Consider the following 72,089-nt stretch of genomic DNA (forward strand, 5'->3'; position numbering starts at 1 on the left):
GGCAGCTGACCTCTATACCTCACTTCCTGGAAATTAATTAAACGTTCTAGTGCGTTTGGTATCTGGTGGCAGCTGACCTGTAAGCTTCACTTCCTGAAAATGAATTAAACGTTCTAGTGCTTGTGGTACCTGGTGGCAGATGACCTCTAAACTTCACTTCCTGAAAATTAAGTAAACGTTCTAGTGCGTGTGGTACCTGGTGGCAGCTGACCTCTAAACTTCACTCCCTGAAAATTAATTAAACGTTCTAGTGCGTGTGGTACCTGGTAGCAGCTGACCTCTAAACTTCACTTCCTGAAAATGAATTAAACGTTCTAGTGCGTGTGGTACCTGGTGGCAGCTGACCTCTAAACTTCACTTCCTGAAAATGAATTAAACGTTCTAGTGCGTGTGGTACATGGCGACAGCTGACCTCTAAACTTCACTTCCTGAAAATGAATTAAACGTTCTAGTTCGTGTGGTACCTGGTGGCAGCTGACCTCTAAACTTTAATTCCTGAAAATTAATTAAACGTTCTAGTGCGTGTGGTACCTGGTGGCAGCTGACCTCTAAACTTCACTTCCTGAAAATGAATTAAACGTTCTAGTGCGTGTGGTACCTGGTGGCAGCTGACCTCTAAACTTCACTTTCTGAAAATGAATTAAACGTTCTAGTGCGTGTGGTACCTGGTGTCAGCTGACCTCTAAACTTCACTTCCTGAAAATTAATTAAACGTTCTAGTGCGTGTGGTACCTGGTGGCGGCCGACCTCTAAACATCACTTCCTGAAAATTAATTAAACGTTCTAGTGCGTGTGGTACCTGGTGGCAGCTGACCTCTAAACTTCACTTCCTGGAAATTAATTAAACGTTCTAGTGCGTTTGGTATCTGGTGGCAGCTGACCTCTAAACTTCACTTCCTGGAAATTAATTAAACGTTCTAGTGCGTTTGGTATCTGGTGGCAGCTGACCTGTAAACTTCACTTCCTGAAAATGAATTAAACGTTCTAGTGCGTGTGTTAAATGGTGGCAGCTGACCTCTAAACTCCACTTCCTGAAAATTAATTAAACGTTCTAGTGCGTGTGGTACCTGGTGGCAGGTGACCTCTAAACTTCACTTTCTAAAAATGAATTAAACGTTCTAGTGTGTGTGCTACCTGGTGGCAGCTGACCTCTAAACTTCACTTTCTGAAAATGAATTAAACGTTCTAGTGTGTGCTACCTGGTGGCAGCTGACCTCTAAACTTCACTTCCTGAAAATTAATTAAACGTTCTAATGCGTGTGGTACCTGGTGGCGGCTGACCTCTAAACATCACTTCCTGAAAATTAATTAAACGTTCTAGTGCGTGTGGTACCTGGTGGCAGCTGACCTCTAAACTTCACTTCCTGAAAATGAATTAAACGTTCTAGTGCGTGTGGTACCTGGCGACAGCTGACCTCTAAACTTCACTTCCTGAAAATGAATTAAACGTTCTAGTTCGTGTGGTACCTGGTGGCAGCTGACCTCTAAACTTTACTTCCTGAAAATTAATTAAACGTTCTAGTGCGTGTGTTACCTGGTGGCAGCTGACCTCTAAACTTCACTTCCTGAAAATGAATTAAACGTTCTAGTGCGTGTGGTACCTGGTGGCAGCTGACTTCTAAACTTCACTTTCTGAAAATGAATTAAACGTTCTGGTGCGTGTGGTACCTGGTGGCAGCTGACCTCTAAACTTCACTTCCTGAAAATTAAGTAAACGTTCTAGTGCGTGTGGTACCTGGTGGCAGCTGACCTCTAAACTTCACTTCCTGGAAATTAATTAAACGTTCTAGTGCGTTTGGTATCTGGTGGCAGCTGACCTCTAAACTTCACTTCCTGAAAATGAATTAAACGTTCTAGTGCGTGTGGTACATGGCGACAGCTGACCTCTAAACTTCACTTTCTGAAAATGAATTAAACGTTCTAGTGCGTGTGGTACCTGGTGGCAGCTGACCTCTAAACTTCACTTCCTGAAAATTAAGTAAACGGTCTAGTGCGTGTGGTACCTGGTGGCAGCTGACCGCTAAACGTCACTCTCTGAAAATTAATTAAACGTTCTAGTGCGTGTGGTACCTGGTAGCAGCTGACCTCTAAACTTCACTTCCTGAAAATGAATTAAACGTTCTAGTGCGTGTGGTACCTGGTGGCAGCTGACCTCTAAACTTCACTTCCTGAAAATGAATTAAACGTTCTAGTGCGTGTGGTACATGGCGACAGCTGACCTCTAAACTTCACTTCCTGAAAAATAATTAAACGTTCTAGTGCGTGTGGTACCTGGTAGCAGCTGATCTCTAAACTTCACTTCCTGAAAATTAATTAAACGTTCTAGTGCGTGTGGTACGTGGTGGCAGGTGACCTCTAAACTTCACTTCCTGAAAATTAAGTAAACGTTCTAGTGCGTGTGGTACCTGGCGGCAGCTGACCTCTAAACTTCACTTCCTGAAAATTAATTAAACGTTCTAGTGCGTGTGGTACCTGGTGGCAGGTGACCTCTAAACTTCACTTCCTGAAAATTAAGTAAACGTTCTAGTGCGTGTGGTACCTGGCGGCAGCTGACCTCTAAGCTTTACTTCCTGAAAATTAATTAAACTTTCTAGTGTGTGTGGTACCTGGTGGCAGCTGACCTCTAAACTTCACTTCCTGAAAATTAATTAAACGTTCTAGTGCGTGTGGTACCTGGCGGCAGCTGACCTCTAAACTTCACTTCCTGAAAATGAATTAAACATTCTAGTGCGTGTGGTACCTGGTGGCAGCTGACCTCTAAACTTCCCTTCCTGAAAATTAATTAAACGTTCTAGTGCATGTGGTACCTGGCGGCAGCTGACCTCTAAACTTCACTTTCTGAAATTGAATTAAACGTTCTAGTGTGTGTGCTACCTGGTGGCAGCTGACCTCTAAACTTCACTTCCTGAAAATTAATTAAACGTTCTAGTGCGTGTGGTATCTGGTGGCGGTTGACCTCTAAACATCTCTTCCTGAAAATTAATTAAACGTTCTAGTGCATGTGGTACCTGGTGGCAGCTGACCTCTAAACTTCACTTCCTGAAAATTAATTAAACGTTCTAGTGCGTGTGGTACCTGGTGGCAGCTGATCTCTAAACTTCACTTCCTGAAAATTAATTAAACGTTCTAGTGCGTTTGGTACCTGGTGGCAGCTGACCTGTAAACTTCACTTCCTGAAAATGAATTAAACGTTCTAGTGCGTGTGGTACCTGGTGGCAGCTGACCTCTAAACTTCACTTCCTGAAAATGAATTAAACGTTCTAGTGCGTTTGGTACCTCGTGGCAGCTGACCTCTAAACTTCACTTCCTGAAAATTAAGTAAACGTTCTAGTGCGTGTGGTACCTGGTGGCAGGTGACCTCTAAACTTCACTTCCTGAAAATTAAGTAAACGTTCTAGTGCGTGTGGTACCTGGCGGCAGCTGACCTCTAAACTTTACTTCCTGAAAATGTATTAAACGTTCTAGTGCGTGTGGTACCTGGTGGCAGCTGACCTCTAAACTTCACTTCCTGAAAATTAATTAAACGTTCTAGTGTGTGTGGTACCTGGTGACAGCTGACCTCTAAACTTCACTTCCTGAAAATTAATTAAACGTTCTAGTGCGTGTGGTACCTGGTGGCAGCTGAACTCGAAACTTCAATTTCTGAAAATGAATTAAACGTTCTAGTGTGTGTGCTACCTGGTGGCAGCTGACCTCTAAACTTCACTTCCTGAAAATTAATTAAACGTTCTAGTGCGTGTGGTACCTGGTGGCGGCTGACCTCTAAACATCACTTCCTGAAAATTAATTAAACGTTGTAGTGCGTGTGGTACCTGGTGGCAGCTGACCTCTAAACGTCACTTCCTGAAAATAAATTAAACTTTCTAGTGCGTGTGGTACCTGGTGGCAGCTGACCTCTATACCTCACTTCCTGGAAATTAATTAAACGTTCTAGTGCGTTTGGTATCTGGTGGCAGCTGACCTGTAAGCTTCACTTCCTGAAAATGAATTAAACGTTCTAGTGCTTGTGGTACCTGGTGGCAGATGACCTCTAAACTTCACTTCCTGAAAATTAAGTAAACGTTCTAGTGCGTGTGGTACCTGGTGGCAGCTGACCTCTAAACTTCACTCCCTGAAAATTAATTAAACGTTCTAGTGCGTGTGGTACCTGGTAGCAGCTGACCTCTAAACTTCACTTCCTGAAAATGAATTAAACGTTCTAGTGCGTGTGGTACCTGGTGGCAGCTGACCTCTAAACTTCACTTCCTGAAAATGAATTAAACGTTCTAGTGCGTGTGGTACATGGCGACAGCTGACCTCTAAACTTCACTTCCTGAAAATGAATTAAACGTTCTAGTTCGTGTGGTACCTGGTGGCAGCTGACCTCTAAACTTTAATTCCTGAAAATTAATTAAACGTTCTAGTGCGTGTGGTACCTGGTGGCAGCTGACCTCTAAACTTCACTTCCTGAAAATGAATTAAACGTTCTAGTGCGTGTGGTACCTGGTGGCAGCTGACCTCTAAACTTCACTTTTTGAAAATGAATTAAACGTTCTAGTGCGTGTGGTACCTGGTGTCAGCTGACCTCTAAACTTCACTTCCTGAAAATTAATTAAACGTTCTAGTGCGTGTGGTACCTGGTGGCGGCCGACCTCTAAACATCACTTCCTGAAAATTAATTAAACGTTCTAGTGCGTGTGGTACCTGGTGGCAGCTGACCTCTAAACTTCACTTCCTGGAAATTAATTAAACGTTCTAGTGCGTTTGGTATCTGGTGGCAGCTGACCTCTAAACTTCACTTCCTGGAAATTAATTAAACGTTCTAGTGCGTTTGGTATCTGGTGGCAGCTGACCTGTAAACTTCACTTCCTGAAAATGAATTAAACGTTCTAGTGCGTGTGTTAAATGGTGGCAGCTGACCTCTAAACTCCACTTCCTGAAAATTAATTAAACGTTCTAGTGCGTGTGGTACCTGGTGGCAGGTGACCTCTAAACTTCACTTTCTAAAAATGAATTAAACGTTCTAGTGTGTGTGCTACCTGGTGGCAGCTGACCTCTAAACTTCACTTTCTGAAAATGAATTAAACGTTCTAGTGTGTGCTACCTGGTGGCAGCTGACCTCTAAACTTCACTTCCTGAAAATTAATTAAACGTTCTAGTGCGTGTGGTACCTGGTGGCGGCTGACCTCTAAACATCACTTCCTGAAAATTAATTAAACGTTCTAGTGCGTGTGGTACCTGGTGGCAGCTGACCTCTAAACTTCACTTCCTGAAAATGAATTAAACGTTCTAGTGCGTGTGGTACCTGGCGACAGCTGACCTCTAAACTTCACTTCCTGAAAATGAATTAAACGTTCTAGTTCGTGTGGTACCTGGTGGCAGCTGACCTCTAAACTTTACTTCCTGAAAATTAATTAAACGTTCTAGTGCGTGTGTTACCTGGTGGCAGCTGACCTCTAAACTTCACTTCCTGAAAATGAATTAAACGTTCTAGTGCGTGTGGTACCTGGTGGCAGCTGACTTCTAAACTTCACTTTCTGAAAATGAATTAAACGTTCTGGTGCGTGTGGTACCTGGTGGCAGCTGACCTCTAAACTTCACTTCCTGAAAATTAAGTAAACGTTCTAGTGCGTGTGGTACCTGGTGGCAGCTGACCTCTAAACTTCACTTCCTGGAAATTAATTAAACGTTCTAGTGCGTTTGGTATCTGGTGGCAGCTGACCTCTAAACTTCACTTCCTGAAAATGAATTAAACGTTCTAGTGCGTGTGGTACCTGGTGGCGGCCGACCTCTAAACATCACTTCCTGAAAATTAATTAAACGTTCTAGTGCGTGTGGTACCTGGTGGCGGCTGACCTCTAAACATCACTTCCTGAAAATTAATTAAACGTTCTAGTGCGTGTGGTACCTGGTGGCAGCTGACCTCTAAACTTCACTTCCTGAAAATGAATTAAACGTTCTAGTGCGTGTGGTACCTGGTGGCAGCTGACCTCTAAATTTCACTTCCTGAAAATGAATTAAACGTTCTAGTGCGTGTGGTACCTGGCGACAGCTGACCTCTAAACATCACTTCCTGAAAATTAATTAAACGTTCTAGTGCGTGTGGTACCTGGTGGCAGGTGACCTCTAAACTTCACTTTCTAAAAATGAATTAAACGTTCTAGTGTGTGTGCTACCTGGTGGCAGCTGACCTCTAAACTTCACTTTCTGAAAATGAATTAAACGTTCTAGTGTGTGCTACCTGGTGGCAGCTGACCTCTAAACTTCACTTCCTGAAAATGAATTAAACGTTCTAGTGCGTTTGGTACCTCGTGGCAGCTGACCTCTAAACTTCACTTCCTGAAAATTAAGTAAACGTTCTAGTGCGTGTGGTACCTGGTGGCAGGTGACCTCTAAACTTCACTTCCTGAAAATTAAGTAAACGTTCTAGTGCGTGTGGTACCTGGCGGCAGCTGACCTCTAAACTTTACTTCCTGAAAATGTATTAAACGTTCTAGTGCGTGTGGTACCTGGTGGCAGCTGACCTCTAAACTTCACTTCCTGAAAATTAATTAAACGTTCTAGTGTGTGTGGTACCTGGTGACAGCTGACCTCTAAACTTCACTTCCTGAAAATTAATTAAACGTTCTAGTGCGTGTGGTACCTGGTGGCAGCTGACCTCGAAACTTCAATTTCTGAAAATGAATTAAACGTTCTAGTGTGTGTGCTACCTGGTGGCAGCTGACCTCTAAACTTCACTTCCTGAAAATTAATTAAACGTTCTAGTGCGTGTGGTACCTGGTGGCGGCTGACCTCTAAACATCACTTCCTGAAAATTAATTAAACGTTGTAGTGCGTGTGGTACCTGGTGGCAGCTGACCTCTAAACTTCACTTCCTGAAAATAAATTAAACTCTCTAGTGCGTGTGGTACCTGGTGGCAGCTGACCTCTATACCTCACTTCCTGGAAATTAATTAAACGTTCTAGTGCGTTTGGTATCTGGTGGCAGCTTACCTGTAAGCTTCACTTCCTGAAAATGAATTAAACGTTCTAGTGCTTGTGGTACCTGGTGGCAGATGACCTCTAAACTTCACTTCCTGAAAATTAAGTAAACGTTCTAGTGCGTGTGGTACCTGGTGGCAGCTGACCTCTAAACTTCACTCCCTGAAAATTAATTAAACGTTCTAGTGCGTGTGGTACCTGGTAGCAGCTGACCTCTAAACTTCACTTCCTGAAAATGAATTAAACGTTCTAGTGCGTGTGGTACCTGGTGGCAGCTGACCTCTAAACTTCACTTCCTGAAAATGAATTAAACGTTCTAGTGCGTGTGGTACATGGCGACAGCTGACCTCTAAACTTCACTTCCTGAAAATGAATTAAACGTTCTAGTTCGTGTGGTACCTGGTGGCAGCTGACCTCTAAACTTTACTTCCTGAAAATTAATTAAACGTTCTAGTGCGTGTGGTACCTGGTGGCAGCTGACCTCTAAACTTCACTTCCTGAAAATGAATTAAACGTTCTAGTGCGTGTGGTACCTGGTGGCAGCTGACCTCTAAACTTCACTTTCTGAAAATGAATTAAACGTTCTAGTGCGTGTGGTACCTGGTGTCAGCTGACCTCTAAACTTCACTTCCTGAAAATGAATTAAACGTTCTAGTGCGTGTGGTACCTGGTGGCGGCCGACCTCTAAACATCACTTCCTGAAAATTAATTAAACGTTCTAGTGCGTGTGGTACCTGGTGGCGGCTGACCTCTAAACATCACTTCCTGAAAATTAATTAAACGTTCTAGTGCGTGTGGTACCTGGTGGCAGCTGACCTCTAAACTTCACTTCCTGAAAATGAATTAAACGTTCTAGTGCGTGTGGTACCTGGTGGCAGCTGACCTCTAAATTTCACTTCCTGAAAATGAATTAAACGTTCTAGTGCGTGTGGTACCTGGCGACAGCTGACCTCTAAACATCACTTCCTGAAAATTAATTAAACGTTCTAGTGCGTGTGGTACCTGGTGGCAGGTGACCTCTAAACTTCACTTTCTAAAAATGAATTAAACGTTCTAGTGTGTGTGCTACCTGGTGGCAGCTGACCTCTAAACTTCACTTTCTGAAAATGAATTAAACGTTCTAGTGTGTGCTACCTGGTGGCAGCTGACCTCTAAACTTCACTTCCTGAAAATGAATTAAACGTTCTAGTGCGTTTGGTACCTCGTGGCAGCTGACCTCTAAACTTCACTTCCTGAAAATTAAGTAAACGTTCTAGTGCGTGTGGTACCTGGTGGCAGGTGACCTCTAAACTTCACTTCCTGAAAATTAAGTAAACGTTCTAGTGCGTGTGGTACCTGGCGGCAGCTGACCTCTAAACTTTACTTCCTGAAAATGTATTAAACGTTCTAGTGCGTGTGGTACCTGGTGGCAGCTGACCTCTAAACTTCACTTCCTGAAAATTAATTAAACGTTCTAGTGTGTGTGGTACCTGGTGACAGCTGACCTCTAAACTTCACTTCCTGAAAATTAATTAAACGTTCTAGTGCGTGTGGTACCTGGTGGCAGCTGACCTCGAAACTTCAATTTCTGAAAATGAATTAAACGTTCTAGTGTGTGTGCTACCTGGTGGCAGCTGACCTCTAAACTTCACTTCCTGAAAATTAATTAAACGTTCTAGTGCGTGTGGTACCTGGTGGCGGCTGACCTCTAAACATCACTTCCTGAAAATTAATTAAACGTTGTAGTGCGTGTGGTACCTGGTGGCAGCTGACCTCTAAACTTCACTTCCTGAAAATAAATTAAACTCTCTAGTGCGTGTGGTACCTGGTGGCAGCTGACCTCTATACCTCACTTCCTGGAAATTAATTAAACGTTCTAGTGCGTTTGGTATCTGGTGGCAGCTTACCTGTAAGCTTCACTTCCTGAAAATGAATTAAACGTTCTAGTGCTTGTGGTACCTGGTGGCAGATGACCTCTAAACTTCACTTCCTGAAAATTAAGTAAACGTTCTAGTGCGTGTGGTACCTGGTGGCAGCTGACCTCTAAACTTCACTCCCTGAAAATTAATTAAACGTTCTAGTGCGTGTGGTACCTGGTAGCAGCTGACCTCTAAACTTCACTTCCTGAAAATGAATTAAACGTTCTAGTGCGTGTGGTACCTGGTGGCAGCTGACCTCTAAACTTCACTTCCTGAAAATGAATTAAACGTTCTAGTGCGTGTGGTACATGGCGACAGCTGACCTCTAAACTTCACTTCCTGAAAATGAATTAAACGTTCTAGTTCGTGTGGTACCTGGTGGCAGCTGACCTCTAAACTTTAATTCCTGAAAATTAATTAAACGTTCTAGTGCATGTGGTACCTGGTGGCAGCTGACCTCTAAACTTCACTTCCTGAAAATGAATTAAACGTTCTAGTGCGTGTGGTACCTGGTGGCAGCTGACCTCTAAACTTCACTTTCTGAAAATGAATTAATCGTTCTAGTGCGTGTGGTACCTGGTGTCAGCTGACCTCTAAACTTCACATCCTGAAAATTAATTAAACGTTCTAGTGCGTGTGGTACCTGGTGGCGGCCGACCTCTAAACATCACTTCCTGAAAATTAATTAAACGTTCTAGTGCGTGTGGTACCTGGTGGCAGCTGACCTCTAAACTTCACTTCCTGGAAATTAATTAAACGTTCTAGTGCGTTTGGTATCTGGTGGCAGCTGACCTCTAAACTTCACTTCCTGGAAATTAATTAAACGTTCTAGTGCGTTTGGTATCTGGTGGCAGCTGACCTGTAAACTTCACTTCCTGAAAATGAATTAAACGTTCTAGTGCGTGTGTTAAATGGTGGCAGCTCACCTCTAAACTTCACTTCCTGAAAATTAATTAAACGTTCTAGTGCGTGTGGTACCTGGTGGCAGGTGACCTCTAAACTTCACTTTCTAAAAATGAATTAAACGTTCTAGTGTGTGTGCTACCTGGTGGCAGCTGACCTCTAAACTTCACTTTCTGAAAATGAATTAAACGTTCTAGTGTGTGCTACCTGGTGGCAGCTGACCTCTAAACTTCACTTCCTGAAAATTAATTAAACGTTCTAGTGCGTGTGGTACCTGGTGGCGGCTGACCTCTAAACATCACTTTCTGAAAATTAATTAAACGTTCTAGTGCGTGTGGTACCTGGTGGCAGCTGACCTCTAAACTTCACTTCCTGAAAATGAATTAAATGTTCTAGTGCGTGTGGTACCTGGCGACAGCTGACCTCTAAACTTCACTTCCTGAAAATGAATTAAACGTTCTAGTTCGTGTGGTACCTGATGGCAGCTGACCTCTAAACTTTACTTCCTGAAAATTAATTAAACGTTCTAGTGCGTGTGTTACCTGGTGGCAGCTGACCTCTAAACTTCACTTCCTGAAAATGAATTAAACGTTCTAGTGCGTGTGGTACCTGGTGGCAGCTGACCTCTAAACTTCACTTTCTGAAAATGAATTAAACGTTCTAGTGCGTGTGGTACCTGGTGGCAGCTGACCTCTAAACTTCACTTCCTGAAAATTAAGTAAACGGTCTAGTGCGTGTGGTACCTGGTGGCAGCTGACCTCTAAACTTCACTCCCTGAAAATTAATTAAACGTTCTAGTGCGTGTGGTACCTGGTAGCAGCTGACCTCTAAACTTCACTTCCTGAAAATGAATTAAACGTTCTAGTGCGTGTGGTACCTGGTGGCAGCTGACCTCTAAACTTCACTTCCTGGAAATTAATTAAACGTTCTAGTGCGTTTGGTATCTGGTGGCAGCTGACCTCTAAACTTCACTTCCTGGAAATTAATTAAACGTTCTAGTGCGTTTGGTATCTGGTGGCAGCTGACCTGTAAACTTCACTTCCTGAAAATGAATTAAACGTTCTAGTGCGTGTGTTAAATGGTGGCAGCTCACCTCTAAACTTCACTTCCTGAAAATTAATTAAACGTTCTAGTGCGTGTGGTACCTGGTGGCAGGTGACCTCTAAACTTCACTTTCTAAAAATGAATTAAACGTTCTAGTGTGTGTGCTACCTGGTGGCAGCTGACCTCTAAACTTCACTTTCTGAAAATGAATTAAACGTTCTAGTGTGTGCTACCTGGTGGCAGCTGACCTCTAAACTTCACTTCCTGAAAATTAATTAAACGTTCTAGTGCGTGTGGTACCTGGTGGCGGCTGACCTCTAAACATCACTTTCTGAAAATTAATTAAACGTTCTAGTGCGTGTGGTACCTGGTGGCAGCTGACCTCTAAACTTCACTTCCTGAAAATGAATTAAATGTTCTAGTGCGTGTGGTACCTGGCGACAGCTGACCTCTAAACTTCACTTCCTGAAAATGAATTAAACGTTCTAGTTCGTGTGGTACCTGATGGCAGCTGACCTCTAAACTTTACTTCCTGAAAATTAATTAAACGTTCTAGTGCGTGTGTTACCTGGTGGCAGCTGACCTCTAAACTTCACTTCCTGAAAATGAATTAAACGTTCTAGTGCGTGTGGTACCTGGTGGCAGCTGACCTCTAAACTTCACTTTCTGAAAATGAATTAAACGTTCTAGTGCGTGTGGTACCTGGTGGCAGCTGACCTCTAAACTTCACTTCCTGAAAATTAAGTAAACGGTCTAGTGCGTGTGGTACCTGGTGGCAGCTGACCTCTAAACTTCACTCCCTGAAAATTAATTAAACGTTCTAGTGCGTGTGGTACCTGGTAGCAGCTGACCTCTAAACTTCACTTCCTGAAAATGAATTAAACGTTCTAGTGCGTGTGGTACCTGGTGGCAGCTGACCTCTAAACTTCACTTCCTGAAAATGAATTAAACGTTCTAGTGCGTGTGGTACATGGCGACAGCTGACCTCTAAACTTCACTTCCTGAAAATGAATTAAACGTTCTAGTTCGTGTGGTACCTGGTGGCAGCTGACCTCTAAACTTTACTTCCTGAAAATTAATTAAACGTCCTAGTGCGTGTGGTACCTGGTGGCAGCTGACCTCTAAACTTCACTTCCTGAAAATGAATTAAACGTTCTAGTGCGTGTGGTACCTGGTGGCAGCTGATCTCTAAACTTCACTTTCTGAAAATGAATTAAACGTTCTAGTGCGTGTGGTACCTGGTGGCAGGTGACCTCTAAACTTCACTTTCTGAAAATGAATTAAACGTTCTAGTGTGTGCTACCTGGTGGCGGCTGACCTCTAAACATCACTTCCTGAAAATTAATTAAACGTTCTAGTGCGTGTGGTACCTGGTGGCAGCTGACCTCTAAACTTCACTTCCTGAAAATGAATTAAACGTTCTAGTGCGTGTGGTACCTGGTGGCAGCTGACCTCTAAATTTCACTTCCTGAAAATGAATTAAACGTTCTAGTGCGTGTGGTAGCTGGCGACAGCTGACCTATAAACATCACTTCCTGAAAATTAATTAAACGTTCTAGTGCGTGTGGTACCTGGTGGCAAGTGACCTCTAAACTTCACTTTCTAAAAATGAATTAAACGTTCTAGTGTGTGTGCTACCTGGTGGCAGCTGACCTCTAAACTTCACTTTCTGAAAATGAATTAAACGTTCTAGTGTGTGCTACCTGGTGGCAGCTGACCTCTAAACTTCACTTCCTGAAAATTAATTAAACGTTCTAGTGCGTGTGGTACCTGGTGGCGGCTGACCTCTAAACATCACTTCCTGAAAATTAATTAAACGTTCTTGTGCGTGTGGTACCTGGTGGCAGCTGACCTCTAAACTTCACTTCCTGAAAATGAATTAAACGTTCTAGTGCGTGTGGTACCTGGCGACAGCTGACCTCTAAACTTCACTTCCTGAAAATGAATTAAACGTTCTAGTTCGTGTGGTACCTGGTGGCAGCTGACCTCTAAACTTTACTTCCTGAAAATTAATTAAACGTTCTAGTGCGTGTGTTACCTGGTGGCAGCTGACCTCTAAACTTCACTTCCTGAAAATGAATTAAACGTTCTAGTGCGTGTGGTACCTGGTGGCAGCTGACCTCTAAACTTCACTTTCTGAAAATGAATTAAACGTTCTAGTGCGTGTGGTACCTGGTGTCAGCTGACCTCTAAACTTCACTTCCTGAAAATTAATTAAACGTTCTAGTGCGTGTGGTACCTGGTGGCAGCCGACCTCTAAACATCACTTCCTGAAAATTAATTAAACGTTCTAGTGCGTGTGGTACCTGGTGGCAGCTGACCTCTAAACTTCACTTCCTGAAAATGAATTGAACGTTCTAGTGCATGTGGTACCTGGCGACAGCTGACCTCTAAACTTCACTTCCTGAAAATGAATTAAACGTCCTAGTTCGTGTGGTACCTGGTGGCAGCTGACCTCTAAACTTTACTTCCTGAAAATGAATTAAACGTTCTAGTGCGTGTGGTACCTGGTGGCAGTTGACCTCTAAACTTCACTTCCTGAAAATTAAGTAAACGTTCTAGTGCGTGTGGTACCTGGTGGCAGCTGAGCTCTAAACTTTACTTCCTGAAAATTAATTAAACGTTCTAGTGTGTGTGGTACCTGGTGGCAGCTGACCTCTAAATTTCACTTCCTGAAAATGAATTAAACGTTCTAGTGCGTGTGGTACCTGGTGGCAGCTGACCTCTAAACTTCACTTTCTGAAAATGAATTAAACGTTCTAGTGTGTGTGCTACCTGGTGGCAGCTGACCTCTAAACTTCACTTTCTGAAATTGAATTAAACGTTCTAGTGTGTGTGCTACCTGGTGGCAGCTGACCTCTAAACTTCACTTCCTGAAAATTAATTAAACGTTCTAGTGCGTGTGGTATCTGGTGGCGGTTGACCTCTAAACATCTCTTCCTGAAAATTAATTAAACGTTCTAGTGCATGTGGTACCTGGTGGCAGCTGACCTCTAAACTTCACTTACTGAAAATTAATTAAACGTTCTAGTGCGTGTGGTACCTGGTGGCAGCTGATCTCTAAACTTCACTTCCTGAAAATTAATTAAACGTTCTAGTGCGTTTGGTACCTGGTGGCAGCTGACCTGTAAACTTCACTTCCTGAAAATGAATTAAACGTTCTAGTGCGTGTGGTACCTGGTGGCAGCTGACCTCTAAACTTCACTTCCTGAAAATGAATTAAACGTTCTAGTGCGTTTGGTACCTCGTGGCAGCTGACCTCTAAATTTCACTTCCTGAAAATTAAGTAAACGTTCTAATGCGTGTGGTACCTGGTGGCAGGTGACCTCTAAACTTCACTTCCTGAAAATTAAGTAAACGTTCTAGTGCGTGTGGTACCTGGCGGCAGCTGACCTCTAAACTTTACTTCCTGAAAATGAATTAAACGTTCTAGTGCGTGTGGTACCTGGTGGCAGCTGACCTCTAAACTTCACTTCCTGAAAATTAATTAAACGTTCTAGTGTGTGTGGTACCTGGTGACAGCTGACCTCTAAACTTCACTTCCTGAAAATTAATTAAACGTTCTAGTGCGTGTGGTACCTGGTGGCAGCTGACCTCGAAACTTCAATTTCTGAAAATGAATTAAACGTTCTAGTGTGTGTGCTACCTGGTGGCAGCTGACCTCTAAACTTCACTTCCTGAAAATTAATTAAACGTTCTAGTGCGTGTGGTACCTGGTGGCGGCTGACCTCTAAACATCACTTCCTGAAAATTAATTAAACGTTGTAGTGCCTGTGGTACCTGGTGGCAGCTGACCTCTAAACTTCACTTCCTGAAAATTAATTAAACTTTCTAGTGCGTGTTGTACCTGGTGGCAGCTGACCTCTATACTTCACTTCCTGGAAATTAATTAAACGTTCTAGTGCGTTTGGTATCTGGTGGCAGCTGACCTGTAAGCTTCACATCCTGAAAATGAATTAAACGTTCTAGTGCTTGTGGTACCTGGTGGCAGGTGACCTCTAAACTTCACTTCCTGAAAATTAAGTAAACGTTCTAGTGCGTGTGGTACCTGGTGGCAGCTGAACTCTAATCTTCACTCCCTGAAAATTAATTAAACGTTCTAGTGCGTGTGGTACCTGGTAGCAGCTGACCTCTAAACTTCACTTCCTGAAAATGAATTAAACGTTCTAGTGCGTGTGGTACCTGGTGGCAGCTGACCTCTAAACATCACTTCCTGAAAATGAATTAAACGTTCTAGTGCGTGTGGTACATGGCGACAGCTGACCTCTAAACTTCACTTCCTGAAAATGAATTAAACGTTCTAGTTCGTGTGGTACCTGGTGGCAGCTGACCTCTAAACTTTACTTCCTGAAAATTAATTAAACGTTCTAGTGCGTGTGGTACCTGGTGGCAGCTGACCTCTAAACTTCACTTCCTGAAAATGAATTAAACGTTCTAGTGCGTGTGGTACCTGGTGGCAGCTGACCTCAAAACTTCACTTTCTGAAAATGAATTAAACGTTCTAGTGCGTGTGGTACCTGGTGTCAGCTGACCTCTAAACTTCACTTCCTGAAAATTAATTAAACGTTCTAGTGCGTGTGGTACCTGGTGGCGGCCGACCTCTAAACATCACTTCCTGAAAATTAATTAAACGTTCTAGTGTGTGTGGTACCTGGTGGCAGCTGACCTCTAAACTTCACTTCCTGGAAATTAATTAAACGTTCTAGTGCGTTTGGTATCTGGTGGCAGCTGACCTCTAAACTTCACTTCCTGGAAATTAATTAAACGTTCTAGTGCGTTTGGTATCTGGTGGCAGCTGACCTGTAAACTTCACTTCCTGAAAATGAATTAAACGTTCTAGTGCGTGTGTTAAATGGTGGCAGCTGACCTCTAAACTTCACTTCCTGAAAATTAATTAAACGTTCTAGTGTGTGTGGTACCTGGTGGCAGGTGACCTCTAAACTTCACTTTCTAAAAATGAATTAAACGTTCTAGTGTGTGTGCTACCTGGTGGCAGCTGACCTCTAAACTTCACTTTCTGAAAATGAATTAAACGTTCTAGTGTGTGCTACCTGGTGGCGGCTGACCTCTAAACATCACTTCCTGAAAATTAATTAAACGTTCTAGTGCGTGTGGTACCTGGTGGCAGCTGACCTCTAAACTTTACTTCCTGAAAATTAATTAAACGTTCTAGTGCGTGTGTTACCTGGTGGCAGCTGACCTCTAAACTTCACTTCCTGAAAATGAATTAAACGTTCTAGTGCGTGTGGTACCTGGTGGCAGCTGACCTCTAAACTTCACTTTCTGAAAATGAATTAAACGTTCTAGTGCGTGTGGTACCTGGTGTCAGCTGACCTCTAAACTTCACTTCCTGAAAATTAATTAAACGTTCTAGTGCGTGTGGTACCTGGTGGCGCCGACCTCTAAACATCACTTCCTGAAAATTAATTAAACGTTCTAGTGCGTGTGGTACCTGGTGGCAGCTGACCTCTAAACTTCACTTCCTGAAAATGAATTAAACGTTCTAGTGCGTGTGGTACCTGGCGACAGCTGACCTCTAAACTTCACTTCCTGAAAATGAATTAAACGTCCTAGTTCGTGTGGTACCTGGTGGCAGCTGACCTTTAAACTTTACTTCCTGAAAATGAATTAAACGTTCTAGTGCGTGTGGTACCTGGTGGCAGCTGACTTCTAAACTTCACTTCCTGAAAATTAAGTAAACGTTCTAGTGCGTGTGGTACCTGGTGGCAGCTGACCTCTAAACTTCACTCCCTGAAAATTAATTAAACGTTCTAGTGCGTGTGGTACCTGGTAGCAGCTGACCTCTAAACTTCACTTCCTGAAAATGAATTAAACGTTCTAGTGCGTGTGGTACCTGGTGGCAGCTGACCTCTAAACTTCACTTCCTGAAAATGAATTAAACGTTCTAGTTGCGTGTGGTACATGGCGACAGCTGACCTCTAAACTTCACTTCCTGAAAAAGAATTAAACGTTCTAGTTCGTGTGGTACCTGGTGGCAGCTGACCTCTAAACTTTACTTCCTGAAAATTAATTAAACGTTCTAGTGCGTGTGGTACCTGGTGGCAGCTGACCTCTAAACTTCACTTCCTGAAAATGAATTAAACGTTCTAGTGCGTGTGGTACCTGGTGGCAGCTGACCTCTAAACTTCACTTTCTGAAAATGAATTAAACGTTCTAGTGTGTGTGGTACCTGGTGTCAGCTGACCTCTAAACTTCACTTCCTGAAAATTAATTAAACGTTCTAGTGCGGGTGGTACCTGGTGGCGGCCGACCTCTAAACATCACTTCCTGAAAATTAATTAAACGTTCTAGTGCGTGTGGTACCTGGTGGCAGCTGACCTCTAAACTTCACTTCCTGGAAATTAATTAAACGTTCTAGTGCGTTTGGTATCTGGTGGCAGCTGACCTCTAAACTTCACTTCCTGGAAATTAATTAAACGTTCTAGTGCGTTTGGTATCTGGTGGCAGCTGACCTGTAAACTTCACTTCCTGAAAATGAATTAAACGTTCTAGTGCGTGTGTTAAAAGGTGGCAGCTGACCTCTAAACTTTACTTCCTGAAAATTAATTAAACGTTCTAGTGCGTGTGGTACCTGGTGGCAGGTGACCTCTAAACTTCACTTTCTAAAAATGAATTAAACGTTCTAGTGTGTGTGCTACCTGGTGGCAGCTGACCTCTAATCTTCACTTCCTGAAAATGAATTAAACGTTCTAGTGTGTGCTACCTGGTGGCAGCTGACCTCTAAACTTCACTTCCTGAAAATTAATTAAACGTTCTAGTGCGTGTGGTACCTGGTGGCGGCTGACCTCTAAACATCACTTCCTGAAAATTAATTAAACGTTCTAGTGCGTGTGGTACCTGGTGGCAGCTGACCTCTAAACTTCACTTCCTGAAAATGAATTAAACGTTCTAGTGCGTGTGGTACCTGGTGGCAGCTGACCTCTAAACTTCACTTCCTGAAAATGAATTAAACGTTCTAGTGCGTGTGGTACCTGGCGACAGCTGACCTCTAAACATCACTTCCTGAAAATTAATTAAACGTTCTAGTGCGTGTGGTACCTGGTGGCAGGTGACCTCTAAACTTCACTTTCTAAAAATGAATTAAACGTTCTAGTGTGTGTGCTACCTGGTGGCAGCTGACCTCTAAACTTTATTTCCTGAAAATGAATTAAACGTTCTAGTGCGTGTGGTACCTGGTGGCAGTTGACCTCTAAACTTCACTTCCTGAAAATTAAGTAAACGTTCTAGTGCGTGTGGTACCTGGTGGCAGCTGACCTCTAAACTTCACTCCCTGAAAATTAATTAAACGTTCTAGTGCGTGTGGTACCTGGTAGCAGCTGACCTCTAAACTTCACTTCCTGAAAATGAATTAAACGTTCTAGTGCGTGTGGTACCTGGTGGCAGCTGACCTCTAAACTTCACTTCCTGAAAATGAATTAAACGTTCTAGTGTGTGCTACCTGGTGGCAGCTGACCTCTAAACTTCACTTCCTGAAAATTAATTAAACGTTCTAGTGCGTGTGGTACCTGGTGGCGGCTGACCTCTAAACATCACTTCCTGAAAATTAATTAAACGTTCTAGTGCGAGTGGTACCTGGTGGCAGCTGACCTCTAAACTTCACTTCCTGAAAATGAATTAAACGTTCTAGTGCGTGTGGTACCTGGCGACAGCTGACCTCTAAACTTCACTTCCTGAAAATGAATTAAACGTTCTAGTTCGTGTGGTACCTGGTGGCAGCTGACCTCTAAACTTTACTTCCTGAAAATTAATTAAACGTTCTAGTGCGTGTGGTACCTGGTGGCAGCTGACCTCTAAACTTCACTTCCTGAAAATGAATTAAACGTTCTAGTTTGTGTGGTACCTGGTGGCAGCTGACCTCTAAACTTCACTTTCTGAAAATGAATTAAACGTTCTAGTGCGTGTGGTGCCTGGTGTCAGCTGACCTCTAAACTTCACTTCCTGAAAATTAATTAAACGTTCTAGTGCGTGTGGTAAGTGGTGGCGGCCGATCTCTAAACATCACTTCCTGAAAATTAATTAAACGTTCTAGAGCGTGTGGTACCTGGTGGCAGCTGACCTCTAAACATCACTTCCTGAAAATGAATTAAACGTTCTAGTGCGTGTGGTACCTGGCGACAGCTGACCTCTAAACTTCACTTCCTGAAAATGAATTAAACGTCCTAGTTCGTGTGGTACCTGGTGGCAGCTGACCTCTAAACTTTACTTCCTGAAAATTAATTAAACGGTCTAGTGCGTGTGGTACCTGGTGGCAGCTGACCTCTAAACTTCACTTCCTGAAAATGAATTAAACGTTCTAGTGCGTGTGGTACCTGGTGGCAGCAGACCTCTAAACTTCACTTTCTGAAAATGAATTAAACGTTCTAGTGCGTGTAGTACCTGGTGTCAGCTGACCTCTAAACTTCACTTCCTGAAAATTAATTAAACGTTCTAGTGCGTGTGGTACCTGGTGGCGGCCGACCTCTAAACATCACTTCCTGAAAATTAATTAAACGTTCTAGTGCGTGTGGTACCTGGTGGCAGCTGACCTCTAAACTTCACTTCCTGGAAATTAATTAAACGTTCTAGTGCGTTTGGTATCTGGTGGCAGCTGACCTGTAAACTTCACTTCCTGAAAATGAATTAAACGTTCTAGTGCGTGTGTTAAATGGTGGCAGCTGACCTCTAAACTTCACTTCCTGAAAATTAATTAAACGTTCTAGTGCGTGTGGTACCTGGTGGCAGGTGACCTCTAAACTTCACTTTCTAAAAATGAATTAAACGTTCTAGTGTGTGTGCTACCTGGTGGCAGTTGACCTCTAAACTTCACTTTCTGAAAATGAATTAAACGTTCTAGTGTGTGCTACCTGGTGGCAGCTGACCTCTAAACTTCACTTCCTGAAAATTAATTAAACGTTGTAGTGCGTGTGGTACCTGGTGGCGGCTGACCTCTAAACGTCACTTCCTGAAAATTAATTAAACGTTCAAGTGCGTGTGGTACCTGGTGGCAGCTGACCTCTAAACTTCACTTCCTGAAAATGAATTAAACGTTCTAGTGCGTGTGGTACCTGGCGACAGCTGACCTCTAAACTTCACTTCCTGAAAATGAATTAAACGTTCTAGTTCGTGTGGTACCTGGTGGCAGCTGACCTCTAAACTTTACTTCCTGAAAATTAATTAAACGTTCTAGTGCGTGTGGTACCTGGTGGCAGCTGACCTCTAAACTTCACTTCCTGAAAATGAATTAAACGTTCTAGTGCGTGTGGTACCTGGTGTCAGCTGACCTCTAAACTTCACTTCCTGAAAATTAATTAAACGTTCTAGTGCGTGTGGTAAGTGGTGGCGGCAGACCTCTAAACATCACTTCCTGAAAATTAATTAAACGTTCTAGTGCGTGTGGTACCTGGTGGCAGCTGATCTCTAAACTTCACTTCCTGAAAATGAATTAAACGTTCTAGTGCGTGTGGTACCTGGCGACAGCTGACCTCTAAACTTCACTTCCTGAAAATGAATTAAACGTCCTAGTTCGTGTGGTACCTGGTGGCAGCTGACCTCTAAACTTTACTTCCTGAAAATTAATTAAACGTTCTAGTGCGTGTGGTACCTGGTGGCAGCTCACATCTAAACTTCACTTCCTGAAAATGAATTAAACGTTCTAGTGCGTGTGGTACCTGGTGGCAGCTGACCTCTAAACTTCACTTTCTGAAAATGAATTAAACGTTCTAGTGCGTGTAGTACCTGGCGTCAGCTGACCTCTAAACTTCACTTCCTGAAAATTAATTAAACGTTCTAGTGCGTGTGGTACCTGGTGGCGGCCGACCTCTAAACATCACTTCCTGAAAATTAATTAAACGTTCTAGTGCGTGTGGTACCTGGTGGCAGCTGACCTCTAAACTTCACTTCCTGGAAATTAATTAAACGTTCTAGTGCGTTTGGTACCTGGCGGCAGCTGACCTCTAAGCTTCACTTCCTGAAAATGAATTAAACGTTCTAGTGTGTGTGCTACCTGGTGGCAGCTGACCTCTAAACTTTACTTCCTGAAAATGAATTAAACGTTCTAGTGCGTGTGGTACCTGGCGACAGCTGACCTCTAAACTTCACTTCCTGAAAATGAATTAAACGTCCTAGTTCGTGTGGTACCTGGTGGCAGCTGACCTCTAAACTTTACTTCCTGAAAATTAATTAAACGTTCTAGTGCGTGTGGTACCTGGTGGCGGCTGACCTCTAAACATCACTTAGTGAAAATTAATTAAACGTTCTAGTGCGTGTGGTACCTGGTGGCAGCTGACCTCTAAACTTCACTTCCTGAAAATGAATTAAACGTTCTAGTGCGTGTGGTACCTGGCGACAGCTGACCTCTAAACTTCACTTCCTGAAAATGAATTAAACGTTCTAGTTCATGTGGTACCTGGTGGCAGCTGACCTCTAAACTTTACTTCCTGAAAATTAATTAAACGTTCTAGTGCGTGTGGTACCTGGTGGCAGCTGACCTCTAAACTTCACTTCCTGAAAATGAATTAAACTTTCTAGTGCGTGTGGTACCTGGTGGCAGCTGACCTCTAAACTTCACTTTCTGAAAATGAATTAAACGTTCTAGTGCGTGTGGTGCCTGGTGTCAGCTGACCTCTAAACTTTACTTCCTGAAAATTAATTAAACGTTCTAGTGCGTGTGGTAAGTGGTGGCGGCCGACCTCTAAACATCACTTCCTGAAAATTAATTAAACGTTCTAGAGCATGTGGTACCTGGTGGCAGCTGACCTCTAAACATCACTTCCTGAAAATGAATTAAACGTTCTAGTGCGTGTGGTACATGGCGACAGCTGACCTCTAAACTTCACTTCCTGAAAATGAATTAAACGTCCTAGTTCGTGTGGTACCTGGTGGCAGCTGACCTCTAAACTTTACTTCCTGAAAATTAATTAAACGGTCTAGTGCGTGTGGTACCTGGTGGCAGCTGACCTCTAAACTTCACTTCCTGAAAATGAATTAAACGTTCTAGTGCGTGTGGTACCTGGTGGCAGCTGACCTCTAAACTTCACTTTCTGAAAATGAATTAAACGTTCTAGTGCGTGTAGTACCTGGTGTCAGCTGACCTCTAAACTTCACTTCCTGAAAATTAATTAAACGTTCTAGTGCGTGTGGTACCTGGTGGCCGCCGACCTCTAAACATCACTTCCTGAAAATTAATTAAACGTTCTAGTGCGTGTGGTACCTGGTGGCAGCTGACCTCTAAACTTCACTTCCTGGAAATTAATTAAACGTTCTAGTGCGTTTGGTATCTGGTGGCAGCTGACCTGTAAACTTCACTTCCTGAAAATGAATTAAACGTTCTAGTGCGTGTGTTAAATGGTGGCAGCTGACCTCTAAACATCACTTCCTGAAAATTAATTAAACGTTCTAGTGCGTGTGGTACCTGGTGGCAGGTGACCTCTAAACTTCACTTTCTAAAAATGAATTAAACGTTCTAGTGTGTGTGCTACCTGGTGGCAGCTGACCTCTAAACTTCACTTTCTGAAAATGAATTAAACGTTCTAGTGTGTGCTACCTGGTGGCAGCTGACCTCTAAACTTCACTTCCTGAAAATTAATTAAACGTTGTAGTGCGTGTGGTACCTGGTGGCGGCTGACCTCTAAACGTCACTTCCTGAAAATTAATTAAACGTTCTAGTGCGTGTGGTACCTGGTGGCAGCTGACCTCTAAACTTCACTTCCTGAAAATGAATTAAACGTTCTAGTGCGTGTGGTACCTGGCGACAGCTGACCTCTAAACTTCACTTCCTGAAAATGAATTAAACGTTCTAGTTCGTGTGGTACCTGGTGGCAGCTGACCTCTAAACTTTACTTCCTGAAAATTAATTAAACGTTCTAGTGCGTGTGGTACCTGGTGGCAGCTGACCTCTAAACTTCACTTCCTGAAAATGAATTAAACGTTCTAGTGCGTGTGGTACCTGGTGTCAGCTGACCTTTAAACTTCACTTCCTGAAAATTAATTAAACGTTCTAGTGCGTGTGGTAAGTGGTGGCGGCAGACCTCTAAACATCACTTCCTGAAAATTAATTAAACGTTCTAGTGCGTGTGGTACCTGGTGGCAGCTGACCTCTAAACATCACTTCCTGAAAATGAATTAAACGTTCTAGTGCGTGTGGTACCTGGCGACAGCTGACCTCTAAACTTCACTTCCTGAAAATGAATTAAACGTCCTAGTTCGTGTGGTACCTGGTGGCAGCTGACCTCTAAACTTTACTTCCTGAAAATTAATTAAACGTTCTAGTGCGTGTGGTACCTGGTGGCAGCTGACATCTAAACTTCACTTCCTGAAAATGAATTAAACGTTCTAGTGCGTGTGGTACCTGGTGGCAGCTGACCTCTAAACTTCACTTTCTGAAAATGAATTAAACGTTCTAGTGCGTGTAGTACCTGGTGTCAGCTGACCTCTAAACTTCACTTCCTGAAAATTAATTAAACGTTCTAGTGCGTGTGGTACCTGGTGGCGGCCGACCTCTAAACATCACTTCCTGAAAATTAATTAAACGTTCTAGTGCGTGTGGTACCTGGTGGCAGCTGACCTCTAAACTTCACTTCCTGGAAATTAATTAAACGTTCTAGTGCGTTTGGTACCTGGCGGCAGCTGACCTCTAAGCTTCACTTCCTGAAAATGAATTAAACGTTCTAGTGTGTGTGCTACCTGGTGGCAGCTGACCTCTAAACTTTACTTCCTGAAAATTAATTAAACGTTCTAGTGTGTGTGGTACCTGGTGGCAGCTGACCTCTGAACTTCACTTCCTGAAAATGAATTAAACGTTCTAGTGCGTGTGGTATCTGGTGGCAGCTGACCTCTAAACTTCACTTTCTGAAAATGAATTAAACGTTCTAGTGCGTGTGGTACCTGGTGGCAGCTGACCTCTAAACTTCACTTTCTGAGAATGAATTAAACGTTCTAGTGTGTGTGCTACCTGGTGGCAGCTGACCTCCAAAACTTCACTTTCTGAAAATGAATTAAACGTTCTAGTGTGTGTGCTACCTGGTGGCAGCTGACCTCTAAACTTCACTTCCTGAAAATTAATTAAACGTTCTAGTGCGTGTGGTACCTGGTGGCGGCTGACCTCTAAACTTCACTTCCTGAAAATTAATTAAACGTTCTAGTGCGTGTGGTACCTGGTGGCAGCTGACCTCTAAACTTCACTTCCTGAAAATTAATTAAACTTTCTAGTGCGTGTGGTACCTAGTGGCAGCTGACCTCTAAACTTCACTTCCTGGAAAATTATTAAACGTTCTAGTGCGTTTGGTATCTGGTGACAGCTGACCTGTAAACTTCACTTCCTGAAAATGAATTAAACGTTCTAGTGCGTGTAGTACCTGGTGGCAGCTGACCTCTAAACTTCACTTCCTGAAAATTAATTAATCGTTCTAGTGCGTGTGGTACCTGGTGGCAGGTGACCTCTAAACTTCACTTCGTGAAAATTAAGTAAACGTTCTAGTGCGTGTGGTACCTGGCCGCAGCTGACCTCTAAACTTTACTTCCTGAAAATTAATTAAACGTTCTAGTGCGTGTGGTACCTGGTGGCAGCTGACCTCTAAACTTCACTTCCTGAAAATGAATTAAACGTTCTAGTGCGTGTGATACCTGGTGGCAGCTGACCTCTAAACTTCACTTCCTGAAAATGAATTAAACGTTCTAGTGCGTGTGGTACCTGGTGGCAGCTGACCTCTAAACTTCACTTCCTGAAAATTAATTAAACGTTCTAGTGCGTGTGTTAAATGGTGGCAGCTGACCTCTAAACTTCACTTCCTGAAAATTAAGTAAACGTTCTAGTGCGTGTGGTACCTGGTGGCAGCTGACCTCTAAACTTCACTCCCTGAAAATTAATTAAACGTTCTAGTGCGTGTGGTACCTGGTAGCAGCTGACCTCTAAACTTCACTTCCTGAAAATGAATTAAACGTTCTAGTGCGTGTGGTACCTGGTGGCAGCTGACCTCTAAACTTCACTTTCTGAAAATGAATTAAACGTTCTAGTGCGTGTGGTACCTGGTGTCAGCTGACCTCTAAACTTCACTTCCTGAAAATTAATTAAACGTTCTAGTGCGTGTGGTACCTGGTGGCGGCCGACCTCTAAACATCACTTCCTAAAAATTAATTAAACGTTCTAGTGCGTTTGGTATCTGGTGGCAGCTGACCTGTAAACTTCACTTCCTGAAAATGAATTAAACGTTCTAGTGCGTGTGTTAAATGGTGTCAGCTGACCTCTAAACTTCACTTCCTGAAAATTAATTAAACGTTCTAGTGCGTGTGGTACCTGGTGGCAGGTGACCTCTAAACTTCACTTTCTAAAAATGAATTAAACGTTCTAGTGTGTGTGCTACCTGGTGGCAGCTGACCTCTAAACTTCACTTTCTGAAAATGAATTAAACGTTCTAGTGTGTGCTACCTGGTGGCAGCTGACCTCTAAACTTCACTTCCTGAAAATTAATTAAACGTTCTAGTGCGTGTGGTACCTGGTGGCGGCTGACCTCTAAACATCACTTCCTGAAAATTAATTAAACGTTCTAGTGCGTGTGGTACCTGGTGGCAGCTGACCTCTAAACTTCACTTCCTGAAAATGAATTAAACGTTCTAGTGCGTGTGGTACCTGGCGACAGCTGACCTCTAAACTTCACTTCCTGAAAATGAATTAAACGTTCTAGTTCGTGTGGTACCTGGTGGCAGCTGACCTCTAAACTTTACTTCCTGAAAATTAATTAAACGTTCTAGTGCGTGTGGTACCTGGTGGCAGCTGACCTCTAAACTTCACTTCCTGAAAATGAATTAAACGTTCTAGTGCGTGTGGTACCTGGTGGCAGCTGACCTCTAAACTTCACTTTCTGAAAATGAATTAAACGTTCTAGTGCGTGTGGTACCTGGTGTCAGCTGACCTCTAAACTTCACTTCCTGAAAATTAATTAAACGTTCTAGTGCGTGTGGTAAGTGGTGGCGGCCGACCTCTAAACATCACTTCCTGAAAATTAATTAAACGTTCTAGAGCGTGTGGTACCTGGTTGCAGCTGACCTCTAAACATCACTTCCTGAAAATGAATTAAACGTTCTAGTGCGTGTGGTACCTGGCGACAGCTGACCTCTAAACTTCACTTCCTGAAAATGAATTAAACGTCCTAGTTCGTGTGGTACCTGGTGGCAGCTGACATCTAAACTTTACTTCCTGAAAATTAATTAAACGTTCTAGTGCGTGTGGTACCTGGTGGCAGCTGACCTCTAAACTTCACTTCCTGAAAATGAATTAAACGTTCTAGTGCGTGTGGTACCTGGTGGCAGCTGACCTCTAAACTTCACTTTCTGAAAATGAATTAAACGTTCTAGTGCGTGTAGTACCTGGTGTCAGCTGACCTCTAGACTTCACTTCCTGAAAATTAATTAAACGTTCTAGTGCGTGTGGTACCTGGTGGCGGCCGACCTCTAAACATCACTTCCTGAAAATTAATTAAACGTTCTAGTGCGTGTGGTACCTGGTGGCAGCTGACCTCTAAACTTCACTTCCTGGAAATTAATTAAACGTTCTAGTGCGTTTGGTATCTGGTGGCAGCTGACCTGTAAACTTCACTTCCTGAAAATGAATTAAACGTTCTAGTGCGTGTGTTAAATGGTGGCAGCTGACCTCTAAACTTCACTTCCTGAAAATTAATTAAACGTTCTAGTGCGTGTGGTACCTGGTGGCAGGTGACCTCTAAACTTCACTTTCTAAAAATGAATTAAACGTTCTAGTGTGTGTGCTACCTGGTGGCAGCTGACCTCTAAACTTCACTTTCTGAAAATGAATTAAACGTCCTAGTGTGTGCTACCTGGTGGCAGCTGACCTCTAAACTTCACTTCCTGAAAATTAATTAAACGTTGTAGTGCGTGTGGTACCTGGTGGCGGCTGACCTCTAAATGTCACTTCCTGAAAATTAATTAAACGTTCTAGTGCGTGTGGTACCTGGTGGCAGCTGACCTCTAAGCTTCACTTCCTGAAAATGAATTAAACGTCCTAGTGCGTGTGGTACCTGGCGACAGCTGACCTCTAAACTTCACTTCCTGAAAATGAATTAAACGTTCTAGTTCGTGTGGTACCTGGTGGCAGCTGACCTCTAAACTTTACTTCCTGAAAATTAATTAAACGTTCTAGTGCGTGTGGTACCTGGTGGCAGCTGACCTCTAAACTTCACTTCCTGAAAATGAATTAAACGTTCTAGTGCGTGTGGTACCTGGTGTCAGCTGACCTCTAAACTTCACTTCCTGAAAATTAATTAAACGTTCTAGTGCGTGTGGTAAGTGGTGGCGGCAGACCTCTAAACATCACTTCCTGAAAATTAATTAAACGGTCTAGTGCGTGTGGTACCTGGTGGCAGCTGACCTCTAAACTTCACTTCCTGAAAATGAATTAAACGTTCTAGTGCGTGTGGTACCTGGCGACAGCTGACCTCTAAACTTCACTTCCTGAAAATGAATTAATCGTCCTAGTTCGTGTGGTACCTGGTGGCAGCTGACCTCTAAACTTTACTTCCTGAAAATTAATTAAGCGTTCTAGTGCGTGTGGTACCTGGTGGCAGCTGACATCTAAACTTCACTTCCTGAAAATGAATTAAACGTTCAAGTGCGTGTGGTACCTGGTGGCAGGTGACCTCTAAACTTCACTTTCTGAAAATGAATTAAACGTTCTAGTGCGTGTAGTACCTGGTGTCAGCTGACCTCTAAACTTCACTTCCTGAAAATTAATTAAACGTTCTAGTGCGTGTGGTACCTGGTGGCGGCCGACTTCTAAACATCACTTCCTGAAAATTAATTAAACGTTCTAGTCGTGTGGTACCTGGTGGCAGCTGACCTCTAAACTTCACTTCCTGAAAATTAATTAAACGTTCTAGTGCGTGTGGTACCTGGTGGCGGCTGACCTCTAAACATCACTTCCTGAAAATTAATTAAACGTTCTAGTGCGTGTGGTACCTGGTGGCAGCTGACCTCTAAACTTCACTTCCTGAAAATGAATTAAACGTTCTAGTGCGTGTGGTACCTGGTGGCAGCTGACCTCTAAACTTCACTTCCTGAAAATGAATTAAACGTTCTAGTGCGTGTGGTACCTGGTGGCAGCTGACCTCTAAACTTCACTTCCTGAAAATGAATTAAACGTTCTAGTGCGTGTGGTACCTGGCGACAGCTGACCTCTAAACTTCACTTCCTGAAAATGAATTAAACGTTCTAGTTCGTGTGGTACCTGGTGGCAGCTGACCTCTAAACTTTACTTCCTGAAAATTAATTAAACGTTCTAGTGCGTGTGTTACCTGGTGGCAGCTGACCTCTAAACATCACTTCCTGAAAATTAATTAAACGTTCTAGTGCGTGTGGTACCTGGTGGCAGGTGACCTCTAAACTTCACTTTCTAAAAATGAATTAAACGTTCTAGTGTGTGTGCTACCTGGTGGCAGCTGACCTCTAAACTTCACTTTCAGAAAATGAATTAAACGTTCTAGTGTGTGCTACCTGGTGGCAGCTGACCTCTAAACTTCACTTCCTGAAAATTAATTAAACGTTCTAGTGCGTGTGGTACCTGGTGGCGGCTGACCTCTAAACATCACTTCCTGAAAATTAATTAAACGTTCTTGTGCGTGTGGTACCTGGTGGCAGCTGACCTCTAAACTTCACTTCCTGAAAATGAATTAAACGTTCTAGTGCGTGTGGTACCTGGCGACAGCTGACCTCTAAACTTCACTTCCTGAAAATGAATTAAACGTTCTAGTTCGTGTGGTACCTGGTGGCAGCTGACCACTAAACTTTACTTCCTGAAAATTAATTAAACGTTCTAGTGCGTGTGTTACCTGGTGGCAGCTGACCTCTAAACTTCACTTCCTGAAAATGAATTAAACGTTCTAGTGCGTGTGGTACCTGGTGGCAGCTGACCTCTAAACTTCACTTTCTGAAAATGAATTACACGTTCTAGTGCGTGTGGTACCTGGTGTCAGCCGACCTCTAAACTTCACTTCCTGAAAATTAATTAAACGTTCTAGTGCGTGTGGTACCTGGTGGCGGCCGACCTCTAAACATCACTTCCTGAAAATTAATTAAACGTTCTAGTGCGTGTGGTACCTGGTGGCAGCTGACCTCTAAACTTCACTTCCTGAAAATGAATTAAACGTCCTAGTTCGTGTGGTACCTGGTGGCAGCTGACCTCTAAACTTTACTTCCTGAAAATGAATTAAACATTCTAGTGCGTGTGGTACCTGGTGGCAGTTGACCTCTAAACTTCACTTCCTGAAAATTAAGTAAACGTTCTAGTGCGTGTGGTACCTGGTGGCAGCTGACCTCTAAACTTCACTCCCTGAAAATTAATTAAACGTTCTAGTGCGTGTGGTACCTGGTAGCAGCTGACCTCTAAACTTCACTTCCTGAAAATGAATTAAACGTTCTAGTGCGTGTGGTACCTGGTGGCAGCTGACCTCTAAACTTCACTTCCTGAAAATGAATTAAACGTTCAAGTGCGTGTGGTACATGGCGACAGCTGACCTCTAAACTTCACTTCCTGAAAATGAATTAAACGTTCTAGTTCGTGTGGTACCTGGTGGCAGCTGACCTCTAAACTTCACTTCCTGAAAATTAATTAAACGTTCTAGTGCGTGTGGTACCTGGTGGCAGCTGACCTCTAAACTTCACTTCCTGAAAATGAATTAAACGTTCTAGTGCGTGTGGTACCTGGTGGCAGATGACCTCTAAACTTCACTTTCTGAAAATGAATTAAACGTTCTAGTGCGTGTGGTACCTGGTGTCAGCTGACCTCTAAACTTCACTTCCTGAAAATTAATTAAACGTTCTAGTGCGTGTGGTACCTGGTGGCGGCCGACCTCTAAACATCACTTCCTGAAAATTAATTAAACGTTCTAGTGCGTGTGGTACCTGGTGGCAGCTGACCTCTAAACTTCACTTCCTGGAAATTAATTAAACGTTCTAGTGCGTTTGGTATCTGGTGGCAGCTGACCTCTAAACTTCACTTCCTGGAAATTAATTAAACGTTCTAGTGCGTTTGGTATCTGGTGGCAGCTGACCTGTAAACTTCACTTCCTGAAAATGAATTAAACGTTCTAGTGCGTGTGTTAAATGGTGGCAGCTGACCTCTAAACTTCACTTCCTGAAAATTAATTAAACGTTCTAGTGCGTGTGGTACCTGGTGGCAGGTGACCTCTAAACTTCACTTTCTAAAAATGAATTAAACGTTCTAGTGTGTGTGCTACCTGGTGGCAGCTGACCTCTAAACTTCACTTTCTGAAAATGAATTAAACGTTCTAGTGTGTGCTACCTGGTGGCAGCTGACCTCTAAACTTCACTTCCTGAAAATTAATTAAACGTTCTAGTGCGTGTGGTATCTGGTGGCGGCTGACCTCTAAACATCACTTCCTGAAAATTAATTAAACGTTCTAGTGCGTGTGGTACCTGGTGGCAGCTGACCTCTAAACTTCACTTCCTGAAAATGAATTAAACGTTCTAGTGCGTGTGGTACCTGGCGACAGCTGACCTCTAAACTTCACTTCCTGAAAATGAATTAAACGTTCTAGTTCGTGTGGTACTTGGTGGCAGCTGACCTCTAAACTTTACTTCCTGAAAATTAATTAAACGTTCTAGTGCGTGTGGTACCTGGTGGCAGCTGACCTCTAAACTTCACTTCCTGAAAATGAATTAAACGTTCTAGTGCGTGTGGTACCTGGTGGCAGCTGACCTCTAAACTTCACTTTCTGAAAATGAATTAAACGTTCTAGTGCGTGTGGTACCTGGTGTCAGCTGACCTCTAAACTTCACTTCCTGAAAATTAATTAAACGTTCTAGTGCGTGTGGTAAGTGGTGGCGGCCACCTCTAAACATCACTTCCTGAAAATTAATTAAACGTTCTAGAGCGTGTGGTACCTGGTGGCAGCTGACCTCTAAACATCACTTCCTGAAAATGAATTAAACGTTCTAGTGCGTGTGGTACCTGGCGACAGCTGACCTCTAAACTTCACTTCCTGAAAATGAATTAAACGTCCTAGTTCGTGTGGTACCTGGTGGCAGCTGACCTCTAAACTTTACTTCCTGAAAATTAATTAAACGTTCTAGTGCGTGTGGTACCTGGTGGCAGCTGACCTCTAAACTTCACTTCCTGAAAATGAATTAAACGTTCTAGTGCGTGTGGTACCTGGTGACAGCTGACCTCTAAACTTCACTTTCTGAAAATGAATTAAACGTTCTAGTGCGTGTAGTACCTGGTGTCAGCTGACCTCTAAACTTCACTTCCTGAAAATTAATTAAACGTTCTAGTGCGTGTGGTACCTGGTGGCGGCCGACCTCTAAACATCACTTCCTGAAAATTAATTAAACGTTCTAGTGCGTGTGGTACCTGGTGGCAGCTGTCCTCTAAACTTCACTTCCTGGAAATTAATTAAACGTTCTAGTGCGTTTGGTATCTGGTGGCAGCTGACCTGTAAACTTCACTTCCTGAAAATGAATTAAACGTTCTAGTGCGTGTGTTAAATGGTGGCAGCTGACCTCTAAACTTCACTTCCTGAAAATTAATTAAACGTTCTAGTGCGTGTGGTACCTGGTGGCAGGTGACCTCTAAACTTCACTTTCTAAAAATGAATTAAACATCCTAGTGTGTGTGCTACCTGGTGGCAGCTGACCTCTAAACTTCACTTTCTGAAAATGAATTAAACGTTCTAGTGTGTGCTACCTGGTGGCAGCTGACCTCTAAACTTCACTTCCTGAAAATTAATTAAACGTTGTAGTGCGTGTGGTACCTGGTGGCGGCTGACCTCTAAACGTCACTTCCTGAAAATTAATTAAACGTTCTAGTGCGTGTGGTACCTGGTGGCAGCTGACCTCTAAACTTCACTTCCTGAAAATGAATTAAACGTTCTAGTGCGTGTGGTACCTGGCGACAGCTGACCTCTAAACTTCACTTCCTGAAAATGAATTAAACGTTCTAGTGCGTGTGTTACCTGGTGGCAGCTGACCTCTAAACTTCACTTCCTGAAAATGAATTAAACGTTCTAGTGCGTGTGGTACCTGGTGGCAGCTGACCTCTAAACTTCACTTTCTGAAAATGAATTAAACGTTCTAGTGCGTGTGGTACCTGGTGTCAGCCGACCTCTAAACTTCACTTCCTGAAAATTAATTAAACGTTCTAGTGCGTGTGGTACCTGGTGGCGGCCGACCTCTAAACATCACTTCCTGAAAATTAATTAAACGTTCTAGTGCGTGTGGTACCTGGTGGCAGCTGACCTCTAAACTTCACTTCCTGAAAATGAATTAAACGTCCTAGTTCGTGTGGTACCTGGTGGCAGCTGACCTCTAAACTTTACTTCCTGAAAATGAATTAAACATTCTAGTGCGTGTGGTACCTGGTGGCAGTTGACCTCTAAACTTCACTTCCTGAAAATTAAGTAAACGTTCTAGTGCGTGTGGTACCTGGTGGCAGCTGACCTCTAAACTTCACTCCCTGAAAATTAATTAAACGTTCTAGTGCGTGTGGTACCTGGTAGCAGCTGACCTCTAAACTTCACTTCCTGAAAATGAATTAAACGTTCTAGTGCGTGTGGTACCTGGTGGCAGCTGACCTCTAAACTTCACTTCCTGAAAATGAATTAAACGTTCAAGTGCGTGTGGTACATGGCGACAGCTGACCTCTAAACTTCACTTCCTGAAAATGAATTAAACGTTCTAGTTCGTGTGGTACCTGGTGGCAGCTGACCTCTAAACTTCACTTCCTGAAAATTAATTAAACGTTCTAGTGCGTGTGGTACCTGGTGGCAGCTGACCTCTAAACTTCACTTCCTGAAAATGAATTAAACGTTCTAGTGCGTGTGGTACCTGGTGGCAGCTGACCTCAAAACTTCACTTTCTGAAAATGAATTAAACGTTCTAGTGCGTGTGGTACCTGGTGTCAGCTGACCTCTAAACTTCACTTCCTGAAAATTAATTAAACGTTCTAGTGCGTGTGGTACCTGGTGGCGGCCGACCTCTAAACATCACTTCCTGAAAATTAATTAAACGTTCTAGTGCGTGTGGTACCTGGTGGCAGCTGACCTCTAAACTTCACTTCCTGGAAATTAATTAAACGTTCTAGTGCGTTTGGTATCTGGTGGCAGCTGACCTCTAAACTTCACTTCCTGGAAATTAATTAAACGTTCTAGTGCGTTTGGTATCTGGTGGCAGCTGACCTGTAAACTTCACTTCCTGAAAATGAATTAAACGTTCTAGTGCGTGTGTTAAATGGTGGCAGCTGACCTCTAAACTTCACTTCCTGAAAATTAATTAAACGTTCTAGTGCGTGTGGTACCTGGTGGCAGGTGACCTCTAAACTTCACTTTCTAAAAATGAATTAAACGTTCTAGTGTGTGTGCTACCTGGTGGCAGCTGACCTCTAAACTTCACTTTCTGAAAATGAATTAAACGTTCTAGTGTGTGCTACCTGGTGGCAGCTGACCTCTAAACTTCACTTCCTGAAAATTAATTAAACGTTCTAGTGCGTGTGGTATCTGGTGGCGGCTGACCTCTAAACATCACTTCCTGAAAATTAATTAAACGTTCTAGTGCGTGTGGTACCTGGTGGCAGCTGACCTCTAAACTTCACTTCCTGAAAATGAATTAAACGTTCTAGTGCGTGTGGTACCTGGCGACAGCTGACCTCTAAACTTCACTTCCTGAAAATGAATTAAACGTTCTAGTTCGTGTGGTACTTGGTGGCAGCTGACCTCTAAACTTTACTTCCTGAAAATTAATTAAACGTTCTAGTGCGTGTGGTACCTGGTGGCAGCTGACCTCTAAACTTCACTTCCTGAAAATGAATTAAACGTTCTAGTGCGTGTGGTACCTGGTGGCAGCTGACCTCTAAACTTCACTTTCTGAAAATGAATTAAACGTTCTAGTGCGTGTGGTACCTGGTGTCAGCTGACCTCTAAACTTCACTTCCTGGAAATTAATTAAACGTTCTAGTGCGTTTGGTATCTGGTGACAGCTGACCTGTAAACTTCACTTCCTGAAAATTAATTAAACGTTCTAGTGCGTGTAGTACCTGGTGGCAGCTGACCTCTAAGCTTCACTTCCTGAAAATTAATTAATCGTTCTAGTGCGTGTGGTACCTGGTGGCAGGTGACCTCTAAACTTCACTTCGTGAAAATTAATTAAACGTTCTAGTGCGTGTGGTACCTGGTGGCGGCCGACCTCTAAACATCACTTCCTGAAAATTAATTAAACGTTCTAGTGCGTGTGGTACCTGGTGGCAGCTGACCTCTAAACTTCACTTCCTGGAAATTAATTAAACGTTCTAGTGCGTTTGGTACCTGGCGGCAGCTGACCTCTAAGCTTCACTTCCTGAAAATGAATTAAACGTTCTAGTGTGTGTGCTACCTGGTGGCAGCTGACCTCTAAACTTTACTTCCTGAAAATTAATTAAACCTTCTAGTGTGTGTGGTACCTGGTGGCAGCTGACCTCTGAACTTCACTTCCTGAAAATGAATTAAACGTTCTAGTGCGTGTGGTATCTGGTGGCAGCTGACCTCTAAACTTCACTTTCTGAAAATGAATTAAACATTCTAGTGCGTGTGGTACCTGGTGGCAGCTGACCTCTAAACTTCACTTTCTGAGAATGAATTAAACGTTCTAGTGTGTGTGCTACCTGGTGGCAGCTGACCTCCAAAACTTCACTTTCTGAAAATGAATTAAACGTTCTAGTGTGTGTGCTACCTGGTGGCAGCTGACCTCTAAACTTCACTTCCTGAAAATTAATTAAACGTTCTAGTGCGTGTGGTACCTGGCGACAGCTGACCTCTAAACTTCACTTCCTGAAAATGAATTAAACGTTCTAGTTCGTGTGGTACCTGGTGGCAGCTGACCTCTAAACTTTACTTCCTGAAAATTAATTAAACGTTCTAGTGCGTGTGGTACCTGGTGGCAGTTGACCTCTAAACTTCACTTCCTGAAAATGAATTAAACGTTCTAGTGCGTGTGGTACCTGGTGTCAGCTGACCTCTAAACTTCACTTCCTGAAAATTAATTAAACGTTCTAGTGCGTGTGGTAAGTGGTGGCGGGAGACCTCTAAACATCACTTCCTGAAAATTAATTAAACGTTCTAGTGCGTGTGGTACCTGGTGGCAGCTGACCTCTAAACTTCACTTCCTGAAAATGAATTAAACGTTCTAGTGCGTGTGGTACCTGGCGACAGCTGACCTCTAAACTTCACTTCCTGAAAATGAATTAAACGTCCTAGTTCGTGTGGTACCTGGTGGCAGCTGACCTCTAAACTTTACTTCCTGAAAATTAATTAAACGTTCTAGTGCGTGTGGTACCTGGTGGCAGCTGACATCTAAACTTCACTTCCTGAAAATGAATTAAACGTTCTAGTGCGTGTGGTACCTGGTGGCAGCTGACCTCTAAACTTCACTTCCTGAAAATTAATTAAACTTTCTAGTGCGTGTGGTACCTGGTGGCAGCTGACCTCTAAACTTCACTTCCTGGAAAATTATTAAACGTTCTAGTGCGTTTGGTATCTGGTGACAGCTGACCTGTAAACTTCACTTCCTGAAAATGAATTAAACGTTCTAGTGCGTGTAGTACCTGGTGGCAGCTGACCTCTAAGCTTCACTTCCTGAAAATTAATTAATCGTTCTAGTGCGTGTGGTACCTGGTGGCAGCTGACCTCTAAACTTCACTTCGTGAAAATTAATTAAACGTTCTAGTGCGTGTGGTACCTGGTGGCGGCCGACCTCTAAACATCACTTCCTGAAAATTAATTAAACGTTCTAGTGCGTGTGGTACCTGGTGGCAGCTGACCTCTAAACTTCACTTCCTGGAAATTAATTAAACGTTCTAGTGCGTTTGGTACCTGGCGGCAGCTGACCTCTAAGCTTCACTTCCTGAAAATGAATTAAACGTTCTAGTGTGTGTGCTACCTGGTGGCAGCTGACCTCTAAACTTTACTTCCTGAAAATTAATTAAACCTTCTAGTGTGTGTGGTACCTGGTGGCAGCTGACCTCTGAACTTCACTTCCTGAAAATGAATTAAACGTTCTAGTGCGTGTGGTATCTGGTGGCAGCTGACCTCTAAACTTCACTTTCTGAAAATGAATTAAACGTTCTAGTGCGTGTGGTACCTGGTGGCAGCTGACCTCTAAACTTCACTTTCTGAGAATGAATTAAACGTTCTAGTGTGTGTGCTACCTGGTGGCAGCTGACCTCCAAAACTTCACTTTCTGAAAATGAATTAAACGTTCTAGTGTGTGTGCTACCTGGTGGCAGCTGACCTCTAAACTTCACTTCCTGAAAATTAATTAAACGTTCTAGTGCGTGTGGTACCTGGTGGCGGCTGACCTCTAAACTTCACTTCCTGAAAATTAATTAAACGTTCTAGTGCGTGTGGTACCTGGTGGCAGCTGACCTCTAAACTTCACTTCCTGAAAATTAATTAAACTTTCTAGTGCGTGTGGTACCTGGTGGCAGCTGACCTCTAAACTTCACTTCCTGGAAAATTATTAAACGTTCTAGTGCGTTTGGTATCTGGTGACAGCTGACCTGTAAACTTCACTTCCTGAAAATGAATTAAACGTTCTAGTGCGTGTAGTACCTGGTGGCAGCTGACCTCTAAACTTCACTTCCTGAAAATTAATTAATCGTTCTAGTGCGTGTGGTACCTGGTGGCAGGTGACCTCTAAACTTCACTTCGTGAAAATTAAGTAAACGTTCTAGTGCGTGTGGTACCTGGCGGCAGCTGACCTCTAAACTTTACTTCCTGAAAATTAATTAAACGTTCTAGTGCGTGTGGTACCTGGTGGCAGCTGCACTCTAAACTTCACTTCCTGAAAATGAATTAAACGTTCTAGTGCGTGTGATACCTGGTGGCAGCTGACCTCTAAACTTCACTTCCTGAAAATGAATTAAACGTTCTAGTGCGTGTGGTACCTGGTGGCAGCTGACCTCTAAACTTCACTTCCTGAAAATTAATTAAACGTTCTAGTGCGTGTCGTACCTGGTGGCAGCTGACCTCTAAACTTCACTTCCTGAAAATTAAGTAAATCTTCTAGTGCTTGTGGTAGCTGGCGGCAGCTGACCTCTAAACTTTACTTCCTGAAAATGAATTAAACGTTCTAGTGCGTGTGGTACCTGGTGGCAGCTGACCTCTAAACTTCACTTCCTGAAAATGAATTAAACGTTCTAGTGCGTGTGGTACCTGGCGGCAGCTGACCTCTAAACTTCACTTCCTGAAAATGAATTAAACGTTCTAGTTCGTGTGGTACCTCGTGGCAGCTGACCTCTAAACTTTACTTCCTGAAAATTAATTAAACGTTCTAGTGCGTGTGGTACCTGGCGGCAGCTGACATCTAAACTTCACTTCCTGAAAATTAATTAAACGTTCTAGTGCGTGTGGTACCTGGTGGCGGCTGACCTCAAAAATTCACTTCCTGAAAATTAATTAAACGCTCTAGTGCGTGTGGTACCTGGTGGCAGCTGACCTCTAAACTTCACTTCCTGAAAATTAATTAATTTTTCTAGTGCGTGTGGTACCTGGTGGCAGCTGACCTCTAAACTTCACTTCCTGGAAATTAATTAAACGTTCTAGTGCGTTTGGTATCTGGTGGCAGCTGACCTGTAAACTTCACTTCCTGAAAATGAATTAAACGTTCTAGTGCGTGTGGTACCTGGTGGCAGCTGTCCTCTAAACATCACTTCCTGGAAATTAATTAAACGTTCTAGTGCGTTTGGTATCTGGTGCCAGCTGACCTGTAAACTTCACTTCCTGAAAATCAATTAAACGTTCTAGTGCGTGTGGTACCTGGCGGCAGCTGACCTCTAAACTTCACTTCCTGAAAATGAATTAAACGTTCAAGTTCGTGTGGTACCTGGTGGCAGCTGACCTCTAAACTTTACTTCCTGAAAATTAATTAAACGTTCTAGTGTATGTGGTACTTGGTGGCAGCTGAACTCTAAACTTCACTTCCTGAAAATGAATTAAACGTTCTAGTGCGTGTGGTACCTGGTGGCAGCTGACCTCTAAACTTCACTTTCTGAAAATGAATTAAACGTTCTAGTGTGTGTGCTACCTGGTGGCAGCTGACCTCTAAACTTCACTTTCTGAAAATGAATTAAACGTTCTAGTGTGTGTGCTACCTGGTGGCAGCTGACCTCTAAACTTCACTTCCTGAAAATTAATTAAACGTTCTAGTGCGTGTGGTACCTGGTGGCAGCTGGCCTCTAAACTTCACTTCCTGAAAATTAATTAAACGTTCTAGTGCGTGTGGTACCTGGTGGCAGCTGACCTCTAAACTTCACTTCCTGAAAATGAATTAAACGTTCTAGTGCGTGTGGTACCTGGTGGCAGCTGACCTCTAAACTTCACTTTCTGAAAATGAATTAAACGTTCTAGTGTGTGTGCTACCTGGTGGCAGCTGACCTCTAAACTTCACTTTCTGAAATTGAATTAAACGTTCTAGTGTGTGTGCTACCTGGTGGCAGCTGACCTCTAAACTTCACTTCCTGAAAATTAATTAAACGTTCTAGTGCGTGTGGTATCTGGTGGCGGTTGACCTCTAAACATCTCTTCCTGAAAATGAATTAAACGTTCTAGTGCATGTGGTACCTGGTGGCAGCTGACCTCTAAACTTCACTTCCTGAAAATTAATTAAACGTTCTAGTGTGTGTGGTATCTGGTGGCAGCTGATCTCTAAGCTTCACTTCCTGAAAATTAATTAAACGTTCTAGTGCGTTTGGTACCTGGTGGCAGCTGACCTGTAAACTTCACTTCCTGAAAATGAATTAAACGTTCTAGTGGGTGCGGTACCTGGTGGCAGCTGACCTCTAAACTTCACTTCCTGAAAATGAATTAAACGTTCTAGTGCGTTTGGTACCTCGTGGCAGCTGACCTCTAAACTTCACTTCCTGAAAATTAAGTAAACGTTCTAGTGCGTGTGGTACCTGGTGGAAGGTGACCTCTAAACTTCACTTCCTGAAAATTAAGTAAACGTTCTAGTGCGTGTGGTACCTGGCGGCAGCTGACCTCTAAACTTTACTTCCTGAAAATGAATTAAACGTTCTAGTGCGTGTGGTACCTGGTGGCAGCTGACCTCTAAACTTCACTTCCTGAAAATTAATTAAACGTTCTAGTGTGTGTGGTACCTGGTGACAGCTGACCTCTAAACTTCACTTCCTGAAAATTAATTAAACGTTCTAGTGTGTGTGCTACCTGGTGGCAGCTGACCTCTAAACTTCACTTCCTGAAAATTAATTAAACGTTCTAGTGCGTGTGGTACCTGGTGGCGGCTGACCTCTAAACATCACTTCCTGAAAATTAATTAAACGTTCTAGTGCGTGTGGTACCTGGTGGCAGCTGACCTCTAAACTTCACTTCCTGAAAATTAATTAAACCTTCTAGTGCGTGCGGTACCTGGTGGCAGCTGACCTCTATACTTCACTTCCTGGAAATTAATTAAACGTTCTAGTGCGTTTGGTATCTGGTGGCAGCTGACCTGTAAACTTCACTTCCTGAAAATGAATTAAACGTTCTAGTGCTTGTGGTACCTGGTGGCAGCTGACCTCTAAACTTCACTTCCTGAAAATTAATTAAACGTTCTAGTGCGTGTGGTATCTGGTGGCAGTTGACCTCTAAACATCTCTTCCTGAAAATTAATTAAACGTTCTAGTGCATGTGGTACCTGGTGGCAGCTGACCTCTAAACTTCACTTCCTGAAAATTAATTAAACGTTCTAGTGTGTGTGGTACCTGGTGGCAGCTGATCTCTAAACTTCACTTCCTGAAAATTAATTAAACGTTCTAGTGCGTTTGGTACCTGGTGGCAGCAGACCTGTAAACTTCACTTCCTGAAAATGAATTAAACGTTCTAGTGCGTGTGGTACCTGGTGGCAGCTGACCTCTAAACTTCACTTCCTGAAAATGAATTAAACGTTCTAGTGCGTTTGGTACCTCGTGGCAGCTGACCTCTAAACTTCACTTCCTGAAAATTAAGTAAACGTTCTAGTGCGTGTGGTACCTGGTGGAAGGTGACCTCTAAACTTCACTTCCTGAAAATTAAGTAAACGTTCTAGTGCGTGTGGTACCTGGCGGCAGCTGACCTCTAAACTTTACTTCTTGAAAATGAATTAAACGTTCTAGTGCGTGTGGTACCTGGTGGCAGCTGACCTCTAAACTTCACTTCCTGAAAATTAATTAAACGTTCTAGTGTGTGTGGTACCTGGTGACAGCTGACCTCTAAACTTCACTTCCTGAAAATTAATTAAACGTTCTAGTGTGTGTGCTACCTGGTGGCAGCTGACCTCTAAACTTCACCTCCTGAAAATTAATTAAACGTTCTAGTGCGTGTGGTACCTGGTGGCGGCTGACCTCTAAACATCACTTCCTGAAAATTAATTAAACGTTCTAGTGCGTGTGGTACCTGGTGGCAGCTGACCTCTAAACTTCACTTCCTGAAAATTAATTAAACTTTCTAGTGCGTGTGGTACCTGGTGGCAGCTGACCTCTATACTTCACTTCCTGGAAATTAATTAAACGTTCTAGTGCGTTTGGTATCTGGTGGCAGCTGACCTGTAAACTTCACTTCCTGAAAATGAATTAAACGTTCTAGTGCTTGTGGTACCTGGTGGCAGGTGACCTCTAAACTTCACTACCTGAAAATTAAGTAAACGTTCTAGTGCGTGTGGTAACTGGTGGCAGCTGACCTCTAAACTTCACTCCCTGAAAATTAATTAAACGTTCTAGTGCGTGTGGTACCTGGTGGCAGCTGACCTCTAAACTTCACTTCCTGAAAATGAATTAAACGTTCTAGTGCGTGTGGTACCTGGTGGCAGCTGACCTCTAAACTTCACTTCCTGAAAATGAATTAAACGTTCTAGTGCGTGTGGTACCTGGCGACAGCTGACCTCTAAACTTCACTTCCTGAAAATGAATTAAACGTTCTAGTTCGTGTGGTACCTGGTGGCAGCTGACCTCTAAACTTTACTTCCTGAAAATTAATTAAACGTTCTAGTGCGTGTGGTACCTGGTGGCAGCTGACCTCTAAACTTCACTTCCTGAAAATGAATTAAACGTTCTAGTGCGTGTGGTACCTGGTGGCAGCTGACCTCTAAACTTCACTTTCTGAAAATGAATTAAACGTTGTAGTGCATGTGGTACCTGGTGTCAGCTGACCCCTAAACTTCACTTCCTGAAAATTAATTAAACGTTCTAGTGCGTGTGGTACCTGGTGGCGGCCGACCTCTAAACATCACTTCCTGAAAATTAATTAAACGATCTAGTGCGTGTGGTACCTGGTGGCAGCTGACCTCTAAACTTCACTTCCTGGAAATTAATTAAACGTTCTAGTGCGTTTGGTATCTGGTGGCAGCTGACCTCTAAACTTCACTTCCTGGAAATTAATTAAACGTTCTAGTGCGTTTGGTATCTGGTGGCAGCTGACCTGTAAACTTCACTTCCTGAAAATGAATTACACGTTCTAGTGCGTGTGTTAAATGGTGGCAGCTGACCTATAAACTTCACTTCCTGAAAATTAATTAAACGTTCTAGTGCGTGTGGTGCCTGGTGGCAGGTGACCTCTAAACTTCACTTTCTAAAAATGAATTAAACGTTCTAGTGTGTGTGCTACCTGGTGGCAGCTGACCTCTAAACTTCACTTTCTGAAAATGAATTAAACGTTCTAGTGTGTGCTACCTGGTGGCAGCTGACCTCTAAACTTCACTTCCTGAAAATTAATTAAACGTTCTAGTGCGTGTGGTACCTGGTGGCGGCTGACCTCTAAACATCACTTCCTGAAAATTAATTAAACGTTCTAGTGCGTGTGGTACCTGGTGGCAGCTGACCTCTAAACTTCACTTCCTGAAAATGCATTAAACGTTCTAGTGCGTGTGGTACCTGGCGACAGCTGACCTCTAAACTTCACTTCCTGAAAATGAATTAAACGTTCTAGTTCGTGTGGTACCTGGTGGCAGCTGACCTCTAAACTTTACTTCCTGAAAATTAATTAAACGTTCTAGTGCGTGTGTTACCTGGTGGCAGCTGACCTCTAAACTTCACTTCCTGAAAATGAATTAAACGTTCTAGTGCGTGTGGTACCTGGTGGCAGCTGACCTCTAAACTTCACTTTCTGAAAATGAATTAAACGTTCTAGTGCGTGTGGTACCTGGTGTCAGCTGACCTCTAAACTTCACTTCCTGAAAATTAATTAAACGTTCTAGTGCGTGTGGTACCTGGTGGCGGCCGACCTCTAAACATCACTTCCTGAAAATTAATTAAACGTTCTAGTGCGTGTGGTACCTGGTGGCAGCTGACCTCTAAACTTCACTTCCTGAAAATGAATTAAACGTTCTAGTGCGTGTGGTACCTGGCGACAGCTGACCTCTAAACTTCACTTCCTGAAAATGAATTAAACGTCCTAGTTCGTGTGGTACCTGGTGGCAGCTGACCTCTAAACTTTACTTCCTGAAAATGAATTAAACGTTCTAGTGCGTGTGGTACCTGGTGGCAGCTGACCTCTAAACTTCACTTCCTGAAAATTAAGTAAACGTTCAAGTGCGTGTGGTACCTGGTGGCAGCTGACCTCTAAACTTCACTCCCTGAAAATTAATTAAACGTTCTAGTGCGTGTGGTACCTGGTAGCAGCTGACCTCTAAACTTCACTTCCTGAAAATGAATTAAACGTTCTAGTGCGTGTGGTACCTGGTGGCAGCTGACCTCTAAACTTCACTTCCTGAAAATGAATTAAACGTTCTAGTGCGTGTGGTACCTGGCGACAGCTGACCTCTAAACTTCACTTCCTGAAAATGAATTAAACGTTCTAGTTCGTGTGGTACCTGGTGGCAGCTGACCTCTAAACTTTACTTCCTGAAAATTAATTAAACGTTCTAGTGCGTGTGGTACCTGGTGGCAGCTGACCTCTAAACTTCACTTCCTGAAAATGAATTAAACGTTCTAGTGCGTGTGGTACCTGGTGGCAGCTGACCTCTAAACTTCACTTTCTGAAAATGAATTAAACGTTCTAGTGCGTTTGGTACCTGGTGTCAGCTGACCTCTAAACTTCACTTCCTGAAAATTAATTAAACGTTCTAGTGCGTGTGGTACCTGGTGGCGGCCGACCTCTAAACATCACTTCCTGAAAATTAATTAAACGTTCTAGTGCGTGTGGTACCTGGTGGCAGCTGACCTCTAAACTTCACTTCCTGGAAATTAATTAAACGTTCTAGTGCGTTTGGTATCTGGTGGCAGCTGACCTCTAAACTTCACTTCCTGGAAATTAATTAAACGTTCTAGTGCGTTTGGTATCTGGTGGCAGCTGACCTGTAAACTTCACTTCCTGAAAATGAATTAAACGTTCTAGTGCATGTGTTAAATGGTGGCAGCTGACCTCTAAACTTCACTTCCTGAAAATTAATTAAACGTTCTAGTGCGTGTGGTACCTGGTGGCAGGTGACCTCTAAACTTCACTTTCTAAAAATGAATTAAACTTTCTAGTGTGTGTGCTACCTGGTGGCAGCTGACCTCTAAACTTCACTTTCTGAAAATGAATTAAACGTTCTAGTGTGTGCTACCTGGTGGCAGCTGACCTCTAAACTTCACTTCCTGAAAATTAATTAAACGTTCTAGTGCGTGTGGTACCTGGTGGCGGCTGACCTCTAAACATCACTTCCTGAAAATTAATTAAACGTTCTAGTGCGTGTGGTACCTGGTGGCAGCTGACCTCTAAACTTCACTTCCTGAAAATGAATTAAACGTTCTAGTGCGTGTGGTACCTGGCGACAGCTGACCTCTAAACTTCACTTCCTGAAAATGAATTAAACGTTCTAGTTCGTGTGGTACCTGGTGGCAGCTGACCTCTAAACTTTACTTCCTGAAAATTAATTAAACGTTCTAGTGCGTGTGGTACCTGGTGGCAGCTGACCTCTATACTTCAGTTCCTGAAAATGAATTAAACGTTCTAGTGCGTGTGGTACCTGGTGGCAGCTGACCTCTAAACTTCACTTTCTGAAAATGAATTAAACGTTCTAGTGCGTGTGGTACCTGGTGTCAGCTGACCTCTAAACTTCACTTCCTGAAAATTAAATAAACGTTCTAGTGCGTGTGGTACCTGGTGGCGGCCGACCTCTAAACATCACTTCCTGAAAATTAATTAAACGTTCTAGTGCGTGTGGTACCTGGTGGCAGCTGACCTCTAAACTTCACTTCCTGAAAATGAATTAAACGTTCTAGTGCGTGTGGTACCTGGCGACAGCTGACCTCTAAACTTCACTTCCTGAAAATGAATTAAACGTCCTAGTTCGTGTGGTACCTTGTGGCAGCTGACCTCTAAACTTTACTTCCTGAAAATTAATTAAACGTTCTAGTGCGTGTGGTACCTGGTGGCAGCTGACCTCTAAACTTCACTTCCCGAAAATGAATTAAACGTTCTAGTGCGTGTGGTACCTGGTGGCAGCTGACCTCTAAACTTCACTTCCTGAAAATGAATTAAACGTTCTAGTGCGTGTAGTACCTGGTGTCAGCTGACCTCTAAACTTCACTTCCTGAAAATTAATTAAACGTTCTAGTGCGTGTGGTACCTGGTGGCGGCCGACCTCTAAACATCACTTCCTGAAAATTAATTAAACGTTCTAGTGCGTGTGGTACCTGGTGGCAGCTGACCTCTAAACTTCACTTCCTGGAAATTAATTAAACGTTCTAGTGCGTTTGGTATCTGGTGGCAGCTGACCTCTAAACTTCACTTCCTGGAAATTAATTAAACGTTCTAGTGCGTTTGGAATCTGGTGGCAGCTGACCTGTAAACTTCACTTCCTGAAAATGAATTAAACGTTCTAGTCCGTGTGTTAAATGGTGGCAGCTGACCTCTAAACTTCACTTCCTGAAAATTAATTAAACGTTCTAGTGCATGTGGTACCTGGTGGCAGGTGACCTCTAAACTTCACTTTCTAAAAATGAATTAAACGTTCTAGTGTGTGTGCTACCTGGTGGCAGCTGACCTCTAAACTTCGCTTTCTGAAAATGAATTAAACGTTCTAGTGTGTGCTACCTGGTGGCAGCTGACCTCTAAACTTCACTTCCTGAAAATTAATTAAACGTTCTAGTGCGTGTGGTACCTGGTGGCGGCTGACCTCTAAACATCACTTCCTGAAAATTAATTAAACGTTCTAGTGCGTGTGGTACCTAGTGGCAGCTGACCTCTAAACTTCACTTCCTGAAAATTAAGTAAACGTTCTAGTGTGTGTGGTACCTGGCGGCAGCTGACCTCTAAACTTTACTTCCTGAAAATGAATTAAACGTTCTAGTGCGTGTGGTACCTGGTGGCAGCTGACCTGTAAACTTCACTTTCTGAAAATGATTTAAACGTTCTAGTGCGTGTGGTACCTGGCGGCAGTTGACCTCTAAACTTCACTTCCTGAAAATTAAGTAAATGTTCTAGTGCGTGTGGTACCTGGTGGCAGCTGACCTCTAAACTTCACTTCCTGAAAATTAATTAAACGTTCTAGTGCGTGTGGTACCTGGTGGCAGCTGACCTCTAAACTTCACTTCCTGAAAATGAATTAAACGTTCTAGTTCGTGTGGTTTCTGGTGGCAGCTGACCTCTAAACTTTACTTCCTGAAAATTAATTAAACGTTCTAGTGCGTGTGGTACCTGGTGGCAGCTGACCTCTAAACTTCACTTCCTGAAAATGAATTAAACGTTCTAGTGCGTGTGGTACCTGGTGGCAGCTGACCTCTAAACTTCACTTTCTGAAAGTGAATTAAACGTTCTAGTGCGTGTGGTACCTGGTGGCAGCTGACCTCTAAACTTCACTTCCTGAAAATTAATTAAAAGTTCTAGTGCGTTGGTACCTGGTGGCGGCTGATCTCTAAACTTCACTTCCTGGAAATTAATTAAACGTTCTAGTGCGTCTGGTATCTGGTGGCAGCTGACCTGTATACTTCACTTCCTGAAAATGAATTAAACGTTCTAGTGCGTGTGGTACCTGGTGGCAGGTGACCTCTAAACTTCTTTTCCTGAAAATTAAGTAAACGTTCTAGTGCAGGTGGTACATGCTGACAGCTGACCTCTAAACTTCACTTCCTGAAAATTAATTAAACGTTCTAGTGCGTGTGGTACCTGGTGGCAGCTGACCTCTAAACTTTACTTCCTGAAAATGAGTTAAGCGTTCTAGTGCGTGTGGTACCTGGTGGCAGCTGACCTCTAAACTTCACTTCCTGAAAATAAATTAAACGTTCTAGTGCGTGTGGTACCTGGCGGCAGCTGACCTCTAAACTTCACTTCCTGAAAATGAATTAAACGTTCTAGTTCGTATGGTACCTGGTGGCAGCTGACCTCTAAAGTTTACTTCCTGAAAATTAATTAAACGTTCTAGTGTGTGTGGTACCTGGTGGCAGCTGACCTCTAAACTTCACTTCCTGAAAATGAATTAAACGTTCTAGTGCGTGTGGTACCTGGTGGCAGCTGACCTCTAAACTTCACTTTCTGAGAATGAATTAAACGTTCTAGTGCGTGTGATACCTGGTGGCAGCTGACCTCTAAACTTCACTTTCTGAAAATGAATTAAACGTTCTAGTGTGTGTGCTACCTGGTGGCAGCTGACCTCTAAACTTCACTTCCTGAAAATTAATTAAACGTTCTAGTGCTTGTGGTACCTGGTGGCAGCTGACCTCTAAACTTCACTTCCTGAAAATTAATTAAAATTTCTAGTGCGTGTGGTACCTGGTGGCAGCTGACCTCTAAACTTCACTTCCTGGAAATTAATTAAACGTTCTAGTGCGTTTGGTATCTGGTGGCAGCTGACCTGTAAACTTCACTTCCTGAAAATGAATTAAACGTTCTAGTGCGTGTGGTACCTGGTGGCAGCTGACCTCTAAACTTCACTTCCTGAAAATTAATTAAACGTTCTAGTGCGTGTGGTACCTGGTGGCAGGTGACCTCTAAACTTCACTTCGTGAAAATTAAGTAAACGTTCTAGTGCGTGTGGTACCTGGTGGCAGCTGACCTCTAAACTTTACTTCCTGAAAATTAATTAAACGTTCTAGTGTGTGTGGTACCTGGTGGCAGCTGACCTCTAAACTTCACTTCCTGAAAATGAATTAAACGTTCTAGTGTGTGTGGTACCTGGCGACAGCTGACCTCTAAACTTCACTTCCTGAAAATGAATTAAACGTTCTAGTTCGTGTGGTACCTGGTGGCAGCTGACCTCTAAACTTTACTTCCTGAAAATTAATTAAACGTTCTAGTGCGTGTGGTACCTGGTGGCAGCTGACCTCTAAACTTCAGTTCCTGAAAATGAATTAAACGTTCTAGTGCGTGTGGTACCTGGTGGCAGCTGACCTCTAAACTTCACTTTCTGAAAATGAATTAAACGTTCTAGTGCGTGTGGTACCTGGTGTCAGCTGACCTCTAAACTTCACTTCCTGAAAATTAAATAAACGTTCTAGTGCGTGTGGTACCTGGTGGCGGCCGACCTCTAAACATCACTTCCTGAAAATTAATTAAACGTTCTAGTGCGTGTGGTACCTGGTGGCAGCTGACCTCTAAACTTCACTTCCTGAAAATGAATTAAACGTTCTAGTGCGTGTGGTACCTGGCGACAGCTGACCTCTAAACTTCACTTCCTGAAAATGAATTAAACGTCCTAGTTCGTGTGGTACCTGGTGGCAGCTGACCTCTAAACTTTACTTCCTGAAAATTAATTAAACGTTCTAGTGCGTGTGGTACCTGGTGGCAGCTGACCTCTAAACTTCACTTCCCGAAAATGAATTAAACGTTCTAGTGCGTGTGGTACCTGGTGGCAGCTGACCTCTAAACTTCACTTCCTGAAAATGAATTAAACGTTCTAGTGCGTGTAGTACCTGGTGTCAGCTGACCTCTAAACTTCACTTCCTGAAAATTAATTAAACGTTCTAGTGCGTGTGGTACCTGGTGGCGGCCGACCTCTAAACATCACTTCCTGAAAATTAATTAAACGTTCTAGTGCGTGTGGTACCTGGTGGCAGCTGACCTCTAAACTTCACTTCCTGGAAATTAATTAAACGTTCTAGTGCGTTTGGTATCTGGTGGCAGCTGACCTCTAAACTTCACTTCCTGGAAATTAATTAAACGTTCTAGTGCGTTTGGAATCTGGTGGCAGCTGACCTGTAAACTTCACTTCCTGAAAATGAATTAAACGTTCTAGTCCGTGTGTTAAATGGTGGCAGCTGACCTCTAAACTTCACTTCCTGAAAATTAATTAAACGTTCTAGTGCATGTGGTACCTGGTGGCAGGTGACCTCTAAACTTCACTTTCTAAAAATGAATTAAACGTTCTAGTGTGTGTGCTACCTGGTGGCAGCTGACCTCTAAACTTCGCTTTCTGAAAATGAATTAAACGTTCTAGTGTGTGCTACCTGGTGGCAGCTGACCTCTAAACTTCACTTCCTGAAAATTAATTAAACGTTCTAGTGCGTGTGGTACCTGGTGGCGGCTGACCTCTAAACATCACTTCCTGAAAATTAATTAAACGTTCTAGTGCGTGTGGTACCTAGTGGCAGCTGACCTCTAAACTTCACTTCCTGAAAATTAAGTAAACGTTCTAGTGTGTGTGGTACCTGGCGGCAGCTGACCTCTAAACTTTACTTCCTGAAAATGAATTAAACGTTCTAGTGCGTGTGGTACCTGGTGGCAGCTGACCTGTAAACTTCACTTTCTGAAAATGATTTAAACGTTCTAGTGCGTGTGGTACCTGGCGGCAGTTGACCTCTAAACTTCACTTCCTGAAAATTAAGTAAATGTTCTAGTGCGTGTGGTACCTGGTGGCAGCTGACCTCTAAACTTCACTTCCTGAAAATTAATTAAACGTTCTAGTGCGTGTGGTACCTGGTGGCAGCTGACCTCTAAACTTCACTTCCTGAAAATGAATTAAACGTTCTAGTTCGTGTGGTTTCTGGTGGCAGCTGACCTCTAAACTTTACTTCCTGAAAATTAATTAAACGTTCTAGTGCGTGTGGTACCTGGTGGCAGCTGACCTCTAAACTTCACTTCCTGAAAATGAATTAAACGTTCTAGTGCGTGTGGTACCTGGTGACAGCTGACCTCTAAACTTCACTTTCTGAAAGTGAATTAAACGTTCTAGTGCGTGTGGTACCTGGTGGCAGCTGACCTCTAAACTTCACTTCCTGAAAATTAATTAAAAGTTCTAGTGCGTTGGTACCTGGTGGCGGCTGACCTCTAAACTTCACTTCCTGGAAATTAATTAAACGTTCTAGTGCGTCTGGTATCTGGTGGCAGCTGACCTGTATACTTCACTTCCTGAAAATGAATTAAACGTTCTAGTGCGTGTGGTACCTGGTGGCAGGTGACCTCTAAACTTCTTTTCCTGAAAATTAAGTAAACGTTCTAGTGCAGGTGGTACATGCTGACAGCTGACCTCTAAACTTCACTTCCTGAAAATTAATTAAACGTTCTAGTGCGTGTGGTACCTGGTGGCAGCTGACCTCTAAACTTTACTTCCTGAAAATGAGTTAAGCGTTCTAGTGCGTGTGGTACCTGGTGGCAGCTGACCTCTAAACTTCACTTCCTGAAAATAAATTAAACGTTCTAGTGCGTGTGGTACCTGGCGGCAGCTGACCTCTAAACTTCACTTCCTGAAAATGAATTAAACGTTCTAGTTCGTATGGTACCTGGTGGCAGCTGACCTCTAAAGTTTACTTCCTGAAAATTAATTAAACGTTCTAGTGTGTGTGGTACCTGGTGGCAGCTGACCTCTAAACTTCACTTCCTGAAAATGAATTAAACGTTCTAGTGCGTGTGGTACCTGGTGGCAGCTGACCTCTAAACTTCACTTTCTGAGAATGAATTAAACGTTCTAGTGCGTGTGATACCTGGTGGCAGCTGACCTCTAAACTTCACTTTCTGAAAATGAATTAAACGTTCTAGTGTGTGTGCTACCTGGTGGCAGCTGACCTCTAAACTTCACTTCCTGAAAATTAATTAAACGTTCTAGTGCTTGTGGTACCTGGTGGCAGCTGACCTCTAAACTTCACTTCCTGAAAATTAATTAAAATTTCTAGTGCGTGTGGTACCTGGTGGCAGCTGACCTCTAAACTTCACTTCCTGGAAATTAATTAAACGTTCTAGTGCGTTTGGTATCTGGTGGCAGCTGACCTGTAAACTTCACTTCCTGAAAATGAATTAAACGTTCTAGTGCGTGTGGTACCTGGTGGCAGCTGACCTCTAAACTTCACTTCCTGAAAATTAATTAAACGTTCTAGTGCGTGTGGTACCTGGTGGCAGGTGACCTCTAAACTTCACTTCGTGAAAATTAAGTAAACGTTCTAGTGCGTGTGGTACCTGGTGGCAGCTGACCTCTAAACTTTACTTCCTGAAAATTAATTAAACGTTCTAGTGTGTGTGGTACCTGGTGGCAGCTGACCTCTAAACTTCACTTCCTGAAAATGAATTAAACGTTCTAGTGTGTGTGCTACCTGGTGGCAGCTGACCTCTAAACTTCACTTTCTGAAAATGAATTAAACGTTCTAGTGTGTGTGCTACTTGGTGGCAGCTGACCTCTAAACTTCACTTCCTGAAAATGAATTAAACGTTCTAGTGTGTGTGCTACCTGGTGGCAGCTGACCCTCTAAACATCACTTCCTGAAAATTAATTAAACGTTCTAGTGCGTGTGGTACCTGGTGGCGGCTGACCTCTAAACTTCACTTCCTGAAAATTAATTAAACGTTCTAGTGCGTGTGGTACCTGGTGGCGGCTGACCTCTAAACTTCACTTCCTGAAAATTAATTAAACTTCCTAGTGCGTGTGGTACCTGGTGGCAGCAGACCTCTAAACTTCACTTCCTGGAAATTAATTAAACATTCTAGTGCGTTTGGTATCTGGTGGCAGCTGACCTGTAAGCTTCACTTCCTGAAAATGAATTAAACGTTCTAGTGCGTGTGGTACCTGGTGGCAGCTGACCTCTAAACTTCACTTCCTGAAAATTAATTAAACGTTCTAGTGCGTGTGGTACCTGGTGGCAGGTGACCTCTAAACTTCACTTCCTGAAAATTAAGTAAACGTTCTAGTGCGTGTGGTACCTGGCGGCAGCTGACCTATAAACTTCACTTCCTGAAAATTAATTAAACGTTCTAGTGCATGTGGTACCTGGTGGCAGCTGACCTCTAAACTTCACTTCCTGAAAATTAATTAAACGTTCTAGTGCGTGTGGTACCTGGCGGAAGCTGACCTCTAAACTTCACTTCCTGAAAATGAATTAAACGTTCTAGTTTGTGCGGTACCTGGTGGCAGCTGAACTCTAAACTTCACTTCCTGAAAATGAATTGAACGTTCTAGTGCGTGTGGTACCTGGTGGCGGTTGACCTCTAAACATCACTTCCTGAAAAAGAATTAAACGTTCTAGTGCGTGTGGTACCTGGTGGCAGCTGACCTCTAAACTTCACTTCCTGAAAATGAATTAAACGTTCTAGTGCGTGTGGTACCTGGTGGCAGCTGACCTCTAAACTTTACTTCCTGAAAATGAATTAAATGTTCTAGTGCGTGTGGTACCTGGTGGCAGGTGACCTCTAAACTTCACTTCCTGAAAATGAATTAAACGTTCTAGTGCGTGTGGTACCTGGCGGCAGCTGACCTCTAAACTTCACTTCCTGAAAATGAATTAAACGTTCTAGTTCGTGTGGTACCTGGTGGCAGATGACCTCTAAACTTTACTTCCTGAAAATTAATTAAACGTTCTAGTGTGTGTGGTACCTGGTGGCAGCTGACCTCCAAACTTCACTTCCTGAAAATGAATTAAACGTTCTAGTGCGTGTGGTACCTGGTGGCAGCTGACCTCTAAACTTCACTTTCTAAAAATGAATTAAACGTTCTAGTGTGTGTGCTACCTGGTGGCAGCTGACCTCTAAACTGCACTTTCTGAAAATGAATTAAACATTCTAGTGTGTGCTACCTGGTGGCAGCTGACCTCTAAACTTCACTTCCTGAAAATTAATTAAACGTTCTAGTGCGTGTGGTACCTGGTGGCGGCTGACCTCTAAACATCACTTCCTGAAAATTAATTAAACGTTCTAGTGCGTGTGGTACCTGGTGGCAGCTGACCTCTAAACTTCACTTCCTGAAAATTAATTAAACGTTCTTGTGCGTGTGGTACCTGGTGGCAGCTGACCTCTAAACTTCACTTCCTGAAAATTAATTAAACGTTCTAGTGTGTGTGGTACCTGGTGGCAGCTGACCTCTAAACTTCACTTCCTGAAAATTAATTAAAATTTCTAGTGCGTGTGGAACCTGGTGGCAGCTGACCTCTAAACTTCACTACCTGGAAATTAATTAAACGTTCTAGTGCATTTGGTATCTGGTGGCAGCTGACCTGTAAACTTCACTTCCTGAAAATGAATTAAACGTTCTAGTGCGTGTGGTACCTGGTGGCAGCTGACCTGTAAACTTCACTTCCTGAAAATGAATTAAACGTTCTAGTGCGTGTGGTACCTGGTGGCAGCTGACCTCTAAACTTCACTTCCTGAAAATTAATTAAACGTTCTAGTGCGTGTGGTACCTGGTGGCAGGTGACCTCTAAACTTCACTTCCTGAAAATTAAGTAACCGTTCTAGTGCGTGTGGTACCTGGCGGCAGCTGACCTCTAAACTTCACTTCCTGAAAATGAATTAAACGTTCTAGTGCGTGTGGTACCTGTTGGCAGCTGACCTCTAAACTTCACTTCCTGAAAATGAATTAAACGTTCTAGTGTTTGTGCTACCTGGTGGCAGCTGACCTCTAAACTTCACTTTCTGAAAATGAATTAAACGTTCTAGTGTGTGTGCTACCTGGTGGCATCTGACCTCTAAACTTCACTTTCTGAAAATGAATTAAACGTTCTAGTGTTTGTGCTACCTGGTGGCAGCTGACCTCTAAACTTCACTTCCTGAAAATTAATTAAACGTTCTAGTGCGTGTGGTACCTGGTGCTGTTTGACCTCTAAACATCACTTCCTGAAAATTAATTAAACGTTCTAGTGCGTGTGGTACCTGGTGGCAGCTGCACTCTAAACTTCACTTCCTGAAAATGAATTAAACGTTCTAGTGCGTGTGGCACCTGGTGGCAGCTGACCTCTAAACTTCACTTTCTGAAAATGAATTAAACGTTCTAGTGTGTGTGCTACCTGGTGGCAGCTGACCTCTAAACTTCACTTTCTGAAAATGAATTAAACGTTCTAGTGTGTGTGCTACCTGGTGGCAGCTGACCTCTAAACTTCACTTCCTGAAAATTAATTAAACGTTCTAGTGCGTGTGGTACCTGGTGGCGGTTGACCTCTAAACGTCACTTCCTGAAAATGAATTAAACGTTCTAGTGCGTGTGGTACCTGGTGGCAGCTGACCTCTAAACTTCACTTCCTGAAAATGAGTTAAACGTTCTAGTGCGTGTGGTACCTGGTGGCAGCTGACCTCTAAACTTCACTTCCTGAAAATGAATTAAACGTTCTAGTGCGTGTGGTACCTGGTGGCAGCTGACCTCTAAACTTCACTTCCTGGAAATTAATAATACGTTCTAGTGCGTTTGGTATCTTGTGGCAGCTGACCTGTAAACTTCACTTCCTGAAAATGAATTAAACGTTCTAGTGCGTGTGGTACCTGGTGGCAGCTGACCTCTAAACTTCACTTCCTGAAAATTAATTAAACGTTCTAGTGCGTGATGTACCTGGTGGCAGGTGACCTCTAAACTTCACTTCCTGAAAATTAAGTAACCGTTCTAGTGCGTGTGGTACCTGGCGGCAGCTGACCTCTAAACTTCACTTCCTGAAAATGAATTAAACGTTCTAGTGCGTGTGGTACCTGGTGGCAGCTGACCTCTAAACTTCACTTCCTGAAAATGAATTAAACGTTCTAGTGCGTGTGGTACCTGGTGGCAGCTGACCTCTAAACTTCACTTCCTGAAAATTAATTAAACGTTCTAGTGCTTGTGGTACCTGGTGGCAGGTGACCTCTAAACGTCACTTCCTGAAAATTAAGTAAACGTTCTAGTGCGAGTGGTACCTGGCGGCAGCTGACCTCTAAACTTTACTTCATGGAAATGAATTAAATGTTCTAGTGCGTGTGGTACCTGGCGGCAGCTGACCTCTAAACTTCACTTCCTGAAAATGAATTAAACGTTCTAGTGCGTGTGGTACCTGACAGCAGCTGACCTCTAAACTTCACTTCCTGAAAATGAATTAAACGTTGTAGTTCGTGTGGTACCTCGTGGCAGCTGACCTCTAAACTTTACTTCCTGAAAATTAATTAAACGTTCTAGTGTGTGTGGTACCTGGTGGCAGCTGACCTCTAAACTTCACTTCCTGAAAATGAATTAAACGTTCTAGTGCGTGTGGTACCTGGTGGCAGCTGACCTCTAAACTTCACTTCCTGAAAATTAATTAAAATTTTTAGTGCGTGTGGTACCTGGTGGCAGCTGACCTCTAAACTTCACTTCCTGGAAATTAATTAAACGTTCTAGTGCATTTGGTATCTGGTGGCAGCTGACCTGTAAACTTCACTTCCTGAAAATTAATTAAACGTTCTAGTGCGTGTGGTACCTGGTGGCGGCTGACCTCTAAACTTCACTTCCTGAAAATGAATTAAACGTTCTAGTGCGTGTGGTACCTGGTGGCAGCTGACCTCTAAACTTCACTTCCTGGAAATTAATAAAACGTTCTAGTGCGTTTGGTATCTTGTGGCAGCTGACCTGTAAACTTCACTTCCTGAAAATGAATTAAACGTTCTAGTGCGTGTGGTACCTGGTGGCAGCTGACCTCTAAACTTCACTTCCTGAAAATTAATTAAACGTTCTAGTGCGTGTGGTACCTGGTGGCAGGTGACCTCTAAACTTCACTTCCTGAAAATTAAGAAACCGTTCTAGTGCGTGTGGTACCTGGCGGCAGCTGACCTCTAAACTTCACTTCCTGAAAATGAATTAAACGTTCTAGTGCGTGTGGTACCTGGTGGCAGCTGACCTCTAAACTTCACTTCCTGAAAATGAATTAAACGTTCTAGTGTTTGTGCTACCTGGTGGCAGCTGACCTCTAAACTTCACTTTCTGAAAATGAATTAAACGTTCTAGTGTGTGTGCTACCTGGTGGCAGCTGACCTCTAAACTTCACTTTCTGAAAATGAATTAAACGTTCTAGTGTTTGTGCTACCTGGTGGCAGCTGACCTCTAAACTTCACTTCCTGAAAATTAATTAAACGTTCTAGTGCGTGTGGTACCTGGTGGTGTTTGACCTCTAAACATCACTTCCTGAAAATTAATTAAACGTTCTAGTGCGTGTGGTACCTGGTGGCAGCTGCACTCTAAACTTCACTTCCTGAAAATGAATTAAACGTTCTAGTGCGTGTGGTACCTGGTGGCAGCTGACCTCTAAACTTCACTTTCTGAAAATGAATTAAACGTTCTAGTGTGTGTGCTACCTGGTGGCAGCTGACCTCTAAACTTCACTTTCTGAAAATGAATTAAACGTTCTAGTGTGTGTGCTACCTGGTGGCAGCTGACCTCTAAACTTCACTTCCTGAAAATTAATTAAACGTTCTAGTGCGTGTGGTACCTGGTGGCGGTTGACCTCTAAACATCACTTCCTGAAAATGAATTAAACGTTCTAGTGCGTGTGGTACCTGGTGGCAGCTGACCTCTAAACTTCACTTCCTGAAAATGAGTTAAACGTTCTAGTGCGTGTGGTACCTGGTGGCAGCTGACCTCTAAAGTTCACTTCCTGAAAATGAATTAAACGTTCTAGTGCGTGTGGTACCTGGTGGCAGCTGACCTCTAAACTTCACTTCCTGGAAATTAATAAAACGTTCTAGTGCGTTTGGTATCTTGTGGCAGCTGACCTGTAAACTTCACTTCCTGAAAATGAATTAAACGTTCTAGTGCGTGTGGTACCTGGTGGCAGCTGACCTCTAAACTTCACTTCCTGAAAATTAATTAAACGTTCTAGTGCGTGATGTACCTGGTGGCAGGTGACCTCTAAACTTCACTTCCTGAAAATTAAGTAACCGTTCTAGTGCGTGTGGTACCTGGCGGCAGCTGACCTCTAAACTTCACTTCCTGAAAATGAATTAAACGTTCTAGTGCGTGTGGTACCTGGTGGCAGCTGACCTCTAAACTTCACTACCTGAAAATGAATTAAACGTTCTAGTGCGTGTGGTACCTGGTGGCAGCTGACCTTTAAACTTCACTTTCTGAAAATGAATTAAACGTTCTAGTGTGTGTGCTACCTGGTGGCAGCTGACCTCTAAACTTCACTTTCTGAAAATGAATTAAACGTTCTAGTGTTTGTGCTACCTGGTGGCAGCTGACCTCTAAACTTCACTTCCTGAAAATTAATTAAACGTTCTAGTGCGTGTGGTACCTGGTGGTGTTTGACCTCTAAACATCACTTCCTGAAAATTAATTAAACGTTCTAGTGCGTGTGGTACCTGGTGGCAGCTGCACTCTAAACTTCACTTCCTGAAAATGAATTAAACGTTCTAGTGCGTGTGGTACCTGGTGGCAGCTGACCTCTAAACTTCACTTTCTGAAAATGAATTAAACGTTCTAGTGTGTGTGCTACCTGGTGGCAGCTGACCTCTAAACTTCACTTTCTGAAAATTAAGTAAACGTTCTAGTGCGAGTGGTACCTGGCGGCAGCTGACCTCTAAACTTTACTTCATGGAAATGAATTAAATGTTCTAGTGCGTGTGGTACCTGGCGGCAGCTGACCTCTAAACTTCACTTCCTGAAAATGAATTAAACGTTCTAGTGCGTGTGGTACCTGACAGCAGCTGACCTCTAAACTTCACTTCCTGAAAATGAATTAAACGTTGTAGTTCGTGTGGTACCTCGTGGCAGCTGACCTCTAAACTTTACTTCCTGAAAATTAATTAAACGTTCTAGTGTGTGTGGTACCTGGTGGCAGCTGACCTCTAAACTTCACTTCCTGAAAATGAATTAAACGTTCTAGTGCGTGTGGTACCTGGTGGCAGCTGACCTCTAAACTTCACTTCCTGAAAATTAATTAAAATTTTTAGTGCGTGTGGTACCTGGTGGCAGCTGACCTCTAAACTTCACTTCCTGGAAATTAATTAAACGTTCTAGTGCATTTGGTATCTGGTGGCAGCTGACCTGTAAACTTCACTTCCTGAAAATTAATTAAACGTTCTAGTGCGTGTGGTACCTGGTGGCGGCTGACCTCTAAACTTCACTTCCTGAAAATGAATTAAACGTTCTAGTGCGTGTGGTACCTGGTGGCAGCTGACCTCTAAACTTCACTTCCTGGAAATTAATAAAACGTTCTAGTGCGTTTGGTATCTTGTGGCAGCTGACCTGTAAACTTCACTTCCTGAAAATGAATTAAACGTTCTAGTGCGTGTGGTACCTGGTGGCAGCTGACCTCTAAACTTCACTTCCTGAAAATTAATTAAACGTTCTAGTGCGTGTGGTACCTGGTGGCAGGTGACCTCTAAACTTCACTTCCTGAAAATTAAGAAACCGTTCTAGTGCGTGTGGTACCTGGCGGCAGCTGACCTCTAAACTTCACTTCCTGAAAATGAATTAAACGTTCTAGTGCGTGTGGTACCTGGTGGCAGCTGACCTCTAAACTTCACTTCCTGAAAATGAATTAAACGTTCTAGTGTTTGTGCTACCTGGTGGCAGCTGACCTCTAAACTTCACTTTCTGAAAATGAATTAAACGTTCTAGTGTGTGTGCTACCTGGTGGCAGCTGACCTCTAAACTTCACTTTCTGAAAATGAATTAAACGTTCTAGTGTTTGTGCTACCTGGTGGCAGCTGACCTCTAAACTTCACTTCCTGAAAATTAATTAAACGTTCTAGTGCGTGTGGTACCTGGTGGTGTTTGACCTCTAAACATCACTTCCTGAAAATTAATTAAACGTTCTAGTGCGTGTGGTACCTGGTGGCAGCTGCACTCTAAACTTCACTTCCTGAAAATGAATTAAACGTTCTAGTGCGTGTGGTACCTGGTGGCAGCTGACCTCTAAACTTCACTTTCTGAAAATGAATTAAACGTTCTAGTGTGTGTGCTACCTGGTGGCAGCTGACCTCTAAACTTCACTTTCTGAAAATGAATTAAACGTTCTAGTGTGTGTGCTACCTGGTGGCAGCTGACCTCTAAACTTCACTTCCTGAAAATTAATTAAACGTTCTAGTGTGTGTGGTACCTGGTGGCGGTTGACCTCTAAACATCACTTCCTGAAAATGAATTAAACGTTCTAGTGCGTGTGGTACCTGGTGGCAGCTGACCTCTAAACTTCACTTCCTGAAAATGAGTTAAACGTTCTAGTGCGTGTGGTACCTGGTGGCAGCTGACCTCTAAAGTTCACTTCCTGAAAATGAATTAAACGTTCTAGTGCGTGTGGTACCTGGTGGCAGCTGACCTCTAAACTTCACTTCCTGGAAATTAATAAAACGTTCTAGTGCGTTTGGTATCTTGTGGCAGCTGACCTGTAAACTTCACTTCCTGAAAATGAATTAAACGTTCTAGTGCGTGTGGTACCTGGTGGCAGCTGACCTCTAAACTTCACTTCCTGAAAATTAATTAAACGTTCTAGTGCGTGATGTACCTGGTGGCAGGTGACCTCTAAACTTCACTTCCTGAAAATTAAGTAACCGTTCTAGTGCGTGTGGTACCTGGCGGCAGCTGAACTCTAAACTTCACTTCCTGAAAATGAATTAAACGTTCTAGTGCGTGTGGTACCTGGTGGCAGCTGACCTCTAAACTTCACTTCCTGAAAATGAATTAAACGTTGTAGTGCGTGTGGTACCTGCTGGCAGCTGACCTCTAAACTTCACTTTCTGAAAATGAATTAAACGTTCTAGTGTGTGTGCTACCTGGTGGCAGCTGACCTCTAAACTTCACTTTCTGAAAATGAATTAAACGTTCTAGTGTTTGTGCTACCTGGTGGCAGCTGACCTCTAAACTTCACTTCCTGAAAATTAATTAAACGTTCTAGTGCGTGTGGTACCTGGTGGTGTTTGACCTCTAAACATCACTTCCTGAAAATTAATTAAACGTTCTAGTGCGTGTGGTACCTGGTGGCAGCTGCACTCTAAACTTCACTTCCTGAAAATGAATTAAACGTTCTAGTGCGTGTGGTACCTGGTGGCAGCTGACCTCTAAACTTCACTTTCTGAAAATGAATTAAACGTTCTAGTGTGTGTGCTACCTGGTGGCAGCTGACCTCTAAACTTCACTTTCTGAAAATGAATTAAACGTTCTAGTGTGTGTGCTACCTGGTGGCAGCTGACCTCTAAACTTCACTTCCTGAAAATTAATTAAACGTTCTAGTGCGTGTGGTACCTGGTGGCGGTTGACCTCTAAACATCACTTCCTGAAAATGAATTAAACGTTCTAGTGCGTGTGGTACCTGGTGGCAGCTGACCTCTAAACTTCACTTCCTGAAAATGAGTTAAACGTTCTAGTGCGTGTGGTACCTGGTGGCAGCTGACCTCTAAACTTTACTTCCTGAAAATGAATTAAATGTTCTAGTGCGTGTGGTACCTGGTGGCAGGTGACCTCTAAACTTCACTTCCTGATAATGAATTAAACGTTCTAGTGCGTGTGGTACCTGACGGCAGCTGACCTCTAAACTTCACTTCCTGAAAATTAATTAAAATTTCTAGTGCGTGTGGTACCTGGTGGCAGCTGACCTCTAAACTTCACTTCCTGGAAATTAATTAAACGTTCTAGTGCGTTTGGTATCTGGTGGCAGCTGACCTGTAAACTTCACTTCCTGAAAATGAATTAAACGTTCTAGTGCGTGTGGTACCTGGTGGCAGCTGACCTCTAAACTTCACTTCCTGAAAATTAATTAAACGTTCTAGTGCTTGTGGTACCTGGTTGCAGGTGACCTCTAAACTTCACTTCCTGAAAATTAAGTAAATGTTCTAGTGCGTGTGGTACCTGGCGGCAGCTGACCTCTAAACTTTACTTCCTGAAAATGAATTAAACGTTCTAGTGCGTGTGGTACCTGGTGGCAGCTGACCTCTAAACTTCACTTCCTGAAAATGAATTAAACGTTCTAGTGCGTGTGGTACCTGACGGCAGCTGACCTCTAAACTTCACTTCCTGAAAATGAATTAAACGTTCTAGTTCGTGTGGTACCTTGTGGCAGCAGACCTCTAAACTTTACTTCCTGAAAATTAATTAAACGTTCTAGTGTGTGTGGTACCAGGTGGCAGCTGACCTCTGAACTTCACTTCCTGAAAATGAATTAAACGTTCTAGTGCGTGTGGTACCTGGTGGCAGCTGACCTCTAAACTTCACTTTCTGAGAATGAATTAAACGTTCTAGTGTGTGTGCTACCTGGTGGCAGCTGACCTCTAAGCTTCACTCTCTGAAAATGAATTAAACGTTCTAGTGTGTGTGCTACCTGGTGGCAGCTGACCTCTAAACTTCACTTCCTGAAAATTAATTAAAAGTTCTAGTGCGTGTGGTACCTGGTGGCGGCTGACCTCTAAACTTCACTTCCTGAAAATTAATTAAACGTTCTAGTGCGTGTGGTACCTGGTGGCAGCTGACCTCTAAACTTCACTTCCTGGAAATTAATTAAACGTTCTAGTGCGTTTGGTATCTGGTGGCAGCTGACCTGTAAACTTCACTTCCTGAAAATGAATTAAACGTTCTAGTGCGTGTGGTACCTGGTGGCAGCTGACCTCTAAACTTCACTTCCTGAAAATTAATTAAACGTTCTAGTGCGTGTGGTACCTGGTGGCAGGTGACCTCTAAACTTCACTTCCTGAAAATTAAGTAAACGTTCTAGTGCATGTGGTACCTGGCGGCAGCTGACCTCTAAACTTCACTTCCTGAAAATGAATTAAACGTTCTAGTGCGTGTGGTACCTGGTGGCAGCTGACCTCTAAACTTCACTTCCTGAAAATTAATTAAACGTTCTAGTGCGTGTGGTACCTGGCAGCAGCTGACCTCTAAACTTCACTTCCTGAAAATGAATTAAACGTTCTAGTTCGTGTGGTACCTGGTGGCAGCTGACCTCTAAATTTTACATCCAGAAAATGAATTAAACGTTCTAGTGTGTGTGGTACCTGGTGGCAGCTGACCTCTAAACTTCACTTCCTGAAAATGAATTAAACGTTCTAGTGCGTGTGGTACCTGGTGGCAGCTGAACTCTAAACTTTACTTTCTGAAAATGAATTAAACGTTCTAGTGTGTGTGCTACTTGGTGGCAGCTGACCTCTAAACTTCACTTTCTGAAAATGAATTAAACGTTCTAGTGTGTGTGCTACCAGGTGGCAGCTGACCTCTAAACTTCACTTCCTGAAAATTAATTAAACGTTCTAGTGCGTGTGGTACCTGGTGGCGGCTGACCTCTAAACTTCACTTCCTGAGAATTAATTAAACGTTCTAGTGCGTGTGGTACCTGGTGGCAGCTGACCTCTAAACTTCACTTCCTGGAAATTAATTAAACATTCTAGTGCGTTTGGTATCTGGTGGCAGCTGACCTGTAAACTTCACTTCCTTAAAATGAATTAAACGTTCTAGTGTGTGTGGTACCTGGTGGCAGCTGACCTCTAAACTTCACTTCCTGAAAATTAATTAAACGTTCTAGTGCGTTTGGTACCTGGTGGCAGGTGACCTCTAAACTTCACTTCCTGAAAATTAATTAAACGTTCTAGTGCGTTTGGTACCTGGTGGCAGGTGACCTCTAAACTTCACTTCCTGAAAATTATGTAAACGTTCTAGTGCGTGTGGTACCTGGCGGTAGCTGACCTCTAAACTTTACTTCCTGAAAATTAATTAAACGTTCTAGTGCATGTGGTACCTGGTGGCAGCTGACCTCTAAACTCCACTTCCTGAAAATTAATTAAACGTTCTAGTGCGTGTGGTACCTGGCGGCAGCTGACCTCTAAACTTCACTTCCTGAAAATGAATTAAACGTTCTAGTTTGTGTGGTACCTGGTGGCAGCTGAACTCTAAACTTTACTTCCTGAAAATTAATTAAACATTCTAGTGTGTGTGGTACCTGGTGGCAGCTGACCTCTAAACTTCACTTCCTGAAAATGAATTAAACGTTCTAGTGCGTGTGGTACCTGGTGGCAGCTGACCTCTAAACTTCACTTTCTGAAAATGAATTAAACGTTCTAGTGTGTGTTGTACCTGGTGCCAGCTGACCTCTAAACTTCACTTTCTGAAAATGAATTAAACGTTCTAGAGTTTGTGCTACCTGGTGACAGCTGACCTCTAAACTTCACTTCCTGAAAATTAATTAAACGTTCTAGTGCGTGTGGTACCTGGTGGTGTTTGACCTCTAAACATCACTTCCTGAAAATTAATTAAACGTTCTAGTGCGTGTGGTACCTGGTGGCAGCTGACCTCTAAACTTCACTTCCTGAAAATGAATTAAACGTTCTAGTGCGTGTGGTACCTGGTGGCAGCTGACCTCTAAACTTCACTTTCTGAAAATGAATTAAACGTTCTAGTGTGTGTGCTACCTGGTGGCAGCTGACCTCTAAACTTCACTTTCTGAAAATGAACTAAACGTTCTAGTGTGTGTGCTACCTGGTGGCAGCTGACCTCTAAACTTCACTTCCTGAAAATTAATTAAACGTTCTAGTGCGTGTGGTACCTGGTGGCGGTTGACCTCTAAACATCACTTCCTGAAAATGAATTAAACGTTCTAGTGCGTGTGGTACCTGGTGGCAGCTGACCTCTAAACTTCACTTCCTGAAAATGAATTAAACGTTCTAGTGCGTGTGGTACCTGGTGGCAGCTGACCTCTAAACTTTACTTCCTGAAAATTAATTAAATGTTCTAGTGCGTGTGGTACCTGGTGGCAAGTGACCTCTAAAATTCACTTCCTGAAAATGAATTAAACGTTCTAGTTCGTGTGGTACCTGGTGGCAGCTGACCTCTAAACTTTACTTCCTGAAAATTAATTAAACGTTCTAGTGTGTGTGGTACCTGGTGGCAGCTGACCTCTAAACTTCACTTCCTGAAAATGAATTAAACGTTCTAGTGCGTGTGGTACCTGGTGGCAGCTGACCTCTAAACTTCACTTTCTGAAAATGAATTAAACGTTCTAGTGTGTGTGCTACCTGGTGGCAGCTGACCTCTAAACTTCACTTTCTGAAAATGAATTAAACGTTCTAGTGTGTGCTACCTGGTGGCAGCTGACCTCTAAACTTCACTTCCTGAAAATTAATTAAACGGTCTAGTGCGTGTGGTACCTGGTGGCAGCTGACCTCTAAACTTCACTTTCTGAGAATGAATTAAACGTTCTAGTGCGTGTGGTACCTGGCGGCAGCTGACCTCTAAACTTCACTTCCTGAAAATGAATTAAACGTTCTAGTTCGTGTGGTACCTCGTGGCAGCTGACCTCTAAACTTTACTTAGTGAAAATTAATTAAACGTTCTAGTATGCGTGGTACCTGGTGGCAGCTGACCTCTAAACTTCACTTCCTGAAAATGAATTAAACGTTCTAGTGCGTGTGGTACCTGGTGGCAGCTGACCTCTAAACTTCACTTTCTGAGAATGAATTAAACGTTCTAGTGTGTGTGCCACCTGGTGGCAACTGACCTCTAAGCTTCACTTTCTGAAAATGAATTAAACGTTCTAGTGTGTGTGCTACCTGGTGGCAGCTGACCTCTAAACTTCACTTCCTGAAAATTAATTAAACGTTCTAGTGCATGTGGTACCTGGTGGCGGCTGACCTCTAAACTTCACTTCCTGAAAATTAATTAAACGTTCTAGTGCGTGTGGTACCTGGTGGCAGCTGACCTCTAAACTTCACTTCCTGAAAATTAATTAAACTTTCTAGTGCGTGTGGTACCTGGTGGCAGCTGACCTCTAAACTTCACTTCCTGGAAATTAATTAAACGTTCTAGTGCGTTTGGTATCTGGTGGCAGCTGACCTGTAAACTTCACTTCCTGAAAATGAATTAAACGTTCTAGTGTGTGTGGTACCTGGTGGCAGCTGACCTCTAAACTTCACTTCCTGAAAATTAATTAAACGTTCTAGTGCGTGTGGTACCTGGTGGCAGCTGACCTCTAAACTTCACTTTCTGAAAATGAATTAAACGTTCTAGTGTTTGTGCTACCTGGTGGCAGCTGACCTCTAAACTTCACTTCCTGAAAATTAATTAAACGTTCTAGTGCGTGTGGTACCTGGTGGTGTTTGACCTCTAAACATCACTTCCTGAAAATTAATTAAACGTTCTAGTGCGTGTGGTACCTGGTGGCAGCTGACCTCTAAACTTCACTTCCTGAAAATTAATTAAACGTTCTAGTGCGTGTGGTACCTGGTGGCAGCTGACCTCTAAACTTCACTTTCTGAAAATGAATTAAACGTTCTAGTGTGTGTGCTACCTCGTGGCAGCTGACCTCTAAACTTCACTTCCTGAAAATTAATTAAACGTTCTAGTGCGTGTGGTACCTGGTGGCGGTTGGCCTCCAAACATCACTTCCTGAAAATGAATTAAACGTTCTAGTGCGTGTGGTACCTGGTGGCAGCTGACCTCTAAACTTCACTTCCTGAAAATGAATTAAACGTTCTAGTGCGTGTGGTACCTGGTGGCAGCTGACCTTTAAACTTTACTTCCTGAAAATGAATTAAATGTTCTAGTGCGTTTGTTACCTGGTGGCAGGTGACCTCTAAACTTCACTTCCTGAAAATGAATTAAACGTTCTAGTGCGTGTGGTACCTGGCGGCAGGTGACCTCTAAACTTCACTTCCTGAAAATGAATTAAACGTTCTAGTTCGTATGGTACCTGGTGGCAGCTGACCTCTAAACTTTACTTCCTGAAAATTAATTAAACGTTCTAGTGTGTGTGGTACCTGGTGGCAGCTGACCTCTAAACTTCACTTCCTGAAAATGAATTAAACGTTCTAGTGCGTGTGGTACCTGGTGGCAGCTGACCTGTAAACTTCACTTTCTGAAAATGATTTAAACGTTCTAGTGCGTGTGGTACCTGGCGGCAGTTGACCTCTAAACTTCACTTCCTGAAAATTAAGTAAATGTTCTAGTGCGTGTGGTACCTGGTGGCAGCTGACCTCTAAACTTCACTTCCTGAAAATTAATTAAACGTTCTAGTGCGTGTGGTACCTGGTGGCAGCTGACCTCTAAACTTCACTTCCTGAAAATGAATTAAACGTTCTAGTTCGTGTGGTTTCTGGTGGCAGCTGACCTCTAAACTTTACCTCCTGAAAATTAATTAAACGTTCTAGTGCGTGTGGTACCTGGTGGCGGCTGACCTCTAAACATCACTTCCTGAAAATTAATTAAACGTTCTAGTGCGTGTGGTACCTAGTGGCAGCTGACCTCTAAACTTCACTTCCTGAAAATTAAGTAAACGTTCTAGTGTGTGTGGTACCTGGCGGCAGCTGACCTCTAAACTTCACTTCCTGAAAATGAATTAAACGTTCTAGTGCGTGTGGTACCTGGTAGCAGCTGACCTGTAAACTTCACTTTCTGAAAATGATTTAAACGTTCTAGTGCGTGTGGTACCTGGCGACAGTTGACCTCTAAACTTCTCTTCCTGAAAATTAAGTAAATGTTCTAGTGCGTGTGGTACCTGGTGGCAGCTGACCTCTAAACTTCACTTCCTGAAAATTAATTAAACGTTCTAGTGCGTGTGGTACCTGGTGGCAGCTGACCTCTAAACTTCACTTCCTGAAAATGAATTAAACGTTCTAGTTCGTGTGGTTTCTGGTGCCAGCTGACCTCTAAACTTTACTTCCTGAAAATTAATTAAACGTTCTAGTGCGTGTGGTACCTGGTGGCAGCTGACCTTTAAACTTCACTTCCTGAAAATGAATTAAACGTTCTAGTGCGTGTGGTACCTGGTGGCAGCTGACCTCTAAACTTCACTTTCTGAAAGTGAATTAAACGTTCTAGTGCGTGTGGTACCTGGTGGCAGCTGACCTCTAAACTTCACTTCCTGAAAATTAATTAAAAGTTCTAGTGCGTTGGTACCTGGTGGCGGCTGACCTCTAAACTTCACTTCCTGGAAATTAATTAAACGTTCTAGTGCGTCTGGTATCTGGTGGCAGCTGACCTGTATACTTCACTTCCTGAAAATGAATTAAACGTTCTAGTGCGTGTGGTACCTGGTGGCAGGTGACCTCTAAACCTCTTTTCCTGAAAATTAAGTAAACGTTCTAGTGTAGGTGGTACATGCTGACAGCTGACCTCTAAACTTCACTTCCTGAAAATTAATTAAACGTTCTAGTGCGTGTGGTACCTGGTGGCAGCTGACCTCTAAACTTTACTTCCTGAAAATGAGTTAAGCGTTCTAGTGCGTGTGGTACCTGGTGGCAGCTGACCTCTAAACTTCACTTCCTGAAAATAAATTAAACGTTCTAGTGCGTGTGGTACCTGGCGGCAGCTGACCTCTAAACTTCACTTCCTGAAAATGAATTAAACGTTCTAGTTCGTATGGTACCTGGTGGCAGCTGACCTCTAAAGTTTACTTCCTGAAAATTAATTAAACGTTCTAGTGTGTGTGGTACCTGGTGGCAGCTGACCTCTAAACTTCACTTCCTGAAAATGAATTAAACGTTCTAGTGCGTGTGGTACCTGGTGGCAGCTGACCTCTAAACTTCACTTTCTGAGAATGAATTAAACGATCTAGTGCGTGTGATACCTGGTGGCAGCTGACCTCTAAACTTCACTTTCTGAAAATGAATTAAACGTTCTAGTGTGTGTGCTACCTGGTGGCAGCTGACCTCTAAACTTCACTTCCTGAAAATTAATTAAACGTTCTAGTGCTTGTGGTACCTGGTGGCAGCTGACCTCTAAACTTCACTTCCTGAAAATTAATTAAAATTTCTAGTGCGTGTGGTACCTGGTGGCAGCTGACCTCTAAACTTCACTTCCTGGAAATTAATTAAACATTCTAGTGCGTTTGGTATCTGGTGGCAGTTGACGTGTAAACTTCACTTCCTGAAAATGAATTAAACGTTCTAGTGCGTGTGGTACCTGCTGGCAGCTGACCTCTAAACTTCACTTCCTGAAAATTAATTATACGTTCTAGTGCGTGTGGTACCTGGTGGCAGGGGACCTCTAAACTTCACTTCGTGAAAATTAAGTAAACGTTCTAGTGCGTGTGGTACCTGGTGGCAGCTGACCTCTAAACTTTACTTCCTGAAAATTAATTAAACGTTCTAGTGTGTGTGGTACCTGGTGGCAGCTGACCTCTAAACTTCACTTCCTGAAAATGAATTAAACGTTCTAGTGTGTGTACTACCTGGTGGCAGCTGACCTCTAAACTTCACTTTCTGAAAATGAATTAAACGTTCTAGTGTGTGTGCTACTTGGTGGCAGCTGACCTCTAAACTTCACTTCCTGAAAATGAATTAAACGTTCTAGTGTGTGTGCTACCTGGTGGCAGCTGGTCCTCTAAACATCACTTCCTGAAAATTAATTAAACGTTCTAGTGCGTGTGGTACCTGGTGGCGGCTGACCTCTAAACTTCACTTCCTGAAAATTAATTAAACGTTCTAGTGCGTGTGGTACCTGGTGGCAGCTGACCTCTAAACTTCACTTCCTGAAAATTAATTAAACTTTCTAGTGCGTGTGGTACCTGGTGGCAGCAGACCTCTAAACTTCACTTCCTGGAAATTAATTAAACATTCTAGTGCGTTTGGTATCTGGTGGCAGCTGACCTGTAAGCTTCACTTCCTGAAAATGAATTAAACGTTCTAGTGCGTGTGGTACCTGGTGGAAGCTGACCTCTAAACTTCACTTCCTGAAAATTAAGTAAACGTTCTAGTGCGTGTGGTACCTGGTGGCAGGTGACCTCTAAACTTCACTTCCTGAAAATTAAGTGAACGTTCTAGTGCGTGTGGTACCTGGCGGCAGCTGACCTATAAACTTCACTTCCTGAAAATTAATTAAACTTTCTAGTGCATGTGGTACCTGGTGGCAGCTGACCTCTAAACTTCACTTCCTGAAAATTAATTAAACGTTCTAGTGCGTGTGGTACCTGGCGGAAGCTGACCTCTAAACTTCACTTCCTGAAAATGAATTAAACATTCTAGTTTGTGCGGTACCTGGTGGCAGCTGAACTCTAAACTTCACTTCCTGAAAATGAATTGAACGTTCTAGTGCGTGTGGTACCTGGTGGCAGCTGACCTCTAAACTTCACTTTCTGAAAATGAATTAAACGTTGTAGTGTGTGTGCTACCTGGTGGCAGCTGACCTCTAAACTTCACTTTCTGCAAATGAATTAAACGTTCTAGTGTGTGTGCTACCTGGTGGCAGCTGACCTCTAAACTTCACTTCCTGAAAATTAATTAAACGTTCTAATGCGTGTGGTACCTGGTGGCGGTTGACCTCTAAACATCACTTCCTGAAAAAGAATTAAACGTTCTAGTGCGTGTGGTACCTGGTGGCAGCTGACCTCAAAACTTCACTTCCTGAAAATGAATTAAACGTTCTAGTGCGTGTGGTACCTGGTGGCAGCTGACCTCTAAACTTTACTTCCTGAAAATGAATTAAATGTTCTAGTGCGTGTGGTACCTGGTGGCAGGTGACCTCTAAACTTCACTTCCTGAAAATGAATTAAACGTTCTAGTGCGTGTGGTACCTGGCGGCAGCTGACCTTTAAACTTCACTTCCTGAAAATGAATTAAACGTTCTAGTTCGTGTGGTACCTGGTGGCAGCTGACCTCTAAACTTCACTATCTAAAAATGAATTAAACGTTCTAGTGTGTGTGCTACCTGGTGGCAGCTGACCTCTAAACTGCACTTTCTGAAAATGAATTAAACGTTCTAGTGTGTGCTACCTGGTGGCAGCTGACCTCTAAACTTCACTTCCTGAAAATTAATTAAACGTTCTAGTGCGTGTGGTACCTGGTGGCAGCTGACCTCTAAACATCACTTCCTGAGAATTAATTAAACGTTCTAGTGCGTGTGGTACCTGGTGGCAGCTGACCTCTAAACTTCACTTCCTGAAAATTAATTAAACGTTCTTGTGCGTGTGGTACCTGGTGGCAGCTGACCTCTAAACTTCACTTCCTGAAAATTAATTAAACGTTCTAGTGTGTGTGGTACCTGGTGGCAGCTGACCTCTAAACTTTACTTCCTGAAAATTAATTAAAATTTCTAGTGCGTGTGGAACCTGGTGGCAGCTGACCTCTAAACTTCACTTCCTGGAAATTAATTAAACGTTCTAGTGCATTTGGTATCTGGTGGCAGCTGACCTGTAAACTTCACTTCCTGAAAATGAATTAAACGTTCTAGTGCGTGTGGTACCTGGTGGCAGCTGACCTCTAAACTTCACTTCCTGAAAATTAATTAAACGTTCTAGTGCTTGTGGTACCTGGTGGCAGGTGACCTCTAAACGTCACTTCCTGAAAATTAAGTAAACGTTCTAGTGCGTGTGGTACCTGGCGGCAGCTGACCTCTAAACTTTACTTCCTGAAAATGAATTAAATGTTCTAGTGCGTGTGGTACCTGGCGGCAGCTGACCTCTAAACTTCACTTCCTGAAAATGAATTAAACGTTCTAGTGCGTGTGGTACCTGACAGCAGCTGACCTCTAAACTTCACTTCCTGAAAATGAATTAAACGTTGTAGTTCGTGTGGTACCTCGTGGCAGCTGACCTCTAAACTTTACTTCCTGAAAATTAATTAAACGTTCTAGTGTGTGTGGTACCTGGTGGCAGCTGACCTCTAAACTTCACTTCCTGAAAATGAATTAAACGTTCTAGTGCGTGTGGTACCTGGTGGCAGCTGACCTCTAAACTTCACTTCCTGAAAATTAATTAAAATTTTTAGTGCGTGTGGTACCTGGTGGCAGCTGACCTCTAAACTTCACTTCCTGGAAATTAATTAAACGTTCTAGTGCATTTGGTATCTGGTGGCAGCTGACCTGTAAACTTCACTTCCTGAAAATTAATTAAACGTTCTAGTGCGTGTGGTACCTGGTGGCGGCTGACCTCTAAACTTCACTTCCTGAAAATTAATTAAACGTTCTAGTGCGTGTGGTACCTGGTGGCAGCTGACCTCTAAACTTCACTTCCTGGAAATTAATAAAACGTTCTAGTGCGTTTGGTATCTTGTGGCAGCTGACCTGTAAACTTCACTTCCTGAAAATGAATTAAACGTTCTAGTGCGTGTGGTACCTGGTGGCAGCAGACCTCTAAACTTCACTTCCTGAAAATTAATTAAACGTTCTAGTGCGTGTGGTACCTGGTGGCAGGTGACCTCTAAACTTCACTTCCTGAAAATTAAGTAACCGTTCTAGTGCGTGTGGTACCTGGCGGCAGCTGACCTCTAAACTTCACTTCCTGAAAATGAATTAAACGTTCTAGTGCGTGTGGTACCTGGTGGCAGCTGACCTCTAAACTTCACTTCCTGAAAATGAATTAAACGTTCTAGTGTTTGTGCTACCTGGTGGCAGCTGACCTCTAAACTTCACTTTCTGAAAATGAATTAAACGTTCTAGTGTGTGTGCTACCTGGTGGCAGCTGACCTCTAAACTTCACTTTCTGAAAATGAATTAAACGTTCTAGTGTTTGTGCTACCTGGTGGCAGCTGACCTCTAAACTTCACTTCCTGAAAATTAATTAAACGTTCTAGTGCGTGTGGTACCTGGTGGTGTTTGACCTCTAAACATCACTTCCTGAAAATTAATTAAACGTTCTAGTGCGTGTGGTACCTGGTGGCAGCTGCACTCTAAAATTCACTTCCTGAAAATGAATTAAACGTTCTAGTGCGTGTGGTACCTGGTGGCAGCTGACCTCTAAACTTCACTTTCTGAAAATGAATTAAACGTTCTAGTGTGTGTGCTACCTGGTGACAGCTGACCTCTAAACTTCACTTTCTGAAAATGAATTAAACGTTCTAGTGCGTGTGTTAAATGGTGGCAGCTGACCTCTAAACTTCACTTCCTGAAAATTAATTAAACGTTCTAGTGCGTGTGGTACCTGGTGGCGGTTGACCTCTAAACATCACTTCCTGAAAATGAATTAAACGTTCTAGTGCGTGTGGTACCTGGTGGTAGCTGACCTCTAAACTTCACTTCCTGAAAATGAGTTAAACGTTCTAGTGCGTGTGGTACCTGGTGGCAGCTGACCTCTAAACTTTACTTCCTGAAAATGAATTAAATGTTCTAGTGCGTGTGGTACCTGGTGGCAGGTGACCTCTAAACTTCACTTCCTGATAATGAATTAAACGTTCTAGTGCGTGTGGTACCTGGCGGCAGCTGACCTCTAAACTTCACTTCCTGAAAATGAATTAAACGTTCTAGTTCGTGTGGTACCTGGTGGCAGCTGACCTCTAAACTTTACTTCCTGAAAATTAATTAAACGTTCTAGTGTGTGTGGTACCTGGTGGCAGCTGACCTCCAAACTTCACTTCCTGAAAATTAATTAAACGTTCTAGTGCGTGTGGTACCTGGTGGCAGCTGACCTCTAAACTTCACTTTCTAAAAATGAATTAAACGTTCTAGTGTGTGTGCTACCTGGTGGCAGCTGACCTCTAAACTTCACTTTCTGAAAATGAATTAAACGTTCTAGTGTGTGCTACCTGGTGGCAGCTGACCTCTAAACTTCACTTCCTGAAAAGTAATTAAACGTTCTAGTTCGTGTGGTACCTGGTGGCGGCTGACCTCTAAACACCACTTCCTGAAAATTTATTAAATGTTCTAGTGCGTGTGGTACCTGGTGGCAGCTGACCTCTAAACTTTACTTCCTGAAAATGAATTAAACGTTCTAGTGCGTGTGGTACCTGACGGCAGCTGACCTCTAAACTTCACTTCCTGAAAATGAATTAAACGTTCTAGTTCGTGTGGTACCTCGTGGCAGCAGACCTCTAAACTTTACTTCCTGAAAATTAATTAAACGTTCTAGTGTGTGTGGTACCAGGTGGCAGCTGACCTCTGAACTTCACTTCCTGAAAATGAATTAAACGTTCTAGTGCGTGTGGTACCTGGTGGCAGCTGACCTCTAAACTTCACTTTCTGAGAATGAATTAAACGTTCTAGTGTGTGTGCTACCTGGTGGCAGCTGACCTCTAAGCTTCACTCTCTGAAAATGAATTAAACGTTCTAGTGTGTGTGCTACCTGGTGGCAGCTGACCTCTAAACTTCACTTCCTGAAAATTAATTAAAAGTTCTAGTGCGTGTGGTACCTGGTGGCGGCTGACCTCTAAACTTCACTTCCTGAAAATTAATTAAACGTTCTAGTGCGTGTGGTACCTGGTGGCAGCTGACCTCTAAACTTCACTTCCTGAAAATGAGTTAAACGTTCTAGTGCGTGTGGTACCTGGTGGCAGCTGACCTCTAAACTTCACTTCCTGAAAATGAATTAAACGTTCTAGT

This window comes from Schistocerca gregaria, chromosome 6 (genome assembly GCF_023897955.1).
Source record: "Schistocerca gregaria isolate iqSchGreg1 chromosome 6, iqSchGreg1.2, whole genome shotgun sequence".
Lineage (NCBI taxonomy): Eukaryota > Metazoa > Arthropoda > Insecta > Orthoptera > Acrididae > Schistocerca > Schistocerca gregaria.